A 72,089-nucleotide genomic window follows, 5' to 3' on the forward strand; every position below is an offset into this window, starting at 1 on the left:
ATATACTCTTGATGATCTTAAGGGCATTAGTCCCACTCTATGCCAGCACAAAATAAAATTGGAGAAAGACGCTAAACCAGTTGTTGATCACCAACGATGGTTAAATCCTAAGATGAAAGAAGTGGTAAGGGAAGAAATACTAAAGCTTCTAAAGGCAGGTATAATCTATCCCGTTGCTGATAGTTAGTGGGTAAGTCATGTCCATTGTGTCCCTAAGAAGGGAGGTATCACTGTTGTTCCTAATGATAAAGATGAATTGATCCCACAAAGAATTGTTACAGGTTATAGGATGGTAATTGATTTCCTCAAATTAAATAAAGCTACTAAAAAGGATCATTACCATTTACCTTTTATTGATCAAATGCTAGAAAGACTATCCAAACATACACATTTTTGCTTTCTAGATGGTTATTCTGGTTTCTCTCAAATACCTGTGTCAAAAGAGGATCAAGAAAATACCACTTTTACTTGCCCTTTCAGTACCTTTGCTTATAGATGTATGCCTTTTGGTTTATGTAATGCACCCTCTACCTTCCAAAGATGCATCATGGCTATATTCTCTGATTTTTGTGAAAAGATTGTTGAGGTTTTCATGGATGATTTCTCCTTTGATGGAAGTTCTTTTGATGATTGCTTGAGAAACCTTGATCGAGTTTTGCAGAGATGTGAAGAGACTAACCTTGTCTTGAATTGGGAGAAGTGCCACTTTATGGTTAATGAAGGCATTGTCTTGGGGCATAAAATTTCTGAAAGAGGTATTGAAGTTGATAAAGCTAAAGTTGATGCTATTGAAAAGATGTTGTGTCCCACGGACATTAAAGGTATAAGAAGTTTCCTTGGTCATGCCGGATTTTATAGGAGGTTCATTAAGGACTTCTCTAAAATCTCCAGGCCACTGACTAATCTCTTACAAAATGATATTCCTTTTGTGTTTGATGATGCTTGTGTAGAAGCATTTGAAATACTTAAGACTTTGATTTCTGCACCTATTGTTTAGCCACCTGATTGGAATTTACTCTTTGAAATTATGTGTGATGCTAGTGATTATGCTGTAGGTGTTGTTCTAGGACAAAGAGTTGATAAAAAAATTGAATGTTATTCCATATGCTAGTAAAACTCTAGACAGTGCACAGAGAAATTATGCTACTACTGAAAAGGAATTTTTAGCAGTTGTATTTGCTTGTGATAAGTTCAGACCTTATATTGTTGATTCTAAAGTAACTGTTCACACTGATCATGCTGCTCTTAAATACCTTATGAAAAAGAATGATGCTAAACCTAGACTTATTAGATGGGTTCTCTTGTTACAAGAATTTGATTTGCATATTATTGATAGAAAGGGAGCTGAGAACCCCATTGCAGACAACTTGTCTAGGTTAGAGAATGTTCTTGATGACCCACTACCTATTGATGATAGCTTTCCTAATGAACAACTAGCTGTCATAAATGCTTCTCGTACTGCTCCATGGTATGCTGATTATGCGAATTACATTGTTGCTAAATTTATACAACCTAGTTTCACATACCAGCAAAAGAAAAAGTTTTTCTATGATTTAAGACATTACTTTTGGGATGACCCACACCTTTATAAAGAAGGAGTAGATGGTGTTATTAGACGTTGTGTACTTGAGCATGAACAGGAACAGATCCTACACAAGTGTCACTCCGAGGCTTATGGAGGACACCACGCTGGAGACAGAACTGCACATAAGGTATTGCAATCCGGTTTTTATTGGCCTATTCTTTTTTTAGATACTCGAGTATACATAATACACAAGTGGGAGGAGTACAATCATCCCGCATCCTCGTCATCAGCCTGGCCGGAACCGTCGCGGAGAGCCGAAGATCGTCGTGCTGTCTTGCCTCCACAGCTAGCTCATGGGCCAGGGTGTTGCAATCCCTACTCACATGATTGACGCTGAAGGATGCAAAAAAAACCCCAAGATGTCCAGCATATCCTATAACACTCCATAACATGGTGATAGGCTCTGAGTTTCACCTTTTAAATCATTTACTATCACCAAACAGTCCATTTCAAGCACTATTGCCCCTCTGTAAGCTTCTGCCACCGCCTTCAGGCCAACCAAAGCTGCCCGGGCCTCAGCTTCTTCCACACTTGCTGCAGTGCCAATCTGTTCACAAACTGACATCAAAACCCGTCCTCTGGAGTCCCTTGCGATCGCTCCCGCCCAACACTATCCATTGGCCGACAGGAAGGTGGCGTCAGAGTTGATCTTTATAGTCTCCTGTGGTGGGGTTGATTACTCCTTGTAGTTGATGCTAGTTGGTTTATTTGGTGGAAGATCATATGTTCATATCCTTTATGCATATTAATACCACTCTGATTATGAACATGAATATGATTTGTGAGTAGTTACGTTTGTTCCTGAGGACATGGGAGAAGTCTTGCTATAAGTAGTCATGTGAATTTGGTATTCATTTGATATTTTGATGAGATGTATGTTGTCTTTCCTCTAGTGGTGTTATGTGAACGTCGACTACATGAAACTTCACCATTGTTTGGGCCTAGAGGAAGGCATTGGGAAGTAATAAGTAGATGATGGGTTGCTAGAGTGACAGAAGCTTAAACCCTAGTTTATGAGTTGCTTCGTAAGGGGCTGATTTGGATCCATATGTTTCATGCTATGGTTAGGTTTACCTTAATACTTCTTTTGTAGTTGCGGATGCTTGCAATAAGGGTTAATCATAAGTGGGATGCTTGTCCAAGGAAGGACAACACCCAAACACCGGTCCACCCACATACCAAATTATCAAAGTAACGAACGTGAATCATATGAGCGTGATGAAAACTAGCTTGACGATAATTCCCATGTGTCCTTGGGAGCGCTTTTCTCTATATAAGAGTTTGTTCAGGCTTGTCCTTTGCTACAAAAAGGATTGGGCCATCTTGCTGCACCTTGTTTACTTTCATTACTTGTTATCCGTCACAAATTACCTTATCACAAAACTATCTGTTACCGATAATTTGAGTGCTTGCAGAGAATACCTTACTGAAAACCGCTTATCATTTCCTTCTACTCCTCGTTGGGTTCGACACTCTTACTTATCGAAAGGACTACGATAGATCCCCTATACTTGTGGGTCATCAAGGAAGCCACAGGACGGGGGGCGCGCACACTCCCCAGGGCGCACGGAGGCGACTTGTCGCTTCCTCGTGGACCCCCTTGACGTGAGACCGACGCCAAAAATTCCTATATATTCCGTAACCTCCAAAAAGAACCCTAGACGAGAAGTTCCGCCGCCGCAAGCCTCTGTACACACGAAATTCAATCTAGGCCCTCTCCAGCGCCCTGCCGGAGGGCACCATCATCATCGGAGGCCATGGAGGAGGAAGCCGGAGGGGGCCATCATCACCATGGAGGCCAAGGACTAGAGACAGAACCTCTCCCCATCTAGGGGGGAGGCCATGGAGGAGTAAGCACAAGGGGGAGAACCTCTCCCCATGTAGGGGGAGGCCATGGAGGAGGAAACACAATGGGGAGACTCTCTCCCCCTCTCTCTCGGTGGCGCCGGAGTGCCGTTGGGGGAACCATCGCTGCGGTCATCGTCTTCATCAACATCACTTCCTTCATCACATTCCTCATCTCTTTTAAGCGTTCCACTCTCCTGCACCCCGTTGTAATCCCCTACATGAACATGGTGCTTTATGCCACATATTATGATCCAATGATGTGTTGCCATCCTATGCTGTTTTGAGTAGATTTATTTTGTCTTTTGGGTTGATTGATGATCTAGATTGGTTTGAGTTGCATGTTTTATTTTGGTGATGTCCTACAGTGCCCTCCGTGCCGCGTAGACGTAAGGGATTCATGCTGTAGGGTTTGCAATATGTTATGATTTTCTTATAGTGGGTTGCTAGAGTGACAGAAGCTTAAACGCGAGTAAGGGGTCGTTTGCGTATGGGAGTAAAGAGGATTTGATAGTTTAATGCTATGGTTGGGTTTTACCTTAATGATATTTAGTAGTTATAGATGCTTGCTAGAGTTCCAATCATAAGTGCATATGATCCAAGTAGAGAAAGCATGTTAGCTTATGCCTCTCCCTCATATGAAAATGCAATAATGATTACCGATCTTATTAACAATTGCCTAGATTAATTCCGCACACCAATCCATCATTATTCAACACTCGCTATTTATAATATATTGTAATCTATTCTAACTTTATGTTAACAACACCTATTTTTATATTTTAGCTCTCCGATATCATGCAAAGCTATCCTCTTTATACCTACAACGTAGTTTTATTTCTCGTTTCTAGATGAAAGCAAACGCTCGGTGTACGTAGAGTTTTATCGGTGGCAGATAGGACCTGAGAGAATATTCATCTTACCTTTAGCTCCTTCTGGGTTCGACACTCCATACTTATCACTTCCATCTTTGGAAATTTCTACGATGATTCCTTGCACTTGGGGATTATCAAGCTCTTTTCTGGCACCGTTGCCGGGAGCAATAGCGTGGGGTTGATATTCTCGTGTATGCTTGTTTGCTTTCTTCACTAAGTAGATTTTGTTTTCCCTTTATTTTTGTTTTCTTTAGTTGTGGGTGAAACAAACAATTTTCTTAAAGAATGCAAAATACAAAAAAAATACTTGTCTCTTTTTCCTAAAAACTTATTCAAAAAGAGAAGTGATTGGAAAGTTATAAATTGGAGAAGTGAGGGTCGACCTTGAACACTTGTGTTCATGGTCATGGAAACAATGTAGAATTTTTCACGGAATTTTCTTAAAAATAATTATCCCCTTGTATATATCCATTGTATTATAAAAATAATGTGCCATGATTTGGCCTTAGTATGATTAGATTGCTTGTTTGCTATGTGCGGTGCAAAAACAGAAACTTTGGCTCTAGTGCGTGAATTTACATTTTTTTACTGGAACATCAAAAGTTTCTCAAATTTTTACAAATTACTTATATGCAAATTGTTTATTTTTTCCTATTGTTTCAGAATTTTTGGAGTTATATAACTATGGTAAATTTTTCATATTGCTACCGACTCTCCTGTTTTTCCTAGATTCTGTTTTCTATGTGTTGTTAGCTTATTTTGATGAATCTATGGGATGTATCGGGGGTATGAACCATGGTGAAGTTGGAATACAGTAGATATAAGGCTAATATGAAGTTGGAATGAGTTTACAATAGTACCTAAAGGTAGTGATTTTCCTTATTATACTAACGGATCTCACAAGGGTTTTTGTTAAGTTTTGTGTGGATGAAGTGTTCAAAGATCGAGGAGGAATCGATATAAGAAGAATACAGAGAGACAAGAGTTCAAGATTGGGTATTCCCAAGGCACCCCAAGTAAATATTTCAAGGAGACTCAAGCATCTAAGCTTGGGGATGCCCCGGAAGGCATCCCATCTTTATTCTTCAACAATTATCGGTATACCTCGGTTTTTGTTTTCACATGATATGCGTATTTTGTGTTTTAATTTTCCTTTATGCACTATGCTAGTTTGATTTATTCCTTCATGGATTTATAGAATGCTCTTTGTGCTTCACTTAAATCTTTTGAGTATGGCTTTATAGAATGCTCTTTGTGCTCCACTTAAATCTTTTGAGTATGGCTTTATAGAATGCTCCGTGTGCTTCACTTATATATTTTGAGATTGGATTGGTAAAAGTATATTAATTGTAGAATGCTCTATGAACTTCACTTATATCTTTTAGAGTATGAATAAAATTATCATCGAAATTGCGCTTGGAAGAGTATCATTAAAATATCACTGCTTAGCTAAAAAGCTTTGAAGAAAAGTTCTCGTTTAGAGACAACTCAACATTTATGCTTACTATTTTTGTGTGTTCACATGATTAAGCTACTGTAGTAATCATGTTGTTATAGTTTCTGTTTCAATAAAGTGCCAAGTAAAGCCATTGGGATAGTGTGGGTGATAGTTGACTTGATTCTGTGCAAAAACAGAAAATTTTGCACCCAGTAGCAAAATTGTTAAAAATCACTGGAGCGTCAAAACATTCTAAAATTTTTACAGTTAATGGATATACAAATTTCCTACGTTTTCCTAAATTTGCAGAATTTTGGAGTAACAGAAGTATGGTTGTTGTTCAGATCATTGCAGACTGTTCTGTTCTTGACAAATTCTGATTTCAATGCATAGTTTGCTTGTTTTCTAGTTTCTATGGCTTATATTGCTCACTATAAATCGTGGAAATTATAGAGTACAGTAGGCATTATGTGGAAACAATTATGAATCTTGTCTTTGACAGTACCCAAGTGAAAGATTTTTTTTACTATACTAACCCATCTCACAAAGTTCCGTTAAGTTTTGTGTGATTGATGTTTTCATGTTTTGGGTGAGATATCGATATGAGGAGAATAAGGAGTAACAAGACCCTAAGATTGGGGATGCCCAAGGCACCCCAAGATAAAATTCAAGGAAATACAAGCAACTAATCTTGAGGATGCCTTCCGGGGCATCCTCTCTTTCGTCTTCAACACTATCGGTATACCTTACCTGAAGCTATATTTTTATTCATCACATGATATGTGTTTTGCTTGGAGCGTATTTTCATTTTATTATCTATTTGAATAAAATCATTGGATCTGAAATCTTGAATGAGAGAGAGTCCTCACATGGCTATTTAACTAAATGACTACGCATTGATCTTTAGTTATATCTTGTTGGAGTAGTTTTGTCATTTACCCTCGTGCTTCACTTATATCTTATGACTAAATGGTTGAATGAATTAAATATCATAAATCTGAAATTATATATGTTTTATATGCTTATCCCATGGGGACTAATGACTTCACATATAAGAAGTATAGGTGGTAAAATTTATAGAAAGTTAGCAAACACCGCATTGGTCACTTGAACAATTCATGAAACAATACTGAAGGAAGAGAGATTTCACATATAAAGATACTATCTTGGACATCTTCTATGATTGTGAGCCCCATTAATTATTTTCAAACTTGAGAAAATTAATTGAAGTTGGACAAGGAAGACAACGTAATGAGTTATGTTTGGGTATATTTGTATAGAAGTTATAAAGTATAGAAGTCATATTGTTATGGATCCTCCAACATGTAGTGCTTGCTTAGGATCTTTTGCTGGCCAAAAATTTGAACTAAGTTGAGATACTACTTGTGCATCCAAAAACCCTAAAACCTCGTTACTTGCCATGAGTGTCCACCATATCTACCTATGGATTGAATAAGATCCTTCAAGTAAGTTGTCATAGGTGCAAAAAGCAATAAATATTGCTCCTAAATATGTATGATCTTTTATTGTAAGGGAAAATAAGCGTTGTACGAACTTGTGATTGTAAGGAAATAAAAGCGACAGACTGCATAATAAAGGTTGCTATCACAAAGGGCAATACAACGTGACGTTCCTTTGCATTAAGGGTTTGCACATCCAAAACTAAAAAGCGCATGACAACCTCTGCTTCCCTCTGCGAAGAGCCTATCTTTTACTTTCATGTATTTACTTTTATTCAAGAGTCAATAGTATTCCTTCTTCTTTCAAACTCAATTATTCTTTAGTTGGCAAGCATCATGTGGTGGAAAAGATCTAAGCACATATGGCCATTCAAATATATTTGATCATGAATTATTATTCTTGACAATTATCTATATGTTAAATAAGTTGGGTGGCGAAACATTAAAGCCCCTCTCTTTCTCTATGTTCGATGGATGCTACTTGTCTAAAAATATGCTTTGAATGTTAGCAATCATGGAAGACTATATGATAGTTGAGTATGTGGAATTTGCTAAATCAAAGCTCTTACATAGACCCTTGCCGAAAGTAAGATGAATTGCAATTGTTTTGTGACTGAGAACATAGTTTGTTAGTTTTCAAGGAAACTTTATGGTATATACTTTAACATGTGAATAGCTTGTTACTTGATCATGAGAAGTTTCATGAGATGAGCTACTGTTTATGATATATAATGAGGCTAGAAAAAGTGTTTGGAACTATCATTGATCAAATTTACGCACTATGCTAGCATTCACACTTCATAAATTATTTGTTTTCTCATTTACCTACTCGAGGACGAGTAGGAATTAGGATTAGGGATGCTGATACGTCTCCAACGTATCTATAATTCATGAAGTATTCATGCTATGTTTACAACAATTTTATATAGTTTTGGTATGATTTGATTAGAACTAACCCGGACTGATGTTGTTTTCAGCAGAACTACCGTGGTGTCGTTTTTTGTGCAGAAATAAAAGTTCTCGGAATGGGCTGAAAATTTACGGTGATTTTTTGTGGACCAAAAGAGACCCCTGAAGCATCGAGGAAGGACCAGAAGCTTCACAGGGAAGCCACAAGCCAGGGGGCGCGCCCACCCCCCAGGCGCGCAGAGGCGGCTTGTCGCTTCCTCGTGGACCCCCTTGACGTGAGACCGATGCCAAAAATTCCTATATATTCCGTAACCTCCAGAAAGAACCCTAGATAAGAAGTTCCGCCGCCGCAAGCCTCTGTACCCACGAAAAATCAATCTAGGCCCTCTCCGGCGCCCTTCCGGAGGGGGGGCATCATCACCGGAGGCCATGGAGGAGGAACCGGAGGGGGCCATCATCACCATGGAGGCCAAGGACTCGAGGGAGAAGCTCTCCCCATCTATGGGGGAGGCCATGGAGGAGTAAGCACAAGGGGGAGACTCTCTCTCGGTGGCGCCGGAGTGCCGCCGGGGGATCCATCGCCGCGGTGATCATCTTCATCAACATCACCTTCTTTATCACCTTCCTCATCTCTTTTTAGCGATCGACTATACCGCACCCCGCTGTAATCCCCTACTTGAACATGGTGCTTTATGTCACATATTATGGTCCAATGATGTGTTGCCATCCTATGATGTTTTGAGTAGATTTCTTTTGTCTTTTGGGTTGATTAATGATCTAGATTGGTTTGAGTTGCATGTTTTATTCTGGTGTTGTCCTATGGTGCCCTCCGTGCCGCGCACACGTGAGGGATTCCCGCTGTAGGGTTTGCAATATGTTTATGATTCACTTATAGTGGGTTGCTAGAATGACAGAAGCTTAAACCCGAGTAAGGGGGTTGTTTGCGTATGGGAGTAAAGAGGACTTGATACTTTAATGCTATGGTTGGGTTTTACCTTAATGATCTTTAGTAGTTGCGGATGCTTGCTAGAGTTGCAATCATAGGTGCATATGATCCAAGTAGAGAAAGTGTGTTAGCTTATGCCTCCCCCTCATATGAAATTGCAATAATGATTACCGATCTTGTTAACAATTGCCTAGGATAATTCCGCACACCGATCCATCATTATTCCACACTCGCTATTTATACTATGTTGTAATATATTCTAACTTTATCTTAACAACACCTATTTTTATATTTTAGCTCTCCGATATCATGCAAAGCTATCCTCTTTATACCTACAACGTAGTTTTATTTCTCGTTTCTAGATGAAAGCAAACGCTCTGTGTACGTAGAGTTGTATCGGTGGCAGATAGGACTTGAGAGAATATTGATCTTACCTTTAGCTCCTTGTGGGTTTGACACTCCATACTTATCACTTCCATCTTTGGAAATTGCTACGATGATTCCTTGCACTTGGGGATTATCAACTACTAGCAAGCAGTGGTGATGGAGCTGAATGAGAAGGCGCTTTCCCTAACAAAGAGAAATGAAGATCATCCACCGTCACCCAAGCCAAGCTGGACCGGCTATACAAGGGAGGATATATGCCGCCGCTAGAGCGTGCCTTCGTGCATGCGCCGCTCATCACCAAGGGCGACTCCGCTTGGGCCGAAATGGTGCCCAGGCCCAATGTAGAGGTCAATGAATGGGTATGTTTCGCACCATCCCTCGTGCGTGGTCTCATCTTTCTCACCCACCTCGTTATGGATCTCCGGATATTTAGGAAATGGCGCTCGGCCTCAGAAACAGGAGTGAAAACAGAGAGGAGAACAAACAGAAAAAGAGAGGGGAGATCGAATCTCGGAGGGGCTCCCGCCCTCCGGGAGGTTTGGAGGCCAGGGACTAGAGCGGAGTCCTCTGCCCATCCAGAGGAGAGGCTAAACAAGAAGAAGACTAAGGGGGCTATTCCCACACGAACACGTCGCCGTGTACCTCCAATTCCGAGGGTGATGCACCGCAGCTCAGACTCGTCCGGAAGCGCGGCACGCAAGCAATCCTACAGGTACTTTTGAGGACCCGAAACCTCACACACCCGAGAGGACCCCATCTAGACGCACGGCAGCAATGTGCCGCCCTAGGTCGGTTCGCCCGCCCCTAGAGCCTCGAGATCGCTGCCCTTTAGCACTATGAACGAGAGAGAAAGAACAGGGGGGAGATGTAAAAGTAGGGCAAAAAGTAGATGAGTTTTGCGATTCTGTGTTGTTGTTTAATCGGCCGTCACCTCTGAGGAGGCTGGACTTCCCGTAAAAGTAGATGACTTCAAATCATGTCCAAATCTTTTCAAAATTAACCGAACTCAGATATAGGTAAGTCTGAGACAGCAGTTCCGTTTTTGAGTCTCGCAGGCCACAAATGACCTCAGATGAAGATGACACCAAAAGAAAATTTAATTGTTTTGACAAGGCAAACAACTTTCATGTTGAACAATTTTTGATTCGAGGCCTCTCTAGGGCTGAATCTCCCACGCAATCATCGGATCCATGGAGATGCAGTATTTCGGCTCGGATCTGACTGTCCGCTTGACCGGACCAGACTGTCCGGTCAGAACAGAAGGTTTTCGCAACCCACACTGGACAGTCTGGTCTCAATTTACGGAAAGTCCGTTCGCAACTGGAGACTTTGGGCGTCCGGCCATCTCCATAGTTTCTGCAGCATTGCACTATTTTGACTGGATCTTTCTCATCCGACCTTGGATTAAGAGGATTTTTATACCGAACTTTCATGTTTAAACTTTTTCCATCCGATGTCATCTTAATTGAGTTCATGGGCATGCAAAAATCTGGTGGCAACACATGCCCCTATTTTTTTTTCAAAGCTAGCGTGCCAAAAAATATTTGGTATCGTGTTTGCTCTAAGTCCATGTCAACACTCCATCGGTCATCAATATGTGCTTAGGGCAATAATTTTGTATCGGCCATGTTTATGCTTAGGCCTATAATTATGTATTGGTCATTGCTTTTAAATCTTTGTTTACATCATATCTTGGAACCGATTACCACCAATCGTCTTTAAAGAGATGGGAATAAACCCGTTCCTTGTAGCACTAAGGAAATCAAACTCCGAGAGGTCAAGCCTTGTTATGCAAGTAACATCGGGATGATTCTAATCCACCGATGCATTGTCCAAAGCAACACAAGCCGAATTATCCGCGTGAATGATTTCTACTTCATCATCGACCCACTGTATTAAGAATTGATGCATGATAGATGGCACACATTGATTAGTATGAACCCAATCGCGACCTAATATAACATTATAGTTACCTTGGACCGCGGCGATGGAGAATGTGGTGGCCAAGATTTTGCTCCCCACAGTGAGTTCCATGCGCATTACACCTTGGCCTCAGTCGTGTTTACCCGCAAATCCATTAAGTACTACTCCCTCAGTTCGGAATTACTTGTCGTAGAAATGGATGTATTTAGACATTCTTTAGTTTTAGATACACCCATTTTTACGACAAGTAATTCCGAACGGAGGGAATATATTGGTCTTCTTCAACGCATCATCATGTAATCCCAATTTCTTGAAGAATGCTTCATCGCCGTGCAAAGTGAGTATCGTCATACAGGTAGTTGAACTATAGAAGAATGCTTCGAAAGAAACGTACTGACGCGCATGCGAAGTGAGGCCAGATCTAACCTCCCATGCACATGGTTTTAGCACGTGACAGTGCGCATGCGCAGATGCTTTGACAGACCAGTAGGAGTACATTTTTTCCCGTGCAATGAACACCAAACCAAAGGCAAAGCGGTTGGTTGAATGGACCAGCTAGTTGTTAATTACAAGTCTGTCTCCGTACGGATCATCGCCGGCACTTATCTATGTACGGAGAAAAAAGAAATAATTTACATGAGTGGATGATATGCTGCCGTACAGCTAGCAGTGGACATTTTCTCCTGGTAGCTAGATCCAGTATATTATAGGTTAATCAGTAGTAGCAGATATGAACTGCACCAGATATGTCCTCCGCAACCATAGTCCAAAGTTGCTGCACGAAGATCGAAAGCAGGGAAAAATGGTTGGTCCATACCTAACTTTGAATAGCCTTTCTCAAGAAATTTGCAAGAAATGGTAGGCTTCGTACAATATTCCAGGATCACATGCACCATCTATGGCCCTTGGGCCGTGCATGGTCCGACGTGTCATTTCACGATTCGCTGGGATGACGAGACCTGAGGTAGAGTTGGGTACAAGTACTAAGTAGCATAGTAGTATACTAGTATACCAGTGCTTCTTTCCAAACGAAACTCCGGTGACCAACTCCTCATCTCTCAGCCAGTAAATATCTCCGGTTAGCCGGCCAGCGTGCTTGCTCCCTGCTTGGTTAACCATCTGAATCTCCGGTGGTACGTCATGGTCCGGGGAAAGACGGTGATCGAGAAGATCGAAAACACCACAAGCCGGCAGGTGACCTTCTCCAAGAGGAAGGGTGGGCTGTTCAAGAAAGCCAGGGAGCTGGGCGTGCTCTGTGATGCACAGGTAGGGGTGCTCCTCTTCTCCAACACAGGACGCCTCTACGACTACTCCAACTCCAACACCGGGTATACTACTCTTTATAGATCTATCTGTCTGTCTATCTATCTATCTATCTATCTATACTTTCAGTACTTTATGGGCTAAATCAGCTAGATGTATGGTTGTTTCAGTTCGTATCTTCTATTGATCTATATATTGCCTCTGAGTTAATTTCGAACCTTTGCTACTGACGAGTGTATGACCTATATGGGGCTGCATGTGTCCTCCTAAAATACAAGATCCAAATACCCACTGTATTTCTCTCCTTTTTCTGAGGATGCTTGGTAATTTGAGCCAATAATCTAGAACAGGGGAGGGGAGGCAAATTTTGCGAAAGAGCACGGACATGCCAGATAGACTGATTTTGCAAACTCATCTCAAGCGACAGTTAAATAGTAATCCATATTAATTTAGGTCTCCATCAGCCAATGTTTCGAGCCAAATTTAATCCATTTCTTCATTCCACCCAAGAACTTTGGTTTTTAAGGAGAGAATATGAAATTAAAAGACTTAATTAATGATTTTTTTGTATCTTGAATTCTTGATCAGTATTTTTCTCAGTCTCAACTTTGTTACCTTACTGCTCCTAATTAGTTTTTTTGGCGATATTTTACTTTCTGCTTCGCAGAGCATAGCGAAGTCCACTCGTCTCCTTTCTCTATATTGACGATCGAGAGATGTCACCATAGTAAAAGGATGAGCTGGAATTTCGCTTGCCTCACTTGTATGAGATATAAGCAGGTCTGGTGGTATTTCTTGATATGTGTAACCTCAGTTAATTAAGCTTGTGGTTTCACAGTGTTATTTCGTGGTGCATTCAGAAGTTCTCGTCCGATTAGGAACCAAAACATCACATATTGAAGAAAACATTGTATTTTACGCACTTCAACTTCATAGTGTGCATGCGCCCCTACAGAAATAATTAATGACATCATCTTATCTTCCTTTGAAGTATATTTTAAACCGGACATAAAAAATACAACACAAAATGATATTTTCTATTTCCCGCTCCAACTCTATTAATCTACATACTATTCACACGAGTCACATTATTTTCTCTGTCCAACTTATTTCTACTACTAACTTTGTGAAATACTTCTGTGGTTATTTTATGCTCTCACAAATTCTTAACATCCAACCTTTCCTCCATTTTATCCCCAAATACTATTGACAAGTGCTTTTTTTACAATAGATTAACAAGTACTTATGACTACCTTTTGATGTAGGGATCATTAGACGAATAAACTCAAGACACTAGTCCACACATCTTTTCTTTTCTATTGTCTGTTTCCAACTTTTAACACCCTCTTGTATGTAGTCTGCATTGAAATGTAAGAGAATATATAAATATGTTTAATAATATTTAGGTTGATAATATGAATACAACGTGTGGAAATATATATATCAAAATGTTAGCCTTTGATTTTAGAAAAATGATATATGCACATACCATGCCAACACATTCATTCAAAACTGCGCCCCATATCCATTGTATAACCATGGAAACTATGGCCGTAAAATCATGTCAGCATGCATTGGCACACGTGTACCTCTCTTCAACAAAAACTTCACAAAGTGTGCATAATTATATCTTTCTCATTTGTAAGATAAGAGATTTGGCTTTTGTTTAATATTATAATATGTTATCTCTTGTTTACAGGATGAAATCACTACTTGAAAGATACCAACAGGTTAAGGAGGGTCAACAATTCATGAGTGCAAGCGCAGAAGCTAAGGTATGACTTTTGATCAGTATTTCTCAATAAGATAGCTAGTCATGCGGTTTATGTCTACTTCAATGCTCATTGAGTCTGTCCTTCGTATACTATTGTACTATCCCACCTTCATACCATGCGGATACCATGCGTGGGATAGCTATCCAATTATGCCACCCTAACTTTAGAGATATACCTTCTCATATGGCAACAAAGATTGAGATTAACATCAAGTGTCATGCCAGAATGAGCCCTCAACCACCTTATTCTTGATGTCTTTCCTTAATGTGATTATCCATTGCCGACACGGTGTCCTGGGCGCTGGCAGTAACGTGCTGCTGCCCAAAGTTGCTCGACTAATTTCACTCTATTATGTTATAACTTTGTTTCAAAATAACCAATAAATAAAAAATCTATTGTTTTGATGCACTCATAGAATGCGTAGTATTATTTTTTACTGCAAAGTGCACTATTAGCTAAGGAATTTACAATACCGTTAGAAATCAAACTTCATGGGTTGCAAATCTGAATTAACCGCGAAAATCAAATTTTTATTTTCAAACTAGAACATTGTAGATGTTAGGGCACATCGGAGTTAAGAGAGGCAGTGCTCTTGTTACTAAAAGATCGTCTTCTAAGTGAAGCGCTAGTCGGCGTGGGGGTGGGGTGGGGAAGTATCTATATGGGCCCGATCTTGAGCAAAGCAACGCTACAGGCTTTCAGGTGAAAGTGGGATGTAAAACAAATTATACATAAAACAAATAACATCTCATGCGTTGCTCTACAGACCATCGTCGTTTGTATACACCCTGACTGCTATATATGTTGGCTTAGCTCTATTTAGTGGAGTTTACTTATAAGTGCCTTAGAGTTTCATTGTAGTGACACGGGAAGGTGGGATGACACAAAAAATGGATAAATTTGCCTTATTCCAAAATTTAAGGAGATAACATTTCCAACATCTTACACAAAGGACCTCAATATACTAATGATATTTAATGCACCCACTTGATCAATTAGTAAAAAATATATGCATATTTTAAAGATTGGTTCATGTTGCTTTTGTAGTTCAATTGAATAGCTATTTCATTATTTCACCTATAATTTAACAAAACCCACGACAATATAGTTTGTCTCCGTTCAGTTGTTTTATTTTAAATTCTGTAGTATAAATACATTATTCCAGGACATTGAGTATTTCTACATGTATGTGACTGTCCGTTTATAGTTTTGGCAAGCAGAGGGAGAACGTTTGAGGCAGCAACTACATAACTTGCAGGAAAATAATAGGTATGCTAAGTAAATTTATATGAATGATGTTCTAAAACTGAGATGGGTACTGATTTTGCATGTGCAACAATTTGAAATATCATAAACTCAAATCCTTAATAGATGTAATATTCATACTCAGAAAACAATGATAACACATTTTGCACTAATTTGCTAAACCATTTCAGGCAGTTGTTGGGACAACATTTATCTGGCTTAGGCTTGGAAGACTTAAGTGGTTTAGAGAAGCAACTAGAAACGAGCCTGCATAACATTCGACTAGCAAAGGTAATGCTTAATGTTACCATGATCGTGCATCTTTGTAGTGGCACTAATCATATTGTTCGTTCCAGGACCAACTTATGATTGATGAAATTGAAGAGTTCAATAAGAAGGTCAATTTGAGATTTCACCATTGCAACACTACTACCTCCATATCACAGAGGGTGGCCCGTTTTATTTCCAAGTAGCCTAACCTTTTTTAACTGCAGGGAAACCTCGTACACCAAGAAAATGTTGAGCTGCACAAGAAACTAAATATCATTCATCAAGAGAATATATATTTGCAAACCAAGGTGCGTAGGTATAAGAGAACCACCCACACAAAATTGAAATAAAATAAAGGGAGTATATAAGAGTACTCCATATATAATACAAAAACCTTGCATATCTGTAAGTTGTCATGCATGTTCAATTCAATTTTTCAGCTAAATGGGCAGCCAGAAGCAAACGGGGTGATTACAAGTTCTTCTAGTCATTGCAGCATTGCTGCTCGAGATGGCGCAAATCTAGTTCGTTTGGAACTCAGCCAACCACATCATGCAGAAAGGGGCGAGGAACCAGAATCACCAACACTGGGGTATGGTGAAATTTGTGTTCTTTAATTTGTCTTTGCCTATTAAATTGTTGAGACAAAGTAACCACATAAGCTAACACAGAGGGCAACCTCTCCTATTCAATGCATGAAACAGTCTCTGACTACCAGCGGACTGATGGACAAATAAGAGGCCAGATGTTTCTACTAAAATCTAAAAGGTCTGTCAGATGATCGACTGGAGTATTGATGTGGCAATTCTATTCTCAATCAAATGCTAGTTGTTGTTTCCAGTACGTCTACCCATGAATTCTACATATAAAATTTTATTGTGAGATTTGCAACTTGCTCCAGGTAATTTTCTTTTTCTTGTTCTCAAAATATGATAGTACTTGTGGCTACTGGCTAGCAAAGGAACGAGAACATCATTATTGAATCCCCAGACTCTATAAACATGCATTCATATCCATGAATACCAGTGGGTCGCACTTGTTATTTATAAGGAACCAGCACACCGTGTCGGGTATACAATGTGCAAACCAGGTTGAGTTTGCTTGAGTACATTTTTCCTCAGAAAATTCCAAATTTCACCGCCAACAATTATAATATGACCAAACGTACGAACACAAACCAATAAAAAGTTGTTCATCAACAAAAGTTCAATTGTTAGATTCGATTGGCTTGCAAAAACCTTCCACAATATTGAGATCATCATTATCATTGGAAAGAACTACAGAAAATCACCACAAAGACAGGTCGTCAATTTTTCATGATTGCCATGGACAAAGGTTCATGGACCACAATTAGATATTTAGAGGACTAGACATCCCAAAAAGATGAAAAGGCTCATCGCACACCGAACTAGTATTGTTTGTCACCAAAGGATCGTTCACTCATGTGACTCTCATTGCACATGTTGTTTGATGTGCATGTGGACCTCAATCACACGGTTTGTCCAGCCAACCATTTGTATGGATGGATAGAAGTCATGATTGTTGGCCCAGTCCCAACGTAAAGTACTTCGGACAATGATGACACGACGATGACAACGACGACGAACGAGCGAGGCTGACTCTGATCGATCCACCCATGCATTTCAAAGATAGCTTCCTCTGGCTAGTCTGCTCCTATCGATCTACTTGTGGATGATGAATCCCATTTGGTCATGAATCCCGATCCCCTTTCCACCTGGGCTGCTCCCGCGGGCGGCATGACGGAACCCTAGCCGCCGCCAGTCCACACCTCCCCTGCTCCTCCCCTCTCCCTCGACGCCCCCGGAGGGCGCCGTCGGGCATAGCTGGGTCGGCGTCGGTGGCGGCGGGGCCTGTCTTCCGCCCTGCCCAAGTGCTTGCAGCGCGGGCTACAACGACCTTGTGTGGGCGCGGCGCTCGCGTAGGCGGCGCAACGGCGACCCATGCAGGGGGGCTGGTGGTGCGTCTAGGCGACTAGATGTGGTGGCTACGCGGTGGTGGTGGCATTCCACGATGGCCGGTGCCCTTCTAGAATTCGATCGACCAGTGGCGGCACGTGGGGTTGCCAGCGGCGGCGTCTGGGCTGCTTGGCGTGGCGTGGTGTCTTGCCCCAAGATGCGCGAGGGCTGGGCGTGAGGCTGTGGCGGTGGGGTGTGCTATGGGAGACGGTGGTGGACATGTCTGCCCAATTTGGTGTGTGCGGCTCCTCTGTCCGGCTGTTCGTCAGCGTCGTGGGCTGGACTTCTCTGGTCGCCTCGGTTGCTAGGGGTGGTTCGGCAGCGGTGTGGTGCAGGCCACGCATTTGGCTTGGGCGAGACGGCGTGATTGCGGGTCCCGACTCGATCTACGGCCTTGGGCGCTGCTCCGGCCTGGTTCGCTGTGTGGCGTGTACCAAGAGGTGGTGTCGTTGCCCTGCTCAGGCTCGTCCGGATCTTGGTGGTGGCACCGGTCAACGGCGTGGCCTCGCGGCTCGAGCGGTGGTGGCTCCTATTTGTCAGTGGGGTGCGGGCGGTGGTGGCATCCTCCCCTCTCCTAGATCCGAGCCAACAAAGCGTGAGGTGCTCACGTGACGGAGGATGGTTGGGTCCTAGGGTTCGTGCTCGGGCGGGCTAGATCTAGGCTTGAGGCGGACCAGAGCTTCCGCTCCGGGTAGGTGAGGATGGGCATGGTCCAGGTGGCGGTCAATGGTGGAATTCCCCGTGCTCACCCGGTAGCGATGGGGCGGCGCGGCTGTTGCGGTTGGTGGCGGTGCGATCCGGCCGGTGGGCGTCTTCGGCGTGCGGCGTGGATCTGATTCGTGGTGGTGGACGGCATCTGGCGCGTAGGTACAAGGGGTTGACTAGGTCTGCGTTGGCTTCGTTCGTGTTGTGCACTTTGTGTCTGCTGCTTGCTCATGGAGCCGGTCGGAGTTAGGCCCTTCGGGTGCTGCCATATCATCGGACGGATCGGCTGTTGTGGCCATCGGCTTTGCGTCGTTCGAGGTGCTCGACGGCGGCCGTCAGCAGTCAGTAGGTTGCATCCCCACTGTCCACCAGGACCGAGAAGGGAGGCAGGTGTGGGCGCCTCCTACTGTGGAGGTGCTCACCGAGACCCGGTGACTGATGTCGGGCTAGGAACGAAATGTGGTCCCTTTCACTCCTACGAATGTGGCAGGGGATCATATGTGGATCGCCGGTGGTGTCCGGGGCCATGGATGCCGGGACCGTGGTCTCGGATGCTGAGCCTCGCAGTTCGCTTTCTGGCACACTCTATGGTGGTGGTGGTGACTCTACTTCTTGGTCGTGTGGGCAGTAAGGGGTGGAGTGGTGGGAGGCTCTGGCAGTGCCCAGATCTGGTGTGGATGGGCAGGCCCTCACGGAGATGTTGATCGGGACTCCCCTGGTGGCCGGCGAGTGTCCGAGCGAAAGCTTCTCGCTATCTCGCGCTGGCGTCGACGGCGCCTGTGGGTGTCGCTTGCTTCTTGGAGTCGTTGTTGTGGGTCTCGTTATGCCAGGGGTCCGGGTGAAAACCTCTGTCTGTTTTCTTGGACTCGGCAACGGCGACGCTTCGCGTTGTCGCCTTCTTGGGGGCATTGTCGTGAAGCTCAAGAGTCTTCGGTCGGGTCTTGACGAGGTGTTAGTTTGCTCTAAGTTATTGTTGTATTTTTTTTATCTACTTTGTAAGAGGGTATCCTCATCATTTGTATCATTCGACCGTTGCTTTATCTATAATGCGGGATGAAAGTCTGTTTTGAGATATCTACATGTGGATATTGCAACGCCAAAGGAACACGCACGTACACAGCGGCCGGACGGCATGAACACAACGAACGCACACGAAACTTGGGTGATTGCCACGGGGGTGTGACGCTCCTGTTGAATACTTTATTGCTTCACGGTTGGTTGATTACAAGCGGTAGCATTGCACTTATATAAATAAACATATACAAGGCAAACACCAAACCATGCAATTTATTTTCTACTCTGACATCCGTACCGTGTAATCACCAGCTAATAGGGGATCAAATCGTGTTTAATTCCAACAATTACCCCCTAAACACGATGTCATCATGTCACAGCTTGGACGCAGATCCTTCATTGCATCTCCAAGAAGTTCTCTCGATTCAAAGCTTTGATTAGGACGTCCACTAGTTGATCATCGGTGCAAACCTGGTTGGCCTTTAACTTACCTTCTTCCACGCAGTTATTATATTTTCATAGTGATACATTATATCAATGTGCTTGCTCCTTTCACGCCGCACTGGATCCTCGCGCAGAAAAGTTGTAAACTCGATGTCAATGTTGAGCACCAGTTGTTCCGGATCTCGATTCATGAGATCACCATGTAGCCTCCCTAGCCACACACCTGGAAATGTCGCGGCGGCAGCAGCAATATACTCCGCTTCATCTGAAATCGATGTCATAACTTTCTGTTCTTGTGATAACGAACTTACTATGCTTTCATCGACGAAATGCCACACCCAAGGTATTTTTACTGTTGTCAACTACTAGTGTCGTGTTGCTATCATTGTAGGCGAGAAGCTTCACCATCTCCTTCTTCTCCTCTGCCGCATAGAGACAACCGAAGTTTGTCGTCCCTTTGACATATCTAGTATATGCTTCATAGCTGTCCAATGTTCCGTAGTGAGTGCTTCCATGAAGCGACTCACAATCCCAACATAATAGGCTAAGTCTGGTCTTGTGTTCAAGAGAAACCTCAAACTTCTGACCACACTTCCATGTTATGTTGGATCAACCACGGGTGCTTTCCTCTTCTTGCTCAATGCAAGGTAAGGCTCCACTGGAATATTAATTGGATTGTAATCTTTCATGCCACAGCTTTCGAGTACCTTCCATGTGATGCCTCTTGATGTAGCGTGACTCCCTCCGGCTTTTGTTGTACCTTAATCCCGAGGTAGTAACTCAATAGCCATAGATTATCCGTCTTGAAAAGCTCCTTCATTTGCAGCTTGAACATTGCAAGCACATCTTCATCTGCTCCAGTAATCAATAGGTCATCGACGTAAATGTCAACTAGTAGACGATCCCTTCTTTTACATCTCTTGTACATTGGATGTCATAGTGGGTCTTTCTCAAATCCAAGAGAAATCAATGTCCGGTCAAGTTATGTTCCACGCGGGAGGGCCTTGCCATAGCTCGTACGAGACTCTGTGTAGCTTCAATACCTTGTGTTCTTCTTCCGCTTTGATGAATCCTGGTTGCTGGTTCACATAAATGTCTCCATCTAACTCTCGGTTATGAAATGTTTGGAATGGCAAGGCGGAGGGTGAGATGGTGATGAGAAGTGTCACTAGACGGGCAAGTCAACGAAATGAAATATTTGAAATGGCAAGGTGGATGATGAGAAGCGTCGCTAGGCGGGCAAGTCAGTGAAACAAAATGTTTGGAATGGCAAGGTGAATGGCAAGGTGAAGGGTGAGATGGCGACAAGAAGCGACACTAGAGGTGCAACGAGGCATGATGAAGACGGCCCATCAGGTGGTGTGATCTGTGTACTCTCGGATTTTTGCGACACATGTATAGCGCATACGCTCTCGTGAATTACGCGCCGGTTCCCTCCATTGTTTTTTATGATTATTATTGTTTTTTTTTGTTTGCGATGAGAATCCAGTTGTTTTTACTAGATTTTTCTGTTGCTCAAGCAGCTAGATACGTGCACTAAGCAGCTACTTAGCTTTTATTTTTTTTGTTTACTGTAATCGGGTTGACCGACCTACGTACCTACGACCAGATGGATGGTCAGGATCGGTTGGTGGGTGCATGACGTCTCACTCCGCCGAGAGTTTCGTTCGCATAGCCTCCATGTCCGTGTGCTAATCGTTTTTTTGAGTTCCGGTTGATCTCGAGAACGAAATATACTCGGCTTCCTTTTCATGTCACCTCTCGTACGTACACGCTCCCAATCGGACTCCTACACCGACCCTGCATGCAACATGCTCACGACTGGATATAAGGTGCATCGGGAAGGCTGCTGGGATCCACAACAAGTCGAGGTCGCCGCTGCTCAGTTTCACCGCTCGCCGACGTCGATCCGTGAACAAGAAGAAGAAGCAGAGCTAGCTGCGCCCTGTCAGTAGCATGGCAGCAATGGAGGCAGGCAATGCTGCCGCCCGCCCGCAGGTGGTGCGCTGCTGCAGTGGCGCGGTGGCGTACGGGTACGACGACGAGTACGACCACGGCATGGATTACGCACCCCCGCCGCCGGCGAGCGTGGGGGCAAGGCCCGATCAGTACGTGTACGGTGAGTACGACGAGGACTACAAGGTGTTTCCTGCGCCTGGTCCGGGCACTGTGATCGAGTCCACCGGCCATGGCTACACGATCGTGCCAATGGAGACTACGTGTGACGGCAATGGCGCGGTGTCATATGGGTATGCCGACGAGTACGACCACGGCATGGATCACACACCCCCGCCGCCGGCGAGTGGCGTGGCGGCGAGGCCCGATCAGTACGTGAGGCCCAACCAGTACATGTACGATGAGTACGAGGAGGACTACAAGGTGTTTCCTGCGCCTGGTCCGGGCACTGTGATCGAGTCCACCGGGCATGGCTACATAATCGTGCCGATGAAGGCGACTTGTGACGGCAATAGTGTGGTGCCGCCGGTCTACGATGATCGTGCGGATGGTCAGTACGTGAGGCCCAATCAGTACGTCTACGGTGAGTACGACGAGGACTACAAGGTGTTTCCTGCGCCCGGTCCGGGCGCTGTGATCGAGTCCACCGGCCATGGCTACATGATCGTGCCAATGGAGACTACCTGCGACGGCAATGGTGCGGTGCCGCCGGTCTACGATGATCTGTTCAAGTGTATTGCGAGGCTCGCGGCCGTTATGTCTAGAATCTCCAAAGCTACTTAATTAGAGCCAGATGAAAAGATGTAATGATGAAATTTATTTCGCGTTATGTTAACATTTTTGCACGTACGGGGTAGTACTAGTACTGTACTTCCTATAGATTGTCATGAGATCCATAATTTGTAATCACTTTGTTAGTTTTGGTCAAAAATGTTCCGCTGCTTTTGTCATTATTTTTTCTGGACAAAGCACATCAGACTTTGTCATTATTTTTTCTGGAGAAATTGAAGTTGCTATAGTAGACCTAATTTATCATCTATGATCCTCAATTTATCGTGTTCATCATATATTCTGATAGCCTCTTAATAAATTAGATAATCAATCAATAAATAAGAATTGAAATAATAGAAAAATATCTAAAGAAGGTGAAAAGAATAGAAACTTATTAGTTCATCGTAGCCATGGATGATCATCATGTCGGATAGCGATTTTGGGGTGGAGTAATAATAGTACACTAGTAGAAAATAGGGCTTTGGTTGGGGCCTGGCCAGCCCATTAGTCCAGGTTCTGTCACGAACCGGGACCAATGGGGGCATACGTCCCGGTTCGTGCGTCCACGGGGCCGGCCGGGCCTCGGGAGGCATTTGTCCCGGTTCGTGTGGACCCATTTGTCCCGGTTCTAGGCACGAACCGGGACCAATGGACCTCGCTCCTGGTCCACAGCCATTGGTCCCAATTCGTGCCTAGAACCAGGACGGAAGGGGGGCCTTTAGTCCCGGTTCCAGCCACGAACCGGGACCAATGAGTTGTCTATATATACCCCTGGAGTGCTCTGTTTTTTCTGGCCGGCGAGGGGAGAGTTTTGTGGTGCTCTAGCTCACCTCCTACGCACATTAGATGTTCGATGAAATGCCCGAGCCACACTAGTTAAGCTTTCTTCTCTCGAAGCTCGACCTACAAGCTCCATTTTCCCCGAGATTTGTCTAGGTTTACAAAAAAAATCTTACTTTAAATAGATACTTGTCTAATTTTCTTACTTTTATTATTGCTTGTTATTATATAGTGCGATGGTTTTGGTATCCGCCCCCGTCAGCCCTCGTCCTGGCTATGATTCGGATGTGGTATATATTATCTTTTATAACTATTTGGTTCATTTATTGTTTATGACAATTATGCCCATCAAGTTGACATAGATTTTATTTATCTAGGAGGTAGTTGAACCGGAAATTCCAACCGACCCTATTGTCGAGAGGATAAATTTAGTTGAAGAAGAAAACAATTATTTAAAGGAAAAATAAAAAAATTGAGGAGGAGATCCTGGGCTCGAACCCCGCCTGGAGATGGGGCGCTGCTCTTTGAACGTGGAGATCCTGGGCTCGAACCCTGCCTCAAACACACCATTTTTTGCGTTGATTCAGTTTGAAACAGAAGAAAAAAAAATGACAACGGGCCGGCCCAGCGCAGCAGGGGGTGTGCGCCCGATTGCGCATAGTACTGTAACGGGCGCAGCGAGCGCCGTTTAGGATATGCCGTCGATAGGTCAGGGAGAAAACCCTCGACTCAGCTCGCTCTCTCGCGACCGACAAGCGCCGTCGACCAAGATCCTCCTCCGCATCCAAGCTTTTCCGCCGGCGACCGAAGCGATGTCCCTCGACCTCCTCCGCCCGGTGCTCAGCATCCACGCTCCGCTCCTCCAGTGTCAGCAGCGGCGACGGGCCGCGGCCGTCACCCTCCTCCTTCCCTGGATCACCCTCCGCCTCGAAGCTCCTGACCCATCTGGCAACGGGGGCGGGAGCGGCAGACACCTACTTCGACCAAGGTTACCCCCTCCTCTTCCACCTCATATTTTGTTCTCCAATCCATGCACTCACTGTCCATGAACTGATGCTTGAACTTGTTGGTTCCAGATCGAAGAACATCAGCACCGGCTATCTTGAAGCCCACCATCAACAATCTCGAGTGAGCACAAACCGCCTCCTTTTAATTGGTAGTAGATCTGTATACTACTTCTGCTTCAGAATCAGGCTTTACCTATTTTTTTTCTAGCTGCTATTTATTTAGTTTAAGCCATGCATTGTTTCTGATGGATTACTGAAAAATGTTTTGTCAACATTTTTGCTTGGTGCAATTTTATTCTCTGCCGAGATATATAGCCAGTAGCCCTTAAGGTGTGTATCGGTCTAAAACCTGAGATGCACCTGAAGGATGACACAAGACCGCTGATCCCAGTAGCCCTGAGACTCAGGTTGATTCGCAAAATTGGCCTGAGGATCAACTCCTAGCTCGGTAGAATACTTCTGGACACAAAAAGCGGTGTGCAAAGTCCTCAAGACTCAGGTTGGGTGCGGCCGACCAACCACACACTAGTAGGAAAAGGGGCTTTTACCCCGGTTCATAAGGGCCTTTAGTCCCGATTCTGGAACCGAGACTAAAGGGTCGTTACTAATGCCCTAGCCCTTTAGTCCCAGTTCTTACACGAACCGGGACTAAAGGCCGTCCACGTGGCCGGTGCGGGGAGCCCAGGCAGGAGGGCCTTTGGTCCCGGTTGGTGCCACCAACCGGGACCAATAGGCATCCACGCGTCAGTAGCTGGCAGGAGCTGAGGTTTTTGTTTTTTTGAAAGGGGGTGGTTTAGGGGTTTTGGGGGGTTAATTTAGGTGTTTCATATATTGTGTTAGCTAGCTAATTAATAGAGAGAAGTGTCCTCTCTTATCTCCGTGCTTGGTCGACGCTACGTACTATATACGTATGGAGAGGAGTAGACACGCTAGCTAGTAATCAAATGAAGGAAACAGAAGATCGTCATGAACATATGCATACAGAGAGAAGTGATATCGACCACCTCTCCTTCTCCGAGATATTGGTCGAACAACAAGTTCTCGTATATCTATCCGACACTACCGGCTACATATATACAATAATTATATCTTACAATACAATCTCCTAATTAAATTGTAGGAACACAGGGTTCACATAGTATTCTCCGTTTTCAGCGATCACGTGGTCAAGGAAGAATGCCGCCAATTCCTCTTGAATTCCTCGCATACGATGTGGTGCTAGTTGTTCATCCCGCTTCCGAAACATCTAATTTGAAGAAGGGGGTCAATACATATATATATGAATAAATGAAACTCAACACAAATGATGGTAATAAAATAAAATTGTGAATATTATTGCTTACGCACTTCATATTGTTCTTCAGTGTAGCCCCGCTCACAGGTCGTGTAGTGGATGGACTCGCAAACATAGTATCCACAGTAATTATTCCCGGGTTCCTGCCACAACCACTTTACAAGAAATAGAGGTCAATCAAACTGATAAGCAAGCATGCTAAATGGTATTGATGAAACTAGCGCTTGAATCACTAGGAGATGCGCGGAACATGCTACTATAGTACTTACTTTCGGGTGATTAAATTTCAGCTTCTTCGGCAGTCCCAGAGCTTTTGAGGTGAATTTTCTCCAAACCCTGCCAGACAAAGAAAACAATTACTTGATATCAGAAAATGAACAAAGTTGCTGATATGGTGGATAATGATCGATTTAACTTACTTCTCGAGCATTTGAGTCATGTTCGCATAGTCCTGGGGATCTTTTCGTCTTGAGTCTAAGACGGTTACTACTCCCTGCTCAAGCTTAATCTCTAGGAGAATATAGTGGAAGCTGCGCATGCATGCATAAGTCATCAATTACATTACCATAACCTGGACTAATAAGGGAAACCGAATATGCACAAGACAGTAACACTCACTTGAAGTTGTAAGGAAAGAGTATTATATCTTTGTTTTGATTTAATACCAACGATTGTAGCAAGTTGGCCTCGGCTTCTTTGGGATGTTTTTCAACCGTATATGCATCTATGAGATTTGTGTTAATGAACCCAATATCACCGATTTGTCTTTTCTTCAATTCGGCGATCTTCAATCTGCATAATATAGTGAGGATAAGTATAAATACATGCAATGAAATAGCTAACCTATATAGAGAGACTTAATGACAGAAGTAGTACTACTTACAGACAGTAGCAAGTGATCATTGTTTTATCGAGGGCCTTTTGATTGTAAAACTGGAAGAAATCCTCAAATGGAACATTCAGCAGATCAATTCCAACGAGGTCATGCTCCGGTTTAAGTCTCAGCGTCAAAGTATCCATCCCATCTGACTCTCTGCAGGTTTTCATGTACCAATCATGTAGTCTTTGCATCATCGTGCTTAGAGATCTTTCATCTTTGACGAGAGGCTTCCCGTAATGGTATTTGTGTTCGTCCACCTCCATGATTTCATAATGTACATCGTCGGGCAGGCAATCTCCAAGATTGCTATAACCGGGCACCATACTCGGATCATTAGCGACCATGTCTTTTGACACCTTGAGCGGGGGGCACGATTGGTTCGCTTGTTCGCCGAGCTGGGCAATTTTTTTCCCAGCTCGTCGTTCTTTTAACCTTTTATCACTGACAGTACTTCCCGACCGCTCCGCTTCGGCATATGTCTTTGCAAGAATGCGCTCATAGTTGCCTCTCGGCGGAGACTTTGGTGGTTTTGTCAGGGCAGCCAGAGTGCGCTTTGCTTTCACCGGATCTACCTTCTCCTCCGGAGGTGGATGTTTCTTTGCTTTCACCCCTTCAAAGAAGTTCTTCACTTCGGCTCGCACGATCTTCGCGTTCTCCTCCTCGGTCCTCTCGTATGGTAACTTCTCTGAAGTCTTCAGAGAAGGACCGAATCTGTATTGCCTCCCGCCTCTGGCAGCTATACTGCTAGACGCCGGCAGAGCAGACGGAGCGGTTGCGGCTGTCTTCTTTCCTTGCTTACGAGGCGGAGGAGAAGGACTACGACGCGCCGGAGCAGCCGCAGCGGCGGCGGGTCTCTTCCGCCCTTGCTGACGAGGCGTAGAAGGAGGAGGCTGGCTGCTCTGGCGCGCCGGCGCTGGCGGAGAAGGAGGTGGAGTGCCGCCACGCACCGGAGAAGGAGGCTGAGTGCCCTCAACACTCGCCGGAGGAGGAGGCGGAGCAGGAGGCGGAGTGCCCTTACTCGCCGGAGCCATCCAGTTCGGAAGCTTGATGAGCTCCTTCCGCCATAGGCATGGAGTCTTCATAGCAGAACCCAGCCGAGTCTCCCCTTCACCGGTAGGGTGGTCAAGCTGGAGCTCCTCAAATCCCTCCATTATTTCATCCACCATCACCCTAGCATATCCTTCTGGAATCGGCCGGCAGTGGTAGGTTGCGCCGGGTTCAGGAGGTAAAACAGAGCCAACAGCCGCCTTGACTTTGAAGTTCTGCCATTCCGCCATAAGGTGGCAATGTTGAGACTCCGTGATAGCATCCATGGGGTAGCTAGCAGGAGCCGCATGCTCCAGCTGAAGCAGCTCGGTGGAAGCCACGCTGCTTCTCCGCTGAGATGGCGGTGTAGCTTCGGGGGTAGTTTCGGCATCTCGATTGCCGTCTCGTTCCTCTAGCGCTTGAACCCTTTCGTGCAGCTTATGAATTTGGATCTGCTCCCCTTTTTTCCTCCTCTCCTGGCTTTTGTAACCGCCCGCGTCCGGAAAACCAGCCTTCCACGGAACGGAGCCTGGCGTGCCTCGTGTCCGTCTAGGGTGCTCAGGATTCCCGAGGGCCATTGTGAGCTTGTCGTTCTCTCTGTCTGGAACGAACGTCCCTTCCTGCGCTCTATCGATATATTGCTGAATCTTCTTGACTGGTATTCTCAAAAGCTCGTTCGTCCAAACGCACCTCCCTGATACAGGGTCCAAGGTTCCGCCAGCCCCGAAGAACCAAGTCCGGCAACGGTCTGTCCAGTTCATTGTCTGTGGTTCGATCCCTTTTTCAAGCAGATCATTCTCAGCCTTGGCCCACTTAGGTCGGGCTTTGAGGTAGCCACCTGACCCCGTGCGATGGTGAAGCTTCTTCTTCGCAGCATTCTTCTTGTTTGTCGCTGACATCTTCTTACTCTTTTTCGATGTCTTGTGGGCCACAAATGCGGGCCAGTGATCTCTGATCTTCTCATACCGGCCGATGAATTCTGGTGTCTCTTCTTTGTCGACAAACGTTTTCAGCTCATTCTTCCACCTCCTGAATAGGTCTGCCATCTTCTTAAGAGCATGAGACTTGATTAATTGCTCTATAACTGGCTTCTCCGGATCCTCCTCTGGCGGTAGGGTGAAATTTGCCTTCAGCTCAGTCCAAAGATCATCTTTCTGCATATCATTGACATAAGACACCTCAGGGTCTTCCTTCTTAGGCTTATACCATTGGTGGATGCTGATCGGGATCTTGTCCCTAACTAGAACCCCGCACTGAGCAGCAAATGAATCCTTTGTCTGGAGGGGTTCAATCGGTTGGCCGTCGCGCGCGATTGCTGTGATCTCAAACCTTTCATCCGAGCGCAACTTTCTCTTCGGGCCTCGTCTCTTTACCGAAGTTGTGCTCGATCCGGAGGGCTAGAAAAAAGAAGAAAGACGAGTGTTAATTAATATGTGTACATACCAAAACAATGAATGCATCAATTAGCTAGTCAGCACAGGCTTAACTAATACATTTACCTGGCCGGACTCTGTTCGGTCACCGGAGCCGTCACCACGGGCTCCTTCTTGCACCAGCATTGGGTCACCGGAGCCATCATAATCATGTCTTTCCTCCTCCACTCTTCGATCACCATAGCCTGCTTCTTCACCCTGTTCTTCCAGACCATCATTGTCGTTAAGATACGACAAGATATCACCTCCGGCTAAGATTATGTCCCCCAACACCTCTTCTGCTTGCTCATCTCGTCCGTGCTCCATTGTTTCTGCAAATATTACAACATGGCAATTATTACACAAACATGACAGCAGGTGGATATATTAGTGCAAACGTAGACCTAGCTTATTCCGGGTTTGGGGTGGCCTAGGCAACGCTTCAAGGGTAGGGGCGCGGCGGGAGGGGGTAGGAGACCGACATCGTTTTTTTCTAGGGTTTGGGTGTCCTCGAGAGTTTTGGTCGAGCGAGAGGGCCGGGGGGTGCTCCCGTGGTATAAGTTATCACGGTCGAGAGGGGGTATAAATATCGACCGTCCATCATGTCGAAGTTATCTGGGAGGGAGTTATATATATCGACAACGACGACATACATACATGGGAAAATAATGTTATCGGGGAGGGGGTATATCGACCCCCCCCACGTGTTGAAGTTATCGGGAGGGGGTTATATCAACAACGACGACATACGTACATGGGAAAATAATATTATCGGCGGGGAGGGGGTATATCGACCCCCCCTCGTGTTGAAGTTATCGGGAGAGGGGTATATCGACGACGACAGACCCGATAAAACATAAGAAAACGAAGAAGAAATAAAAAGAGGAGAAGAAGAAAAGGAATAGAGGAGAAGATCGAAGAAAAAAAGAAGAAAAAAAAGAGGAGAAGAAGAAAGGAATAGAGGAGAGAAGAAGAAAAAATAGAATTTTTTCTTCTTCTCTTCTATTCCTTTCTTCTTCTCCTCTTCTTTTTCTTCTTTTTTCCTCTTCTTATTTATTTCTCCTCTTCTTCCTCTCCTCTTCTTCTCCTTTCTTCCTCTTCTTATTTTCTTTTTTCCTATCCTTCTTTTTCTTCTTCTTCCTTTTCTTCCTAGCTAGATATATAAAACTTTTCTAAAAATGTAACTTTTGCATATATATAAAACTTTTTCTTCTTCTTCCTTCTTTTCCTAAATATATAAAACTTTTCTAAAAATGAAACTAACCTAAAATGGACTAAATCAGAGAACATATATAGATAAAACTTTTCTAAAAATCTATGTTTTGCATACATGAACATATATATACACAGAGAACATACATACATATATACATTTTTATAAAAATGCAAAAAACAAAAAATCTGAAAAGAGGATATATAATCAGATATACACATACATATACTCACACATATACATATAATCTGGAAAAAAACATCATATATATGTGAAAAAAATAGGGAGGCAGGGGGCGGCGCCGGCCTGACCAAAGGAGAGGTGCGGCGTGGTCGGGGCAGGGGCAGAAGGCAAGGCGCGCGTCGGGGTAGAGGGCGGCGACGGCGGCGTGGTCGGGGCAGGGGCGACGGCGGCGTGGTCGATCAGGGCAGGGCGAGGCAGAGGCACGGCGAGGGCCCGCGGCGTGGTCGGGCAGCTGGGGTGACGACGGCGTGGTCGGGGCAGGGGCGGCTGCGTCGACGAGGCAGAGGGCGGCGACGGCGTCGACGGGGCGAGCTCGGGCAGCCTGGCGGCGTCGTCGGGGGGCAACTGCAGAGATGAATCTGAAAAACGCCAAGTGTTTTCTTATATACTCAGAGCATTGGTCCCGGTTCGTGGCACCAACCGGGACCAATGCCCCCCTTTAGTCCCGGTTGGTGCCACCAACCGGGACCAAAGGCCTCTTTTCAGCAGCACAAAGGGCGGGAAGCGGCGGCCTTTGGTCCCGGTTGGTGGCACCAACCGGGACTAAAGGGGGGGCATTGGTCCCGGTTGGTGGCTCCAACCGGGACTAAAGGGGGGGCATTGGTCCCGGTTGGTGGCACCAACCGGGACCAAAGGCCTCTTGCTGCCCGCGTCGCGGCCAAAACTTTAGTCCCACCTCGCTAGTTGAGAGGGGCTCGGAGTGGTTTATAAGCCCCGCTGCGGCTGCTGTCTCGAACTCCTCTGTATAGCAGGCTTCTGGGCCTAACTTTGGCGCGCTGCCCGTTGAGCCCTCTAGCCCTTCTAGGCCTGTATTTGCAAACCCGAGGGTTGGAGGGCCCAGCGGGCAGCGCCCCAACAATTTTTTTTGCTGTCCGCATCGCGGCCAAAAGTTTAGTCCCACCTCGCTAGCCGAGGGGCGCCCGCACCAGTTTAAATGCCGCGGCGCGGCTGCTGTTTCGAACTCCTCTCTATAGCAGGCTTCTGGGCCTAACTTTGGCGCGCTGCCCGTTTAGCCTCCTAGCCCTTCTGGGCCTGTATTTGCAAACCTGAGGGTTGGAAGGCTAAGCGGGCAGCGCCCCAACAATTTTTTTGCTGTATTTAGTTTTTTTTTTCTTTTTTGCTTTATTTATTTTGTTTTGTTTCTACTTACAACAAAAAATATTTATTTTATTTTATTTTGTTTCTAATTAATTATTTATTTTACTTTATGATAATTCTTTTTGCTATTAAAGTTTCTATCAAAAAAAGTTCTTTATGAATTTTTTTTGCTGTATTTAGTTTTTTTGTTTTCTTTTTTGCTTTATTTATTTTGTTTTGTTTCTACTTACAACAAAAAACTTATTTATTTTATTTTATTTTGTTTCTAATTACTTATTTATTTTACTTTATGATAATTCTTTTTGCTATTAAAGTTTCTATCAAAAAAAGTTCTTTATGAAAATTCTTTTTGCTTTTAATGATTTTGAACAGAAAATACTTCGATAATTTTAGTTGCATCAATTTTATATGATTTTAGTTTCAATAATAATAGAGGTTTCTTATAATGTTTTGAACAGAAAATACTTTGTTAATTTTAGTTTCATAAATTTTATTAAAGTTTATTTTATTTTGTCGGAACACAAGAAGTCCGGAGTTGTAATAAGTTATTAAAAATAAAAAAGAGGCGCAATGCTCGTTGATTTGCTTCAAGCCTTTCGGAATAGTGTAGACTGCACTGCACATAGCTCCATGCAGTCTACCTTATTCCTCAAGGCTTGAAGCTAAGCAACGTGAGCATTGCGCCTCTTCTTCATCGTCTCTGCACTCAGGGCTTATAAACCGCTCGTAGTGACTCTCAGCTAGCGAGGTGGGACTAAAAAACTGCTTAGTAAGAAACTCTAGTACCGGTTCGTGTCACGAACCGGTACTAAAGGTGCTCGTGGGGCCACAGCCTCATTAGTACCGGTTCGTGGCACCAACAGGAACCAAAGGGTGGAATTGGTCCCGGTTCATGCCACCAACCGGGACCAATGGCCTTGCACAGCGGCGTGGTGGTGAGTTTAGTCCCACCTCGCTAGCTGAGAGAGAGCCGCACCTGTTTATAAGGTGCGGTGCGCCTGAGCTGTCGAGCTCCTCTCTAAAGCAGGCTTACGGGCCTAACCTCTTTGTACATGCCAGTGGGCCTACTGGGCCTTCTGCGGGCCTGAATCCTGGCCCATGGATGGGTTCTAATCGTATTCAGGCCGTGGTGGCCCAGTAGGTGGCATAATTTTTAATTTTTGGCCTGTTATTTTTCATGCATTTACTAATTATTTTGAGCTATGAGACCCTAAAATTGAAAAGCATTTCAAATGAACTCTGAGAAGGTTGAAAGTTGGCATGGTATCATCAATTCATCCACATAGCATGTGCAAGAAAGTTGAGAGGGTTACGGCAAAAATTAGATGCACTTCTTGTACAAAACGGACAATGGTATCATACTCGTCTATTACAAAGTTGGCATGGTATCATCATAATAGTTGCGGGAGAAAGTCTTCACTTTTTCTTCGCTTGTGTCATTTGCTTATTGCGCCGTAACCATGGATAATCTTCATCGTTTATTAGGATGCTTGGGTCAGCCTTGACTTTGAAGGGAGGAATTTCATGAAACTTTTCATAATCTTCAGACATGTCTGTCTTGCCCTCCACTCCCACAATGTCCCTTTTTCCTGAAAGAACTATGTGGTGCCTTGGCTCATCGTATGATGTATTCGCTTCCTTATCTTTTCATTTCCTCGGTCTGGTAGACATGTCCTTCACATAGATAACCTGTGCCATATCATTGGCTAGGACGAATGGTTCGTCAGTGTACCCAAGATTGTTCAGATCCACTGTTGTCATTCCGTACTGCGGGTCTACCTTTACCCCGCCTCCTGACAGATTGACCCATTTGCACTTAAACAAAGGGACCTTAAAATCATGTCCGTAGTCAAGTTCCCATATGTCCATTATGTAACCATAATATGTGTCCTTTCCCCTCTCGGTTGCTGCATCAAAGCGGACACCACTGTTTTGGTTGGTGCTCTTTTGATCTTGGGCGATCGTGTAAAATGTATTCCCATTTATCTCGTATCCTTTGTAAGTCAATACAGTCGAAGATGGTCCCCTGGACAACGAGTACAACTCATCACAAACAGTGGTGTCACCTCTGAGACGTGTTTCCAACCAACTGCTGAAAGTCCTGATGTGTTCACATGTAATCCAGCCGTCACACTGCTCTGGGTGTTTGGAGCGCAGACTGTTCTTGTGTTCATCGACATACGGGGTCACCAAGGTAGAGTTCTGTAGAACTGTGTAGTGTGCTTCAGACCAAGAATATCCGTCCCTGCATATTATTGAGTCCCCCCTCCAAGCGTGCCTTTTCCAGTCAGTCTCCCCTCATACCGCGATTTAGGGAGACCTATCTTCTTAAGGCCAGGAATGAAGTCAACACAAAACCCAATGACATCCTCTGTTTGATGGCCCATGGAGATGCTTCCTTCTGGCCTAGCGCGGTTACGGACATATTTCTTTAGGACTCCCATGAACCTCTCAAAGGGGAACATATTGTGTAGAAATACGGGCCCCAGAATGACAATCTCGTCGACTAGATGAACTAGGACGTGCGTCATGATATTGAAGAAGGATGGTGAGAACACCAGCTCGAAACTGACAAGACATTGCGCCACATCACTCCTTAACCTTGGTATGATTTCTGGATCGATCACCTTCTGAGAGATTGCATTGAGGAATGCATATAGCTTCACAATGGCTAATCGGATGTTTTCCGGTAGAAGCCCCCTCAATGCACCCGGAAGCAGTTGCGTCATAATCACGTGGCAGTCATGAGACTTTAGGTTCTGAAACTTTTTCTCTGGCATATTTATTATTCCCTTTATATTCGACGAGAAGTTAGTCGGGACCTTCATACTGAGCAGGCATTCAAAGAAGATTTCTTCTCTTCTTTCGTAAGAGCGTAGCTGGCAGGACCTTCATACTGCTTCGGAGGCATGCCGTCTTTTTCGTGCAAACGTTGCAGGTCCTCCCGTGCCTTAGGTGTATCTTTTGTCTTCCCATACACGCCCAAGAAGCCTAGCAGGTTCACGCAAAGGTTCTTCGTCACGTGCATCACGTCGATTGAAGAGCGGACCTCTAGCTCTTTCCAGTAGGGTAGGTCCCAAAATATAGATTTCTTCTTCCACATGGGTGCGTGTCCCTCAGCGTCATTCGGAACAGCTAGTCCGCCGGGACCCTTTCCAAAGATTACGTGTAAATCATTGACCATAGCAAGTACGTGATCACCGGTACGCATGGTGGGCTTCTTCCGGTGATCTGCCTCGCCTTTGAAATGCTTGCCTTTCTTTCGACATTGATAGTTGGTCGGAAGAAATCGACGGTGGCCCAGGTACACATTCTTCCTGCTTTTGTCCAGGTATATACTTTCAGTGTCATCTAAACGGTGCGTGCATGCGTGGTATCCCTTGTTTGTCTCCTGAAAGGTTACTGAGAGCGGGCCAATCGTTGATGGTTACAAACAGCAACGCGTGCAGGTTAAATTCCTCCTGTTTGTGCTCATCCCACATACGTACACCGTTTCCATTCCACAGTTGTAAAAGTTCTTCAACTAATGGCCTTAGGTACACATCAATGTCGTTGCCGGGTTGCTTAGGGCCTTGGATGAGAACTGGCATCATAATGAACTTCCGCTTCATGCACATCCAAGGAGGAAGATTATACATACATAGAGTCACGGGCCAGGTGCTGTGATTGTTGCTCTACTCCCCGAAAGGATTAATGCCATTCGCGCTTAAACCAAACCATACGTTCCTTGGGTCAGCTGCAAACTCAGCCCAGTACTTTCTCTCGATTTTTCTCCACTGCGACCCGTCAGCGGGTGCTCTCAACTTCCCGTCTTTCTTACGGTCCTCACTGTGCCATCGCATCAACTTGGCATGCTCTTCGTTTCTGAACAGACGTTTCAACCGTGGTATTATAGGAGCATACCACATCACCTTCGCAGGAACCCTCTTCCTGGGGGGCTCGCCGTCAACATCACCAGGGTCATCTCGTCTGATCTTATACCGCAATGCACCGCATACGGGGCATGCGTTCAGATCCTTGTATGCACCGCGGTAGAGGATGCAGTCATTAGGGCATGCATGTATGTTCTGCACCTCCAATCCTAGAGGGCATACAACCTTCTCTGCTGCATATGTACTGTCGGGCAATTCGTTATCCTTTGGAAGCTTCTTCTTCAATATTTTCAATAGCTTCTCAAATCCTTTGTCAGGCACAGCATTCTCTGCCTTCCACTGCAGCAATTCCAGTACGGTACCGAGCTTCGTGTTGCCATCTTCGCAATTGGGGTACAACCCTTTTTTTTGATCCTCTAACATGCGATCGAACTTCAGCTTCTCCTTTTGACTTTCGCATTGCGTCCTTGCATCGACTATGACCCGGCGGAGATCATCATCATCGGGCACTGGTTCCTCTTGATCTTCAGCAGCTTCCCCCCTTGCAGCATCATTGGACACATCGTCTGGTTCCTCTTGATCTTCAGCAGCTTCCCCCGTTGCAGCATCACCGTATTCAGGGGGCACATAGTTGTCATCGTCCTCTTCTTCTTCGCCGTCTTCCATCATAACCCCTATTTCTCCGTGCCTCATCCAAACATTATAGTGTGGCATGAAACCCTTGTAAAGCAGGTGGGTGTGAAGGATGTTCCGGTTAGAGTAAGACTTCGTATTCCCATATATAGGGCATGGACAACATATAAAACCATTCTGCTTGTTTGCCTCAGCCACTTCGAGAAAATCATGCACGCCCTTAATGTAGTCGGAGGTGTGTCTGTCACCGTACATCCATTGCCGGTTCATCTGCGTGCATTATATATAATTAAGTGTGTCAAAAACCATTACAGAACATCATGAATAGATAATTAAGTGACCAAATTAATAGAAGTTCATCATCACATTAGAACCAAAGTACATACATAGTTCTCATCTAACAACATATATATAGCTCTCCAGAGCATCTAATTAATTAAACCATACATTGAAACTATGTAAAACATTTCAATGCGAAAACAAATGCGATCATAATCGCAACCAAGGTAACAATTGATCGAACGGCATAATGATACCAAGCCTCGGTATGAATGGCATATTTTCTAATCTTTCTAATCTTCAAGCGCATTGCATCCATCTTGATCTTGTGATCATCGACGACATCCGCAGCATGCAACTCCAATATCATCTTCTCCTCCTCAATTTTTTTTTATTTTTTCCTTCAAGTAATTGTTTTCTTCTTCAACTAAATTTAACCTCTCGACAATAGGGTCGGTTAGAATTTCCGTTTCAACCACCTCCTAGATAAATAAAATCTATGTCACGTTGGTCGGTATATTTGTCATAAACAATAAATGAACCAAATAGTTATAAAAAGATAATATATACCACATCCGAATCATAGAAAGGACGAGGGCCGACGGGGGCGGATACGAAAACCATCGCACTATGTAATAAGAAGGAATAATAAAATTAAAAAAATTAGACAAGTAACTATCTAAAGTAAGAATTTTTTCCTTTCAGAAAGAAGATAAGAACAAGAGGGTCACCACGGTGGTGCCGGCGACGAGATCGGCGCGGGCGATCGACGGTGGTGAAGACGGGGACGGGACGTGACGGACCGCTAAACCTAGACAAATCTCGGGGAAAATGGAGCTCGGAGGTCGAGTTTCGAGAGGACAAAGATTAACTAGTGTGGCTCAGACATTTCATCGAACACCTCGTGTGCATAGGAGGTGAGCTAGAGCACCCAAATGCCCTCCCCTCGCCGGCCAGAAAAAACAGAGCACTCTGGAGTGCTCTGCTGTGGCGATGGGGTATATATAGGGAACTCATTGGTCCCGGTTGGTGGCACCAACCGGGACTAAAGGCCTTTGGTCCCGGTTGGTGGCACCAACCGGGACTAAAGGCCTTTGGTCCCGGTTGGTGCCACCAACCGGGACCAATTACCCCTTTAGTCCCGGTTGGTGGCACCAACCGGGACCAAAGGCCTTGTGCTGGAACTGGCGCGGTGCGGTGGGATGTTTAGTCCCACCTCGCTAGCCGAGAGGCTTCGACAGTGGTTTATAAGCGCAGCTGCGCTGACCACTTCGAGCTCCTCTCAAATGCAGGCTTACGGGCCTATTCTGTCACTATTTGCCTGTGGGCCTACTGGGCCTTCTGCGGGCCTGAATCCTGGCCCATGGATGGGTTTCTAGTCGTATTCAGGCCGTGGTGGCCCAGTAGGTGGCATAATTTTTTCCTCTGTTTTTTTCTCTTTTGCTTTATTTGTTTTGTTTTGTTTCTACTTACAACAAAAAACTTATTTATTTTATTTCTAATTACTTATATATTTTACTTTAATTATTTTATTTTTATTTATTTTACTGCTGCTATTTTATTTATTTTACTGCTGCTATTTTTACTTAATTTATTAAGGTTTATTTATTGTAGTTACTATAGTTTATTTTATTTTATTTTATTAAGGTTTACGAGCTGTGGGAGGGACGAGGGGTGGCGACGTGCTGTGGGACACGATGCAGGGGCCGAGGAGGGAATTTAGGGTTAAGTTTTTATACGGGAACGGTTAGATGGGCTTTAGCGGGCTTTCACCGGGCTTGTGGGGTTTTACCAGGTCATCGATGAGAGTTTCCAAAAATGTCATTAGAAATCCGTCATGGATTAACAGGTTTCTTGTAGTGATATGTCGAGCACAATGAGTGGTGATCCTCCGGCCTCCCACTCGCACACAGCCGCCGCCACCCTCCCGCTCGCTCGCCGCCGCCGTCGTCACCAGTCCCGGCCATGGCGCCGCCGCTGCCGTCGTGCCCCTGAAGACCTATTCATCTTTCCTAAAGGTGATCCTATGTCAGATCCTGCACGATACCTCATCACTACAACACGGCGGCGGCGGTGTATGAGGCGTCCATGGCCCTGGTGGCGCCTTCAAGGGAGGACGCATGATCTTCAAGGGAGGACAGGCCATCAGATTCATCCACTTGGTAGTGTCTTTGTTCATCCAGGTTTGACGATTCATCTTTTCCTTATCTAGTCTCTCAGGGATGTCAAACGTACCCTCAACAACTAACGTCAGCATTTATTTTGTTCTGTAGTGAACCCCCTCGATGAATGCATGTCTGTTGCCGTGGCTAGAAAAAATTCTACATATCCACATCCTGATAACCAACAAGATAAGTAGCAGCTTTGATATGGAGGTATTTTCCTTCACTGCGTGCTTTTTCTTTGTGCCCTTTACTGTACTGTAGTAGCATTTGCTAAATTGCATTGAAAGAATAGGACGGCACAACAAGCTAGGGCTTCAAGAAAACCAACCAAATTCCTTTTTTTTTGGGATCAACCAACCAAATTGTTGTAATAGCACGATCCGCAAGACCTAGAAGGGATCTACAAATGACATCGGTGGCTTCTCCTCCGCCTGCTATTTGCCGCTTTGACACTGTTGACAGATCCGAGTTCCACCTGCTAGGCTCGAATGGTAGATGTTACGGGCAACTGTATGTGAATCCCACTCCAAGGGATCGCCCTTCTCTATCCTAGATATGGTGGTTATGGAGTTGATGGCTCGTGTTTTTTTCTCTTTTGCTTTATTTGTTTTGTTTTGTTTCTACTTACAACAAAAAACTTATTTATTTTATTTCTAATTACTTATGTATTTTACTTTAATTATTTTATTTTTATTTATTTTACTAAGGTTTATTTATTTTATAAATATAAAAAAATGAACATAGATGCGCTTATAGAGAAAATTAAACCTAAATTCACAGTAAATTTACTGTGAATTTAGGTGAAATTCCCTGTATAACGGCATCTATTTTCACTTTAAGAGAAGCTCAACAAGGCATAGAGGGACGGGCTTATAAACTGGGGTGAGCGCCCTTCGGTTGGCGAGGTGGGACTAAACTCTGGCCGCAACTAGAAGCAGCCCTTTAGTCCCGGTTTGTGGTATGAACCGGGACTAAAGGGTGGTGGGCCAGGAGCGTGGCTCATTGGTCCCGGTTTGTCCGGGACCAAAGGGTCCGGACGAACCGGGACCAATGCCCCCACGAGGCCCGGCAGCCCCTGGCCGCACGAACCGGGACCAATGCTCACATTAGTCCCAGTTCGTGACTGAACCGGGACTAATGTGAATATTGCTCTGTGACCAAAGCCCAGTTTTCTACTAGTGTGAGGATCATAATGTCCTCGAAAACTATATTGCACTTTAAATTTTCTGCATTGGATTGTCAATGCAGTAGCCCCCGAGCCACTGGTCAGGTGGCAACACCAGATCAGGGGATCGATGTGCCCCTTTAATATTTATAAATAATGAGCGGGAAGCCCAGTAGCCCCCGAGCCTTAATGTGGGCACGTGTGGCCGAATTAAGGATTGATATCCAGAGTAAAATCACAAAGTATGTGTAATGATTCTATGTATCCAAGTACTCTACATCATTAATGCTCGGATCCGCATTGTACAAAACTTTGTTGACCGACCATCGGCTTCAACCTCCTCGGCCAGTAGCCGAGGAGTGTTTGTCCTACTTTATAAAGCCTTTATGAGGGCAAAGTTTTACGGCAAACAAGGCAATCCAGCCATACGGTTTTATAAACAAAGATATTAACATAAGAAACATCTTCCAAAGAAAATAGTCCCGCTATCGGTTCCTTTCTTTGAGTTGTCATGCTAAGCATGATCATGAAACCTCAGCTCCGATCAATGTGGTAGCAAAATATTGCGGATTTAGTTTGGGGAAAGTTCCCGAACTATGTGGTCTTTAGCGAACCTAAATTTTCACTTCCGTCGTTGCCGACCAATTATATCCTGTAAGATCACTAGCTTTCGGCTTCACCCAGTCTGAGGTACTAACTCGGATGACCCGGTAGTAACAATCACAGAGGTGCTCCCTTTACTTCCTAGCCGAACAATCGGGAACGTAGGGGTGAGCACAGGAGCCAGGCAACCCAGCTTGACCAAAATCTTAAGTCAAATTGATGTATATTTATGGCTTTATAATGATGATTACGGAAGACGGCCCTTGTATATTAAATACAAATGCTGATAATATGTTTATTTTGACTCCATTGCGACCGTTTATCAGTTGAAAGTGGCCCATCGTCGGCTTCCACCCCCTTGTAGATGCTACGCAGGGTGTTTCCGCAATAACAAACAACCCTTAGCCGACGTCTCAGTGCCCGAAGTCAGTTGTGTTAGCGGAAACGAGGCAATCAGATATGCGGGCTTTATAACTTTCACTTAGTCATAGGAGTTTAAAGTTGGGAGGCCAGTTACTAGCCCCCGGTTAGTATTCGGCGACAGCCGAGGTCAAGCCGTAAACACTTCGGCCAATGTTATGAATGGTCCGTCATTTAACACAGTCATCGGATCGCTTACCAGTTTGCGCTTATTGTGACAGTCAGTTTTTGGCTTTCTCCACTGAGGTGCTTAACCATGCGAGCCGGGAGCACAATCGCCGTGGTTCTCCCTTTGCACACTTAGCCGAACAAAGCGGAACGTAGGAGGCAAGCACAGGAGCCGGGCAACCCAACTATTGACCGAAGACACAATTTGAAACCGATGCATATATAGCAATATCCAAGAATGTTGTTACCGAATCTCTAAAGTTGTCCGGCGTTGCACTGCAAGACTTATGCTGGAAACAAACAAATAGTTTAAAAAGTGCCATAGGCTTTGGAAAACCAAAAGTCTTCAGTAAAAACTTGACGTCCGAACTAGATCAAGTGTTCGATGCCTACCGAAATTGGTCCTAAAAAATTTGTGTTTCTGTCGTGCATTAACACATCCGATCTCAAGACCTCAAACGGGTCAGCCCATGGCTGTAGGCTCTTATCCCGAAGGCGGATTACTGCTCGTTAGGCCAGTTTAGCGAACAAAACTCGAGCGGCTTTGAGAGAGAAACTGGGCTCCCCATCTATTGACCACACACTCGCGTCGAAAAAAAGGAGTGATAGAAAAAGATTTTGCAATGACCAAGAAGAAAACACTTATTATAAAACGGCTCATACTAATTTAAGAGCCCCGAGTGACTTGGACAAAAGAATGTTATATATAATGGTTGTATGTACCGAAGTATTTATATCATATCTATGTTCACCCGAACTTTAAACGCGTCTTAACCGACCGTCGGCTTCTCCCTCTTCGGTCAAGGGCCGTAAAGTGTTATGTACTCCACCTGTCGAGAATATCGACGGTGTTTCCGATAACCAGGGAATCAGGCCATAAGGCTGTAACAGACAAAGCACGCTCAGGGAACTTATGGTATATTACTGACAAAGTGTAAGAAGCATCTTCGAAGAAAATAGTACCCCCACCGATACCTTTCTTCGGTTGCTCATTGTTACTATGAGACTTGTGCAATAGATTTTTTGTACTCATGAGTTCCGTTGTGTGCCGACCATGATTAAAAATAATAAGAGCGCTAGCTTTCGGCTTCACCCAGTCTGAGGTCCGAGCTCGGATGACCCGATCATGACAATCACAGAGGTGCTCCCTTCACTCCCTAGCCGAACAATTGGGAATGTAGGGGTAAACACAGGAGCAAGGCAACCCAGCTTGCGGAACACTTGAGTCAACATGGTGCATATTGTGGCGTAATACACGAACAAGGAACGAAGCCATACAAGTATAATCATATGCAAAAGGAAAGGCTTCATAAAGGAAGCCCCCAAATAAACGGGGTATTTGAATTTGTGTGTCACAAACAAAGTTTTGACAAGGAACTTTTTCACAAATAAATTTTTGCCAAAAAGTATAATGCTTGGTCGAACCGAACAAAATTTAAAACTGAAAGTTTTTTAGCATGAAAGCGACTTAGCTGGTTAATGTGCTCGGTGTTGATGATGCGATTCGAGCTTACGGCGGGGCGAGGTCCCAGCCCCCAAGCCGGTCTTGATGTACCCGAGCGAATAGCTCGGCTCGATGAAGTGATAGCACGAAAGTGCCGAAGTGCCGAGGCGAAGCCCTCGGTCCAGCCGAGGAGACAGAGTAGTTCGGCAGCGTGACAATGAAACCCCCCACGTCAGTCGATGTGTCGAAACAGGTTGGCATGGTGGATGTCAGTTTGATGAAGCGACGGCGCGATAATGATGACACAGGGTATCACACCATGGTGACGGTGGAATTTGGTTGGTGGAGGCCAGAGGATGACTCTGTACGCCGAGATGACAACGCAATTCGGTCGACACAGATGGGACGACAACGTCTCGCCGAAGAGGCGGCGTGGCCCAATCGAAGTTGATTATCTGCACACATCAAATAGTGCAAGAAAAAGCCAATAACAAATAATAATAATAATGATGATGATGATAAAAAATCTCCTCTACTTAATTAATTTAAGGAGGTATATAGTTAAAGAAATATAGCCTGGGCGCCGAGATTGGCTCGGTGGAGTGGCGGTGTGGAGACGTCTGTGTAGGTCAGAAATCCACTAGACGATGGTGACGATGACAATACGACACGATGACCATATGAGGTACTTTGAATTTGCATGGTAGACCGAGTCATAGATACAATGGTCATCAGACTTCAGATGAAGCCAACTGGGAAAAAAGCTGTCCGGATTAAAACCGACCAGGTCATTGCATCAATCTAGTGACGACGCGCCGGATTGTAACCAGTCGCAGAAAAATCTACACAGGAGAATCATGCAAACCGGCAAAAATATATTCGGTATGAAAATATATACAATACAGGTAATTAGGAAAAATACAACCTGATGTTCAATAAGGTAGCGCAAGGGAGATGTCGACATGAACGGGTCCACGTCGGTGTGGCCCGACGACCACGCGCTGGTGCCAGACGTCGTGAACGCAGTTTTCCTCCATACCAATTTGTACATGCAGAACTGGCCACGTTGTTCGTCAATCAAACCTTTAAAACAGTGTTGCAAATTAGTAGTACCAATATGTACGCGCACAACTGGCGCACGTTTAATGAGAAGTGGTAGTCCACCCGCGGCAGCACAGACGCTGGATTTAAAGAAAAGAGAAGAGGAGAAAAAGGAGTCTCCCTGGTGTCTCAGGCATGGGGCAGCACTGATCATCCAGCCAACACGGGAAATACTAGTCCTGGCGCGAGGCCGATGTCGACACAGGGCGTTGGCACGACGAGGTGACAAATTCGAATTCGCAGGGCCGCCTGAGCTACGGACACGATGCACACGGGATAGTGACGACATATCGGATCACCCTAAAGCCATGGCCTCAATGTAGACTAGACTGCAAAAATCTGCAGTACCAAAAATCGCTGACGAGCAAAAAATATTGTTTGAAATATTATTAATATGCATAACGCGAATAACTAAAACAATTGCACCTGTCGACTTATCCGATGACGTCGAAACTGATAGCAGACGAGATGATTATGGACGAGGGACATCCTGGCCGGATAGCATCAAGACTGCGTTGGGCCGGCCCATATACGGAACTGCCGATCTGAACACGGAGGTCGGTTTGATGAAGGTTCTGACGCGTACATCGTCTTGCAATACAAGCGTTGGCAAAATATCTCTGCAAAAAATAACGCAGCACAAACCAACACAAAATAATCTAGGTGCAATAATCCACATAACATAGTAAAAGAAAAGGTAATCATGCTTCCCTTTGATCGCCTCTCAGTGCACATATCAATTTGAGGGGAAAAAACTAGGCCATGTACTCCACGTGAAGTAGTAGTGCCACGTAATTAGCTAGACCAGTACTAGTGCCTGATCCAAGTAGTAGTGGTTGGTCTGGTAGTCATCAATAAGTGGAGACCAGATGCAAAACTGTACATAATTGCGTCGGTACTCCCTCTGTTTCTTTTTACTCTGCATATAAGGTTTGGTCAAAGTCAAGCTTTGTAAAGTTTGAGTAACTTTATATTAAAAAAATATAAACATTGACAATATGAAATCAACATTATTAGATGCACCACGAAATGTATTTTCATACTATACAGTTTTAATATTATAGATGTTTATATTTTTTTATATAAATTTAGTCAAACTTTGTGTAGTTTGACTTTGATCAAATCTTATATGCGGAATAAAAAGAAACGAAGGGAGTACTAAGCAAACTTTAGCAAAAGTAAAAAACCACAAGTGAACAACCGACGGCCACCCAGGTGCTGAATTAAATAAGGAAAAGGAAAGAGAATAAGGGAAGGGATCTCCCTAGACGATCGCTGCCCGTGGTGGATTTGTCCTCCGCTCCGCGGTTAAACACCGCGTGCATCGTCAGGGACCAGTTTGACAATCAATTACGCCACCGTCGGCTCATCAAGGGACCGGGATAGAGCGCTAGACCCCGTGAGGGAACGCGTCATTGGTCGCAGATTTTTTTTAGACCTCGATCTTGACCTAATCTGCGGACGAAGCTTGAAACCAGCAATAATTCTCACAAAAATTAACTTGTACAAAATATACTTGATTAGTAAAATATCACCTGATCATCTCATCGATCCGCGGCGATCACCCAACAGACTCTCAATGAAAGTACCAATGTCGGTTTTATATCCGGCGTATCTCGTAGTAGGGGTCCTAAGCTAGGTGTCTTGGAGCGATGGTAACATAGACACGGAATTTTACCCAGCTTCGGGCTCTCCCGAAGAGATAATATCCTACATATTGCCTTTGATTGTATTCATATGAGTGTGGTATAGAGTACATGTATCTACCACGAGATTGTAGTAATGAATATGAGATTGCCTATTGACTAGCCTGGCCTCGGTTTATATAAGCACCGTAGGCCTAGGGTTTTGAGGAGTCCTTGTCTTGTGCGCCAAGTCTTGTGAAAACCTTCTTGTATGCGGCATGGGCTGTCCGAATTGGCCCAATAATGAACCGCCATGGGGTCCTCGGCCCGATCCAGCTGGTCGGGAGACGACGTGGTGAGTACCCCCTAGCCCAGGACACCGTCAGTGGGCGCCGTATTTGCAACGTCAAGGAAGTGTTCCATCTGTGCTCCCTTGATTTGGGGTAGCACGATTGCCTTCCAGAGTAGAAAATTCATCCTCGTGAGCTCCTTTGATGGAGGTGAACCGAGAGACATTGGGCTGCTGGAGGCGGTGCCTGCCATGGGTTCTCTCTTGAAGGTTCTTTCTCTCGATGGTTTTTCTGTTCTCTCTTCGAACAAGTAGACTGATCTCTACGGGAAAGCTAGATGAACGATAGGAAGGACTCTGATGACCATATTGAATTCATGCCTCAACCAACTTATGCAAAAGTTCAAACTGATGGATGAAGGTGAGCAATATATTTTAACGAAGCTTGCTCGCACGTGAAGCTAATCGTGGATTTTGTGAGATTAAGAATGTCTGTAGTGTTGGTACTCCGTCCACATTATTTGTCGATTAGTACTACCAGTAGCCAGCTACTCAAGGCAGAGCCGAATCGATCTCAATCCACTTGTGCTAGCTGCCATCGGTGCCGGTCAGTAGCATGGCAGCAACGAAGGCAGGCAATGCTGCTGCTCGTCCGCAGGTGGTGCGCTGCTACGGTGGCGCAGTGGCGTACGGGTACGACGACGAGTACGACCACGGCATGGATTACCCACCCCCTCCGCCGGCGAGTGTCGTGGCGGCGAGGCCCAATCAGTACGTCTACAATGAGTACGGCGAGGACTACAAGGTGTTTCCTGCGCCCGGTCCGGGCACTGTCATCGAGTCGTGCCGATGAAGACGACGTGTGACGCGAATGGTGCGGTGCCGCCGGTCTACGATGGTCTGTTCGTCTGTATTGCTGGCCTTGCGGCCGCTATGCCTACTAGAAGTTCCAAAACTAATTAGAGACGGATGAGAAGAGGTAGTGATGAAATCTATTGCTTATGTTAGCATTTTTGTGCGGGCGATTACTTTGAGTGGTCGATGGATCAACAAAAGTAGTACTAGTACTTTCTATGACTTCTCATGAGATCCAGATTTGTAATCACTTCGTTTGTTTTTGTCAAAAATGTTCGGCTGTTTCGTCATTTTTTTTTTCTGGAGAAAGCACATCACTTTTTCTTGCAAATATGAGAAAATAAAATTGCTATATGGTAGACATAATTTATCATCTATTGCTTATGTTAGCATTTTTGCGCGGGCGATTACTATTCCAGCGCCGAGGAACTCAGCAAATGTTGCTCCGCTTGCCACATCCATTAACATGTCGTGTTTCCCAAGTGCTTGCTTCGAGGGCGCGCTACAAATGTTTTTCCACATGGCATGTCCTTATTCATCGTGGTGTTGCCCTGTTCTAGCGCCAAGGAACTCAGCAGATGTTGCTCAGCTTGCCACCGCCATTAACGTGTTGTGTTTACCGAGTTCACTCTACACGGCACTCGACAAAGCTTTTCATATATGTTTGCTGAGTGCCTGTGGAAAAGAACCTCGGCAAATTAATTTTGCCAGGAGGCATCTAGCCAAGTCGGTGTCTTACGAGTGTGCTTTCTCGAATGTCTTTGACGCTTGGCAAAATTGGATATTTCCGTAGTGAGTAGGATCCTGGGACACGGCATTCCTTCATTCAGGCTCAGCTGCACCCGCGCTGACGAAAAAAATCAAAACAAATACTAGAAAAATTCAAAAAATTTAAATTTTTTGCGTGCTAGATAATTTTATGCATAAGGTCCTCTCCAAATTTCAACTCATTTGGACAATTGAGCAGCTCTCGGTAAAAAAGACAAAATCGGGGTCTGTAAAAAAGTTTACTGTTCACGCACTGTTCTGACCCGATTTGTCTTTTTTGCCTAGAGCTGCTCATATGTTCAAATGAGTTGAAATTTGAAGCGGACCTCACGTATCAAATTATCTACCACGCAAAAGTTTCTAGGATTTTTTAAATTTTTTATTATTTGTTTTGATTTGTTTTCTGGCCGCCGGGAGCAGATGAGCCTGGGCACCGAGTTGGATTTCCGATAGGAAATCATATCTTGTAGACATAGGACTTTTATACGTCACGTGTAGCACATGTGTACCATGAATCCATGATCCTAGCTAGGCTTATCGTAACCCTCAAAAAAGCTTGGCTGATCCTGGTACTAAATACACTGTATAGAACAAAATAGTGAATCCGTAAATCCATGATCCGTTCTATGATCGGATACTACTAGGATTCGGCCACAGATTACGGTTCGGAGGCGTACATCTCAAGTTAGCCATGGTAGCGTTGGAAGTGAAATATATAGCTTTATAAAATCACAAATTTGACACCCCTCCCGTATTCTCCGTCTGTCCAGCCGCCGGACATGAAGAAGAATTCTGCTACTTCGGCGGCGGTGCCTGCGACCAATAAGAACGAAGCCGAGGCAGTTCCCACGGCCAAGAACATGAGGGCAGCCAAGAGGCGTAGGTCTGATGGGACCGCCGGACGCAGGGCACCGAAAAGGGCACGCGATCTCCCTAGGCCCAGCCACGGCGATCTCATCAGCAGCCTTCCCGATGACATCTTTGAGGCCATCATCTCCCTCCTCCCCATCAAGGACGGCGTTCGCACGCAGGCCGTCGCCCGGGGATGGCGTCCGCTGTGGCGCTCAGCGCCTCTCGATCTCGACGCCACGGACATGTGCTCCAACAAATATAAGTGCATATCCGTCGTCTCCGGCATCCTCTGTGACCACCTTGGGCCGGCCCGCCGCTTCACGTTCGAAAACATCTGCCTCCACAAATCAAAAAAAGGGTATATCATGGATGATGCTTGGATCGAGCGCTGGTTTCGCTCCCGGTGCCTCGACAACCTCGAGGAGCTTGATATCAGCTTCCGGCTGTTGGGTAACGCAGACGTGTCCAGGAACCGGTACCCGCTGCCATCGTCCGTGCTCCGCTTGGCACCGACTCTAGTTGTGGCCACATTCGGCGTGTGCAGGTTCCCAAGTGAGATTGCACCTTGTCTGGATTTTCCCCTCCTCCGGCATCTCACTCTATGGAGTATTAGCGTCTCGGAGGAAGCCCTGCATGTGCTGCTCTCTGCCTGCCATGTTTTGGAAACCCTATTTCTGCAGGATATTCGTGACATCGACTGCCTTCGTGTTAGCTCGCCAACTCTGAGGATCATCTGGTTCATCGCTACTCCCTTGGGAAGACAAGAATTGTTTATTGAGGACGTCCCTCACCTTGAAAGGCTACTTTTTCCACGCTTAGATGGTGAGACCATTCGAGTACATAATGCGCCTAAACTGAAGATATTGGGGCCTTTGTCACCCCTACTTTCCAAAATCGAGATTGCAAACCTAAACTTGCAGGTAGCAGCACCACCCTTATTGTCTCTTGCATTAAGAAAATCCTGCATAATTGATTCTAATGTCAATTTTTTTAGGGAACGATCACACCAAGCTTGAGCCATTCGATATGCACCGTGAATAATTTGGCTCTCAAGTTTGCTGGCCCTGATTTATATGCGGTTCTCAATGTCCTACGGTGCTTCCCCTGCTTGGAAAAGCTCTATGTCATTGTAAGTGATAATTTTGTTCGCTTTAAATGATAAACGAATACTTAATTCTCATGTATTCTAGTTAACTAGTTAGCAGCTACTTTAACATATATCTGTTGTGCCCTTTCGCAGTGGGACGAATCCTTACAGGCAGAGATGATCAACATGCATCAATATGAACCCCTGAATCCAATCAAATGCCTTGAGAGCCATCTCAAAAGTACTGGTGTTGAATAATTATGTAGGCAACGAGGAAGATATTGGCTTTGCCAAGTTCTTTCTTTTGAATGCGAAAGTGGTAAAAGAAATCAAATTTGGAGTGTCTAATGTGATTGGCAACGATAGGAAATGGATGAGCTATCAAGTCACGCTGCTAGAAGTCGAAAATAGAGCTTCTCAAGACGTTCAGCTGAAATTCAGCACTGGTTATTCTCACTTGGGGACGACCTATGTGGATACAAGTGACTTACCAATTGCTGATCCTTTCGACTGTCGTTTTAACTTTGCCAATGGGGTAGATCAGACGTGGCGTTTCGTTTTCTGGATCCTTGTGAACAGTAAAATTGAAAAAATAAATATGGATGTTCTCAAAAGAAGAGTATGGATGCAACCACGTTTATTGTAGTGTTCGTCAGCAGTGTACTTGTGTAAAAAAAAGGGCTAGTTCCAATCAACGTGCCATACTTTTGTTGAAGACTGAATTATCCATCCTTGTTCGCCAAAAAAAGGAAGACTGAATTATCCTTTCTTTTTCACACAGAAGTATATATGAGTTTCTAATACTGGTGAGTTAAATATTATGCTGTAACATCTGGAAAACAATGAACTCCCTCGTCTTCAACTCCAAGAACGAGAAACTCGATGTTGTTCTCAATGCTGCGCCGAGGACGCACGAAGAACATGTGGAAAAAATTGATGTTGTTCTCAAACGACTAATGGTGCTTTCGTTGCTCGTCTGCTATAATTAAGGCTACCTTGGTAGCAGCCTGGTGTGATACCTTTGATTAAACCTGAACTCTTTTTCACCTCTTTTTCTCTCATCTTATCACTTATATTTTTTTGCACCTTGTAACCGTTTGTCAATAATGTTCAGCACTTCAGCCTGGTCTCAGGCCCACCCTACTTACAGTAAGAAAAATGCTCGCGAAAGCTCAACCTGGTACTATTAATTCTATATTTCCCTTACACCCTTGGTCCCTATTGAACAATTGATCGAGTTGTTCTAGTGGTTAAAGTATATGTGTATTCACTAACAATCATGTATTATTATTAGATATTGCATGATTAGATCATTATGGAAAGCACACGGGGAGACCATATTTCTTAGCGAGGTTCAGTGACTACATTCACATGGCATGAGAGTATGGGTCTTTCTCTCTGTGTACTTAAATCGACAAATCAATGACAAGTTTGTCAAGGCTATTAGACGCATCTTGACCACTACGCCAGCCTATGCCGATTATGCGGTCACTTTATGATCGTCTATTTAGCCTATACAAGCCTGTTGTGAATACACCGCCGACCCATATCCACATGTGAGTTTGGTGGAAGAGATACCAAGTGATCGTCCTCCAGCCGCATTTTTGTACATGCAACTGGTCCGACTCGATTGCACTAAGATGTCGTGCACGCATGTGTTCGAATCTCTGAAAAATTATCTGGGTTCGCCAGAGCCCTATCCAGGCTTGCTTTTACATTACTGTCACTTTGTTGACGATTGTCTCACGTGAAGGGGACTCCCGACCAGCTTAAGTCCTGGAAAGAGCATTCTTCCACAACCTCTCTGAAAGCCCACATCTGCCATTCCAGCCATGCACAACGGCTGGAGTGTTCAGACCCGTATAATGTCTTGTTGAAATCTACCACACAAAGCCAAGCAGCGTGTTCGATTGCATGAATAGTCCTCATGAATCTCCAACTATGATGTCTATTTTCTGCCCTTGGAGCACCATAGAACCCCGTAAATCTCCACTCAGGAGAACTATCTTCCACTTTCCACACCATTACAACAATATGGCCGGTACTATAATTTTTTAGTTCAACTTTCACCTCTCTTGACCAGAATAGACCGATGCCACCACTCAATCCATCACTATCAACCGCAAAAATCATGCAAATCCCAACTGTCCTTGCAACACTTCCACCCTCTTAGCCCTAATTTTGCTTTCCATAACAAAGAGTAGGGCGGAAACTTCATGTTGCACAATTTTGCGCAGCTCACGCACTGCCTCAGGGTTCCCAAGCCCTCGGCAATTCCAGCTTAGACAACTCATTGCTCCCGGCAGGACCGCTCCGCGGACTCTGCCGAATCCTTAGGCGTGGGCTTCTTCTTGGGATCCCTTTCTAAGACACTACCTTCTTCCTTGTTCACATCTTTGCTTGTCTTAGGATCACTGTGACTCCCCTTATCCTCTCCAGCAGTAAGAAGTTGCTTCTACACATATAGAGCTCACCCACAGGGGTGCGTAATCTATGTCGTGGTCGTACTCGTTGTCGTATCCGTATGCCACCGCACCACCGTAGCAACGCACCACCTGCGGCCGAGCGGCAGCATTGCTTGCCTCCACTGCTGCCATGCTACTGACAGGTGGCAGCTAGCTCTAGTTCTTCTTGACGGCCGTCCGCGAGCGGTGAACGACTCGTACGTACAATAGCGGTGACTTGAAAAAGGAAGCCAGGTATACTTCGTTCTCCAAATTAACCGTACAATAGTGGTGTGCTATTTGAAAACCTGTATGTAGAGAGAAATTGAAGCCACGACTAGTTCGGCGCGCGTGTGTGTTGAGATGAGTTTGTTACCCTCATAAACCAGTAAAGTCGAGACTAGGAGACTGCTGATAAGGCAGTATACTGTACTGCTGAAAGGCTCAACTGGATTATAGATCTGGTGATAAGATGTACAAGTGAGCAAGCAGAAATAACAATAAAATCTTAGTGATGTACTACAATTGAACAGCAAAATAGTAACATCCATGCCACTAAGAAATTCCTATCTTGGCCCTCCGAACAAATTTTCTTCACAAGTTGGCTCAGAGCTTGAGGGGTGGGGGAGGGGGGCAATGCCGCCCCCCCCCACCCCCACCCCACCCCCTTGAACTATATATTGTGCTATGGTTATACGTAAAGATTATCGGAATTTGTAATTTTCGTCCGGATGAAAATTATTCGCTTTCATCCGTTTTTTGAGCCGTGCGTTCTGTGCGTCGTGATTCATTTAATTTTCATTGTAATTTCAGTAGTGTACAACTTGCAGTGTTTTTCTCTGAAATTTTCCAGTTTTTTAGTGTTCCTTTTAGTGATTTTTGCAGTGTAACTTGCAATGATTTGTACTGCTATTTTCCAGTATTTTTTAGTGTTACTTAAAGCAAAGTAGTTAAGTAAATGTGTATGCTCATCCGTGCAATTTCATTCAGTTAGTCTCATGCCAAGTCATTTTGGTATATATTTTCAGGAAAATCCCTTCAGTCCGTGCATTTACATTCATGAAATCTAATTCAGAATTTTCAGGAATTACATTTTCTTAGTGAATTTTACACTGTAATTCTATTTGGATTTATAGTGTAATTCTCTAGTGTACTTTAGTGGTTGATTACAATGTAATCCTTGGTGGAATTTCATTGTTATTCTTAGTGGATCCTTGGTGTATTTGTACTGTAATTCTACCTGGATTTACAGTGTTATTTTCACTTTACTTCTCAGTGGATTTGCAATGTTTTTAGTGGTATTTACATCGTAATTTTAAGTCAATCTTCACTGTAATTCTTAGTGCTCTTGTAATGTAATTCTTTAGTTAATTTACAGTGTATTTCATCAGTGTATTTACACTGTAATCTTAGTGCTTTTTGCAATGTATCTTAGTGGATTTTACAATGTATTTCTCAGTGTATTCACACTGTAATTCTTAATTGTTTTTACTATGTAATTCTTAGTATCATTGTACAGTTTCTTGCTTATCTTATTAGTGATTTTTGCATTGTATATCGTATAGGCCTTGTCTTGCAACTATTGATTGCGTTTAGATCATTTTATTTGTTTTCATAGATTTTATTTTTTGTTGTCATGCTTGATGCTAATCCTAGTTTATTTTTTTGCAGGGTGTTGTATAGATAGTGCCTGATAAAGTTTAATTTTTCAGTTTATTTGTGTAATTTATTTCGTCTGGATCATTTTTTTTGTGTGCATTCCAGTGATGATATTTGATTTTATTTGATTTTAATTGTATGCCCTTGTGTTGTTTTAAAAGCCGGGGAAGAAAGAAAAACAGAGGACAAGGGACACGGGACAGGGACACTTGTCATCCTTTAGTTGGTTGAAAAATATGGATGAAAGCGAATTGGATTTCATCCAGATGTAGAATAGACATTCCCATATATTGTACATACATGATATATGTGCAGAGACTGGATGTTGGTGGTGGCAACAAAGAGAACATGAGGGGATCGCGGAATTGTACCGGGCCGAGACTTCAAGAAGTGGGTCAAGGCACACCACTCGTTATACGCGGGGCTCACAGGGATGTGGGAGTGCCCCCATTTCTACCCCGTGCGTTGGCCGGAGGCAGCTGTCACCCCCGGAGAGGCGTGGACACCGCGGAGTTGCATGACCGTGTTGTGGCTGAGGAGGTCAAGTACGTGCTCAAGGTGCCTGACACGACATGATTACTACACTGTCCGCACCTACGACAACGACAAGGATAGGTACACCTCTAACCCCGAATTCCTAGACAATGATTACGGCCTCTGCTACAACTATGGTGACGTCTACGCCTCCAAGTCCATCCAGCCAAGAAACGTCGCGTGCTCTAGGGCTTGGCCAATGAGTCCCACACCGTTCCCGATGACCGCCACAAGGGCTGCGCCGACATCCAGGTGACTAGCTACACGCCCACATGAACAAAATGCTAATTGCTAGTGTGTTTTCTACCATGAGTGCTAAGATCCAAAAATATTGTTGCTGCTGAATTTTTCAGGCAATATCAAGGAAGATCTTCCTGTCACGGAGGGGGAGGCAGCTAATCCGGTGGCCAACCTGCATGCGTGAGAGATGAAAAATCCCACGATGAACAAGCTGCTGGAGCAGTAGTGCCGATCCAGACGATCGAGGAGTAGGAGTAGACAAGCCTAGCAGTAGCTAGCTAGCTTATTAATTTCACTGAGATGGATTAGTTAGGATAGGCTGTAGGTTTAGTGATGCACTGTTAGAGGCGAGAGTGGTTTTTCAGGGGTACGTCGTCGAAATGTGGGGGCGGGGGGGGGGGGGGGGGGGGGGGGGGGGGGGGGCTCGGTTGGCGTAGGAGCGTTCCTGCCCACGATCCCCACGTACGGGGCTGGCTACGGCCGATATATGTACTCCCTCTGTATCTCTCTGATGAATGAGAAAGACTGCATTCTTTTACAGAATATCTGAAATAGCAGGGAGGAAGCTCAAGCTGCAGCTTTCTTGGAGGGTCTAAAATGCAGCCTCTCCCAGTGTTGTAGAAATAGGATGATGAAGAGTATGTGTCACTAGTAGAAAAATGGTCATTTGTCCTGGTTCGTAAGGGCCATTTGTCCCAGTTATTGAACCGGGACTAAAGTGTTGTTACTAATGCTCTAGGCCTTTAGTCCCGGTTCTTACGTGAACCAGGACAGATGGGCCTCCACGTGGCCCGTGCGGCGAGCCCAGGCAGGAGGTCCTTTGGGCCCGATTAGTGGCACCAACTGGGACCAATAGGCGTCCACGCGTCAGCAGCTGGCAGGAGCTGAGTGTTAGAAGCGAGAGAGAGGTTTTGGTGGAATAGTACGTTGTATTGCTTGAGCCTCGTGGGCATATATATAGGAGTACAATCATCTACTTGGAGTACAAGACAAGCCAGAACAAATCCTTGTCTATCTCGTCTTTCCTAATAAACATTATACTCAACATCCTCCCGCAGTCACAACGGTAGCGACGCAGACGGTGAGACTGGAGAAGAATCCGAAGGCACGCCGACGGACACCCCCCCACAGTCGGAACGGTCGACGCATCGCGGAGTCGTGGCTGGAGTGGCAACCGACGAGGTTGCTCAAGCAAGGCGGTAGCCCTTTGTGCCGTTTGTCGATGTAGCCGAGAACGTATGTGGTGGAGCCGTGGTCGAGGTAGCCGTGCGAAGAATGCCGTGGTCGATGTCGAGTCGGGGTAGCCGGTGTCGAGGAAGTCGCCGTGGAGCCGCGGGCGCAAGGGGGCGCCGAGTTAGCATGGGCGCAGTGGTGTCGAACTAGTGGTGCACCGGGAAGAAGATGTTGTATTGACGACGCGTCGCGATGGGTTTGCCAAGCCCGGGGACACATCGTAGATGAAGGCACGCGTCGGTGTTGCTAGCACCGGGCATGCATAGACGTACGAAGACGAAGTTGACGAAGCGCCGACCAGGCTTGCCAGGCCCGGGGACACGTCGTGGATGAAGGCACGCATCGGTGTTGCCAGCACCGGGCATGCGTAGACGAGGGACCTGCACGAGCTGTACGCCATGTCAGAGAAGTCAGAGGGGCCAGCAGAGAAGAACTCGATGACGATTGCGGCGTCCATCGAAGGGGGGCCGATGTCGCCCGCGGTTGTCGGAGTAGATGAAGCGGTCGGGGTAGATGACGGCGGCGCTGGCGACCAGCTGGTGCTGGACGAAGACGAAGGGGGTGGACGGGCGGCGGCGACGGCCAAAGAAGAGCGGCGGCAGCGGTGCTCGAAGTAGGCGAAGAACCCTGACAGCGTGACGAAGACAGGTGCGGACGGTGGCGTACCCGCGCCAAGGGAGACGGCGCGGCGCATACCACAGGAGGTCGACGGACGGTGACGGTGGAGTGGACCGCGGGCCGCGGCGCTACAGCCCGGAGGGGCGATAAAGCGGCGGCAGGCGGGTCGGGGTGACGGCGGGAAGACCTCGGGGCGGCGGCGGGGACCGTGGGCCACGACGCTGCGGCCCCTGAAGGGGCGACGCAACGGCGGTTCGCGAGTTGGTGCAGCCGCCGGGTCGACCTCGGGACGGCGGCGGGGACCGCGTGCCGCGCTCGCTACGGCCCGACGGGGCGACGCAGCGGCGGCGCGAAGGTCGGAGCTGCCACGGGGACGACCTAGAGCGGACGGCCTTGGGGCGGCGGTGGACCGCGGGCCACGACACTACGGCCCGAAGGGGCGACGCAGCGGTGACGCGGGTCGGTGCAGCCGGGAGAAGAACCACGGGGCGGCGGCGCTGCGGCCCGACGGGGCGACACAGTGGCAGCCCGATGCTCGATCGGTGGAGAGGCGCGCTGAACTCGGGGACGATCTTCACGGGGTCTGCGAAGGCGCGCGCCACCGACGGGCCAGGTCACTCGCACTGCGTAGCTGAGGCGGATCGCGGCGGTGGGCGGATGATCAATCCGATCGCGCGCGAGGTCGGGGACGCCGCTCGGTGGAGGCGGGGTGGCGGCGGAATCCGAGATGAAGCTGGCGACAGCGGGCGGCAGGGCGGTTATGATTGGCCGCCGCATGGCGCGAGGCCGCCTGGTCGGGGAGATGCAGGAATCCCGGTCGGAGCAGGGCGGTGACGACCGGCGTAGATCGATGGGCGGGCCGGTGCGCGAACGGCGGCGGTGAAGGGCCGCCGCATGACGCGAGGCCGCCGGGTTGGGGCGACCGGCGGGCAGACGCGCGGACGACGCGCGAGGCCGCCGGGTCGGGGCAACCGGCGGGCAGACGCGCGGACGGCGCACAAGGTCGCCGGGTCAATGAAGAACTGGCCGATCGCGGCGGTGTTGGAGTAGAGGCGCTCGGGGTCGACGATGGCGGTGGGCGACGCAAACCGATCAAGTATAGATCGAAAAACCAAAAAGAACGCCGATCAAAACGACCGGCGAGAGAGCGAAAAACCCAGAGCGAGGGCTCGGGAAAAAGACTCTCTAGGGCAGCCGGCCAACACGGCCGGCGGACGAACCCTAGATACGGGCGGCGGGGCCCCCGGCGGCGGTCATGGAGGCCGACCGCCCCGGGGGCGGCGCACAAGTGCGGAAGCGGCGGCGGCTAGGGTTTAGGATCGACTTGCGATAGATACCATGTTAGTAGCGAGAGAGAGGTTTTGGTGGAATAGTTCGTTGTATTGCTTGAGCCTCGTGGGCATATATATAGGAGTACAATCATCTACTTGGAGTACAAGACAAGCCAGAACAAATCCTAGTCTATCTCGTCTTTCCTAATAAACATTGTACTCAACACTGAGGTTTTTTTTGAAAGGGGGTGGTTTAGGGGTTTTGGGGGGGTTAATTTAGGTGTTTCATATATTGGGTTATCTAGCTAATTAATAGAGAAAAGTGTCCTCTCTTATCTCCGTGCTTGGTCGACGTATGCTACGTATTATACGTATAGAGAGGACTCGACACGTTAGCTAGTAAGCAAATGAAGGAAACAGAAGATCGTCATGAACATATGCATACAGAGAGGAGTGATATCGACCACCTCTCCTTCTCCGAGTGATTGGTCGAACAACAAGTTCTCGTATATCTATCTGACACTAGTGGCTACATATATACAATATAATGATATCTTACAAGATAATCTCCTAATTATATATGATCTCAAGGTCCACATGGTATTCTCCGTCTTTATCGATTACGTGGTCAAGAAATAATGCCGCCAATTCCTCTTGAATTGCTCGCATACGATCTGCTGGTAGGAGTTCATCCCGCATCCGAAAGATTTAATTTGAAGAAGGGGGTCAATACATATATATATATATATATATATATATATATATATATATATATATATATATATATATATATATATATATGAATAAATGAAACTCAACACAAATGATGGTAATAAAATAAAATTGTGAATATTATTGCTTACGCACTTCATATTGTTTGTCAGAGTAGCCCTGCTCGCAGGTCGTGTGGCGGATGGACTCGCAAACGTAGTACCCACAGTAATCATTCCCTTGTTCCTGCCACAACCACTTTACAAGAAATAGAGGTCAATCAAACTGATAAGAAAGCATGCTAAATAGTATTGATGAAACTAGTGCTTGAATCACTAGGAGATGCGCGGAACATGCTACTATAGTACTTACTTTCGGGTGTTTAAATTGCAGCTTCTTCGGCAGTCCCGGAGTTTTTGAGGTGAATTTTTTCCAAACCCTGCCAGACAAAGAAAACAATTACTTGATATCAGGAAATAAACAAAGTTGCCGATATGGTACGATAATGATCGATTTAACTTACTTCTCTAGAATTTCAGTCCTGTCCGCATACTCCTTGGGATCTTTTCGTCTCGAGTCTAAGACGGTTACTAGTCCCTGGTCAAGCTTAATCTCTAGGAGAATATAGTGAAAGCTGCGCCCGCATGCATAACTCATCAATTACATTACTATAACCTTGACTAATAAGGGAAACCGAATATGCACAAGACAGTAACACTCTCTTTAAGTTGTAAGGAAAGAGTATTATAGCTTTGTTTTGATTTAATACAAACGATTGTAGCAACTTGGCCTCGGTATCTCTTGCCTGAAATTCAACCATATATGCATCTATGAGATTTGTGTTAATGAACCCAATATCACCGTTTTGTCTTTTCTTCATTTCGGCGATCTTCAATCTGCATAATATAGTGAGGATTATTAAAAATACATGCAATGAAAGAGCTGACCTATATATAGAGACTTAATGACAGAAGTAGTATTACTTACAGACAGTAGCAAGTGACCGTTAGTTTATCGAGGGCCTTTTGATTGAAAAACTGGAAGAACTCCTCAAATGGAACATGCAACAGATCAATTCCAACGAGGTCATGCTCCTCTTTAACTCTCAGCGTCAAACTATTCGTCCCCCCAGACTCTCTGCAGGTTTTCATATACCAATCATGGAATCTTCGCATCATCGTTGTTAGAGATCTTTCATCTTTGACGAGAGGCTTCCCGTACTCGTATCTGTGTTCGTCCACCTCCAAGAAATCATAATGTACATCGTCGGGCAGGTAATCTCCAAGATTGTTATAACCGGGCACCATCCCCGGATCATTAGCGACGATATCGCTAGACACCTGGAGCGGGGGGCACGATTGGTTCGCTTGTTCGCCGAGCTGGGCAATTTTTTTTCCCAGCTCGTCGTTCTGCTAACCTTTTATCACTGACAGTACTTTCCGACCGCTCCGCTTCGATAAATGACTTTTCAAGAATGCGCACATAGTTACCTTTCAGCGGAGACTTTGGTTGTTTCTTCAGGGCATCCAAAGTGCGCTTCGCTTTCTCCGGATCTATCTTATCCTCCGGAGGTGGATGTTTCTTTGCTTTCACCCCTTCAAAGAAGTTCGTCACTTCGGCTCGCACGATCTTCCTGGTTTCCTCCTCGGTACTCTCGTATGGTAACTTCTCTGGAGTCTTCAGTGAAGGACCGAATCTGTATTGCCTCTCGCCTCTGGCTGTACTGCTAGACACCGGAGCAGACGGAGCGGCTGCGGCTGTCTTCTTTCGTGCTTGCTTACGAGGCGGAGGAGAAGGACTACGACGTAGCGGAGCAGCCGGAGCGGCGGCGGGTCTCTTTCGCCCTTGCCGACGAGGCGGAGAAGGAGGAGGCTGATGGCTGCTCGGGCGCGCCGGCACAGGCGGAGAAGGAGGCGGAGTGCTGCCACCCGCCGGAGAAGGAGGCTGAGTGCCCTGATCACTCGCCGGAGGAGGCGGAGTGCCCTGACTAGCCGGAGGAGGAGGATGAGGCGGAGGCGTCCAGTTCGGAAGGTTGATGAGCTCCTTCCGTCATAGGCATGGAGTCTTCAGAGAAGAACCCAGCCGAGTCTCCCCTTCACCGGTAGGGTGGTCAAGCTCGAGGTCCTCAAATCCGTCCGTTATTTCATCCACCATCTGAAGGAAATATGCCCTAGAGGCAATAATAACGTTATTATTTATTTCCTTATTTCATGATAAATGTTTATTATTCATGCTCGAATTGTATTAACCGAAAACATACTACATGTGTGAGTACATAGACAAACAGAGAGTCACTAGTATGCCTCTACTTGACTAGCTCATTGATCAAAGATGGTTATGTTTCCTAGCCATAGACATGAGTTGTCATTTGATTAACGGGGTCACATCATTAGGAGAATGATGTGATTGACTTGACCCATTCCGTTAGCTTAGCACTTGATCGTTTAGTATGTTGCTGTTGCTTTCTTCATGACTTATACATGTTCCTATGACTATGAGATTATGCAACTCCCGTTTACCGGAGGAACACTTTGTGTGCTACCAAACGTCACAATGTAACTGGGTGATTATAAAGGTGCTCTACAGGTGTCTCCGAAGGTACTTGTTGGGTTGGCGTATTTCGTGATTAGGATTTGTCACTACGATTGTCGGAGAGGTATCTCTGGGCCCTCTCGGTAATGCACATCACTTAAGCCTTGCAAGCATTGCAACTAATGAGTTAGTTGCGGGATGATGTATTACGGAACGAGTAAAGAGATTTGCCGGTAACGATATTGAAGTAGGTATTGAGATACCGACGATCGAATCTCGGGTAAGTAACATACCGATGACAAAGGGAACAACGTATGTTGTTATGCGGTCTGACCGATAAAGATCTTCGTAGAATACGTGGGAGCCAATATGAGCATCCAGGTTCCGCTGTTGGTTATTGACCAGAGACGTGTCTCGGTCATGTCTGCATAGTTCTCGAACCCGTAGGGTCCGCACGCTTAACGTTTCGATGACAGTTATATTATGAGTTTATATGTTTTGATGTACCGAAGGTTGTTCGGAGTCCCGTATGTGAACGAGGAGTCTCGAAATGGTCAAGACATGAAGATTGATATATTGGAAGCCTATATTTGGATATCGGAAGTGTTCCGGGTGAAATCGGGATTTTACCGGAGTACCGGAGGGGTTACCGGAACCCCCCGCGGGTTAATGGGCCATATTGGGCCTTAGTGGAGAAGAGGAGAGGCGGCCAGGGCAAGGGCCGCGCGCCCCTCCCCCCTAGTCCGAATAGGACAAGGAGAGGGGGCGGCGCCCCCCCTTCCTTCTTCTCCTCCACCTCTTTCCCCCTCCACTCCTAATCCAACAAGGAAAAGGGAGTCCTACTCCCGGTGGGAGTAGGACTCCTCCTGGCGCGCCCCCTCCTGGCCGGCCGCCCCTCCCCCTTGCTCCTTTATATACGGGGGCAGGGGGCACCCTAAAGAGTCAACAATTGATCAGTTGATCTTTTAGCCGTGTGCGGTGCCCCCCTCCACCATAGTCCACCTCGATAATACTGTAGCGGTGCTTAGGCGAAGCCCTGCGTCGGTAGAACATCATCATCGTCACCACGCCGTCGTGCTGACGAAACTCTCCCTCACACTCGGCTGGATCGGAGTTCGAGGGACGTCATCGGGCTCAACGTGTGCTGAACTCGGAGGTGCCGTGCGTTCGGTACTTGATCGGTCGGATCATGAAGACGTACGACTACATCAACCGCGTTGTGCTAACGCTTCCGCTTTCGGTCTACGAGGGTACGTGGACAACACTCTCCCCTCTCGTTGCTATGCATCACCATGATCTTGCGTGTGTGTAGGAATTTTTTTGAAATTACTAAGTTCCCCAACAGTGGCATCCGAGCCTGGTTTTATGCGTAGATGTCATATGCACGAGTAGAACACAAGTGAGTTGTGGGCGATATAAGTCATACTGCTTACCAGCATGTCATACTTTGGTTCAGCGGTATTGTTGTTTGAAGCGGCCCGGACTGACATTACGCGTACGCTGATGCGAGACTGGTTCTACCGACGTGCTTTGCAAACAGGTGGCTGACGGGTGTCAGTTTCTCCAACTTTAGTTGAACCGAGTGTGGCTACGCCCGGTCCTTGAGAAGGTTAAAACAGCACTAACTTGACAAACTATCGTTGTGGTTTTGATGCGTAGGTAAGAACGGTTCTTGCTCAGCCCGTAGCAGCCACGTAAAACTTGCAACAACAAAGTAGAGGACGTCTAACTTGTTTTTGCAGGGCATGTTGTGATGTGATATGGTCAAAGCATGATGCTAAATTTTATTGTATGAGATGATCATGTTTTGTAACCGAGTTATCGGCAACTGGCAGGAGCCATATGGTTGTCGCTTTATTGTATGCAACGCAATCGCCCTCTAATGCTTTACTTTATCACTAAGCGGTAGCGATAGTCGTAGAAGCAATAGATTGGCGAGACGACAACGATGCTACGATGGAGATCAAGGTGTCGCGCCGGTGACGATGGTGATCATGACGGTGCTTCGGAGATGGAGATCACAAGCACAAGATGATGATGGCCATATCATATCACTTATATTGATTGCATGTGATGTTTATCTTTTATGCATCTTATCTTGCTTTGATTGACGGTAGCATTATAAGATGATCTCTCACTAAATTTCAAGATAAAAGTGTTCTCCCTGAGTATGCATCGTTGCCAAAGTTCGTCGTGCCCAGACACCACGTGATGGTCGGGTGTGATAAGCTCTACGTCCATCTACAATGGGTGCAAGCCAGTTTTGCACACGCAGAATACTCAGGTTAAACTTGACGAGCCTAGCATATGCAGATATGGCCTCGGAACACTGAGACCGAAAGGTCGAGCGTCAATCATATAGTAGATATGATCAACATAATGATGTTCACCATTGAAAGCTACTCCATTTCACGTGATGATCGGTTATGGTTTAGTTGATATGGAGCACGTGATCACTTATAGGATTAGAGGGATGTCTATCTAAGTGGGAGTTCTTAAGTAATATGATTAAATTGAACTTAAATTTATCATGAACTTAGTCCTGATAGTATTTTGCAAATTATGTTTTAGATCATTAGCTCGCGTTGTTGCTTCCCTATGTTTATTTTGATATGTTCCTAGAGAAAAACTATGTTGAAAGATGTTAGTAGCAATGATGCGGATTGGATCCGTGATCTGCGGATTATCCTCATTGCTGCACAGAAGAATTATGTCCTTGATGCACCGCTAGGTGACAGACCTATTGCAGGAGCAAATGCAGACGTTATGAACGTTTGGCTAGCTCAATATGATGACTACTTGATAGTTTAGTGCACCATGCTTAACGGCTTAGAATCGGGACTTCAAAGACGTTTTGAACATCATGGACCATATGAGATGTTCCAGGAGTTGAAGTTAATATTTCAAGCAAATACCCGAGTTGAGAGTTATGAAGTCTCCAACAAGTTCTATAGCTAAAAGATGGAGGAGAATAGCTCAAGCAGTGAGCATGTGCTCAGATTGTCTGGATACTACAATCGCTTGAATCAAGTGGGAGTTTATCTTCCAGATAAAATAGTGATTGACAGAATTCTCTAGTCACCATCACCAAGTTAGTAGAACTTCGTGATGAACTATAGTATGCAAGGGATGACGAAAACAATTCCCAAGCTCTTCGCAATGCTAAAATCGGCGAAGATAGAAATCAAGAAAAACATGAAGTGTTGATTGTAGACAAGACCACTAGTTTCAGGAAAAGGGGCAAAGGGAAGAAGGGGAACTTCAAGAAGAACGGCAAGCAAGTTCCTGCTCAAGTGAAGAAGCCCAAGTCTGGACCTAAGCCTGAGACTAAGTGCTTCTGCTGCAAAGGAACTGGTCACTGGAAGCGGAACTACGCCAAGTATTTGGCGGATAAGAAGGATGGCAAAGTGAACAAAGGTATATTTGATATACAGATTATTGATGTGTATTTTACTAGTGTTCGTAGCAACCCCTTGGTATTTGATACTGGTTCAGTTGCTAAGAGTAGTAACTCGAAACGGGAGTTGTAGAATGAACAGAAACTAGTTAAGGGTGAAGTGACGATGTTTGTTGGAAGTAGTTCCAAGATTGATATGATCATCATCGCACACTCCCTATACTTTCGGGATTAGTGATGAACCTAAATAAGTGTTATTTGGTGTTTGCGTTGAGCATGAATATGATTTGATCATGTTTATTGCAATACGGTTATTCATTTAAGTTAGAGAATAATTGTTGTTCTATTTACATGAATAAAACCTTATATGGTTACACACCCAATGAAAATGGTTCGTTGGATCTCGATCAAAGTGATACACATATTCATAATATTGAAGCCAAAAGATGCAAAGTTAATAATGATAGTGCAACTTATTTGTGGCACTGCCGTTTAGGTCAGATTGGTGTAAAGCTCATGAAGAAACTCCATGCTGATGGGCTTTTGGAATCACTTGATTACGAATCACTTGATGCTTGCGAACCATGCCTCTTGGGCAAGATGACTAAAACGCCGTTCTCCGGAACAATGGAGAGAGCAACAGATTTGTTGGAAATCATACATACTGATGTATATGGTCTGATGAATGTTGAAGCTCGTGGCGGATATCGTTATTTTTTAGACCTTCACAGATGATTTGAGCAGATATGGGTATATCTACTTGATGAAACATAAAGTCTGAAACATTTGAAAAGTTCATATAATTTCAGAGTGAAGTAGAAAATCATCGTAACAAGAAAATAAAGTTTCTATGATCTGATCGTGGAGGAGAATATTTGAGTTTGGTCTTCATTTGAAACAATGCGGAATAGTTTCGCAACTCACGCCACCTAGAACAACACAGCATAATGGTGTGTCCGGACGTCATAACCGTACTTTATTAGATATGGTGCGATCTATGATGTTTCTTACCAATCTACCACTATCGTTTTGGGGTTATGCATTAGAGACAGCTGCATTCACGTTAAAAAGGGCACCATCTAAATCCGTTGAGATGACACCTGATGAACTGTGGTTTGGCAAGAAACCAAAGTTGTCGTTTCCTAAAGTTTGGGGTTGCGATGCTTATGTGAAAAAGTTTCAACATGATAAGCTTGAACCCAAATCGGAGAAATTCGTCTTCATAGGATACCCAAAAGTTACTGTTGGGTACACCTTCTATCACAGATCCGAAGGCAAGATATTCGTTGCTAAGAATGGATGCTTTCTAGAGAAGGAGTTTCTCTCGAAAGAAGTGGGTGGGAGGAAAGTAGAACTTGATGAGTTAAGTGTACCTGCTCCCTTATTGGAAAGTAGTTCATCATAGAAATCTGTTCCTGTGACTCCCACACCAATTAGTGAGGAAGCTAATGATGATGATCATTTAACTTACGATTAAGTTACTACCGAGCCTCGTAGGTCAACCAGAGTGAGATCCGCACCAGAGTGGTACGGTAATCCTATTCTAGAGGTCATGTTACTTGACCATGACGAACCTACGAACTATGAGGAAGCGATGATGAGCCCAGATTCCGCGAAATGGTTTGAGGCCATGAAATCTGAGATGGGATCCATGTATGAGAACGAAGTATGGACTTTGATTGACTTGCCCAAATGATCGGCGAGCCATTGAGATTAAATGCATCTTCAAGAGGAAGACGGACGCTGATAGTAGTGTTACTATCTACAAAGCTAGAATTGTGCCAAAAGGTTTTCGACAAGTTCAAGGTGTTGACTACGATGAGAGTTTCTCACTCGTATCTATGCTTAAGTCTGTCCGAATCATGTTAGCAATTGCCACATTTTTATGAAATCTGGCAAATGGATAAACAAAACTGCATTCCTTAATGAATTTATTAAAGAAGAGTTGTATATGATGCAACCAGAAGGTTTTGTCGATCCCAAAGGTGTTAACAAAATGTGCAAGCTCCAGCAATCCATCTATGGACTGGTGCAAGCATCACGGAGTTGGAATATACGCTTTGATGAGTTGATCAAAGCATATAGTTTTATACAAACTTGCGGTGAAGCCTGTATTTACAACAAAGTGAGTGGGAGCACTACAACATTTCTGATAACTATATGTGAATGACATATTGTTGATCGGAAATAATGTAGAATTATTCTGCAAAGCATATAGGAGTGTTTGAAAGGAGTTTTTTCAAAGAAAGACCTCGGTGAAGCTGCTTACATATTGAGCATCAAGATCTATAGAGATAGATCAAGACGCTTGATAAGTTTTTTCAATGAGTGCATACCTTGACAAGATTTTGAAGTAGTTCAAAATGGAACAGTCAAAGAAAGAGTTCTTGCCTGTGTTACAAGGTGTGAAATTGAGTAAGACTCATTCCCTATGCCTCAGCCATAGGTTCTACAAAGTATGCCATGTTGTGTACCAGATCTATTGTATACCCTACCACTGAGTTTGGCAAGGGAGTACAATAGTGATCTAGGAGTAGATCACTGGACAGCAGTCAGAATTATCCTTAGTGGAATAAGGATATGTTTCTCGATTATGGAGGTGACAAAAGGTTCATCGTAAAGGGTTACGTCGATGCACATTTTTGACACTGATCCAGATGACTCTAAGTCTCAATCTGGATACATATTGAAAGTGGGAGCTATTAGCTAGAGTAGCTCCGTGCAGAGCATTGTAGACATAGAATTTGCAAAATACTTACGGATCTGAATGTGACAGACCCGTTGACTAAAATTGTCTCACAAGCAAAACATGATCACACCTTAGTACTCTTTGGGTGTTAATCACATAGCGATGTGAACTAGATTATTGACTCTAGTAAACCCTTTGGGTGTTGGTCACATGACGATGTGAACTATGGGTGTTAATCACATGGTGATGTGAATTATTGGTGTTAAATCACATGGCGATGTGAACAAGATTATTGACTCTAGTGTAAGTGGGAGACTGAAGGAAATATGCCCTAGAGGCAGTAATAAAGTTATTATTTATTTCCTTATTTCATGATAAATGTTTATTATTCATGCTAGAATTGTATTAACCGGAAACATAATACATGTGTGAGAACATAGACAAACAGAGTGTCACTATTACGCCTCTACTTGACTAGTTCGTTGATCAAAGATGGTTATGTTTCCTAGCCATAGACATGAGTTGTCATTTGATTAATGGGGCACATCATTAGGAGAATGATGTGATTGACTTGACCCATTCCGTTAGCTTAGCACTTGATCGTTTAGTATGTTGTTGTTGCTTTCTTCATGACTTATACATGTTCCTATGACTATGAGATTATGCAACTCCCATTTACCGGAGGAACACTTTGTGTGCTACCAAATGTCACAACATAACTGGGTGATTATAAAGGTGCTCTACAGGTGTCTCCGAAGGTACTTGTTGGGTTGGTGTAGTTCGAGATTAGGATTTGACACTCCGATTGTCGGAGAGGTATCTCTGGGCCCTCTCGGTAATGCACATCACTTAAGCCTTGCAAGCATTGCCACTAATGAGTTAGTTGCGGGATGATGTATTACGGAACGAGTAAATAGACTTGCCGGTAACGAGATTGAACTAGGTATTGAGATACCGACGATCGAATCTCGGGTAAGTAACATACCGATGACAAAGGGAACAACGTATGTTGTTATGCGGTCTGACCAATAAAGATCTTCGTAGAATATGTGGGAGCCAATATAAGCATCCAGGTTCTGCTATTGGTTATTGACCGGAGACGTGTCTCGGTCATGTCTGCATAGCTCTTGAACCCGTAGGGTCCGCACGCTTAACGTTTCGATGAAAGTTATATTATGAGTTTATATGTTTTGATGTACCGAAGGTTGTTCGGAGTCCCGGATGTGATCACGGACATAACCAGGAGTCTCGAAATGGTCGAGACTTGAAGATTGATATATTGGAAGCCTATATTTGGATATGGAAGTGTTCCGGGTGAAATCGAGATTTTACCGGAGTACCGCAGGGGTTACTGGAACCCCCCGGGGGTTAATGGGCCATAGTGGGCCTTAGTGGAGAAGAAGAGAGGCGGCCAGGGCAAGGGCCGCGCGCCCCTCCCCCCTAGTCCGAATAGGACAAGGAGAGGGGGCGGCGCCCCCCCTTCCTTTTTCTCCTCCACCTCTTTCCCCCTCCACTCCTAATCCAACAAGGAAAAGGGAGGGAGTCCTACTCCCGGTGGGAGTACCGGGAGTAGGACTCCTCCTGGCGCGCCCCCTCCTGGCCGGCCGCACCTCCCCCCTTGCTCCTTTATATACGGGGGCAGGGGGCACCCTAAAGAGTCAACAATTGATCAGTTGATCAGTTAGCCATGTGCGGTGCCCCCCTCCACCATAGTCCACCTTGATAATACTGTAGCGGTGCTTAGGCGAAGCCCTGCGTCGGTAGAACATCATCATCGTCACCACGCCGTCGTGCTGACGAAACTCTCCCTCAACAGTCGGCTGGATCAGAGTTCGAGGGACGTCATCGGGCTCAACGTGTGCTGAACTCGGAGGTGCCGTGCGTTCGGTACTTGATCGGTCAGATCGTGAAGACGTACGACTACATCAACCGCGTTGTCCTAACGCTTCCGCTTTCGGTCTACGAGGGTACGTGGACAACACTCTCCCCTCTCGTTGCTATGCATCACCATGATCTTGCGTGTGCGTAGGAATTTTTTTGAAATTACTACGTTCCCCAACAGTGGCATCCGAGCCTGGTTTTATGCGTAGATGTCATATGCACGAGTAGAACACAAGTGAGTTGTGGGCGATATAAGTCATACTGCTTACCAGCATGTCATACTTTGGTTCGGCGGTATTGTTGGATGAAGCGGCCCGGACCGACATTACGCGTACGCTTACGCGAGACTGGTTCTACCGACGTGCTTTGCACATAGGTGGCTGGTGGGTGTCAGTTTCTCCAACTTTAGTTGAACCGAGTGTGGCTACGCCCGGTCCTTGACAAGGTTAAAACAACACTAACTTGACAAACTATCGTTGTGGTTTTGATGCGTAGGTAAGAACGGTTCTTTCTCAGCCCGTAGCAGTCATGTAAAACTTGCAACAACAAAGTAGAGGACGTCTAACTTGTTTTTGCAGGGCATGTTGTGATGTGATATGGTCAAAGCATGATGCTAAATTTTATTGTATGAGATGATCATGTTTTGTAACCGAGTTATCGGCAACTGGCAGGAGCCATGTGGTTGTCGGTTTATTGTATGCAATGCAATCGCCCTCTAATGCTTTACTTTATCACTAAGCGGTAGCTATAGTCGTAGAAGCAATAGTTGGCGAGACGACAACGATGCTACGATGGAGATCAAGGTGTCGCGCCGGTGACGATGGTGATCATGACGGTCCTTCGTAGGAAATTTTTTGAAATTACTACGTTCCCCAACACCACCACCCTAGCATATCCATCTGGAATCGGCCGACAGTGGTTGGTTGCGCCAGGTTCAGTACATAAAACAGAGCCAACAACCGCCTTGACTTTGAATTTCATCCATTGCGTCATAAGGTGGCAATGTTGAGACTCCGTGATAGCATCCACGGGGTAGCTAGCAGGAGCCGTGAAGACAGGCTCCAGCTGAAGCTGCTCGGTGGAAGCCACACTGCTTCTCCGCTAAGATGGCGGGGTAGCTTCAGGGGAAGCTTCGGCAGGTCATTTGCTGCGATTTGCTTCTCATTCCTCTGTCGCTTGTACCCTTGCGTGCAGTGCCTGCAGTTGGGTATGCTCCACTTTCTTCCTCCTCTCCTGGCATTTGTCACCGTCTGCGTCCGGAAACCCAACCTTCCACGGAACAGAGCCTGGCGTGCCTCGTGTCCGTCCAGGGTGCTCAAGATTCCCGAGGGCCATTGTGAGCTCGTCGTTCTCTCTGTCTGGAACGAACGTCCCTTGCTGGGCTGCATCGATATACTCCTGAAGCCTCGCGACTAGTATTCTCATTTGCTCGTCCGTCCAAACGCACTTCCCTGATACAGGGTCCAAGGTTCCGCCAACCCCGAAGAACCAAGTCCGGCAATGGTCTGGCCACCTCAATGTCTCTGGTTCGACCCCTTTATCAAGCAGGTCATTCTCAGCCTTGGCCCACAATGGCCGGGCTTTGAGGTAGCCACCTGACCCCGTGCGATGGTGAAACTTCTTCTTCGCAGCATTCTTCTTGTTTGTCACTGACATCTTCTTACTCTTGTCCGGTGTCTTGTGGGCCACAAATGCGGGCCGGTGATCTCTGATCTTCTCATACCGGCCGATGAATTCTGGTGTCTCTTCATTGTCGACAAGTTTTTTCAGCTCATTCTTCCACCTCCTGAATAGTTCTGCCATCTTCTTAAGAGCATGAGACTCGATTAATTGCTCTTTATCTGGCTTCTCCGGATCCTCCTTTGGCGGTAGGGTGAAATTTGCCTTCAGCGCGGTCCAAAGATCATCTTTCTGCATATCGGAGACATAAGACACCTCAGGGTCTTCTTTAGCCGGCTTTAACCATTGGTGGATGCTGATCGGGATCTTGTCCTGTGACGCCCCCGATTCAATTGTACACTAATCATACACGCAAATGTGTACGATCAAGATCAGGGACCCACGGGAAGATATCACAACACAACTCTAAAAATAAAATAAGTCATACAAGCATCATATTACAAGCCAGGGGCCTCGAGGGCTCGAATACAAGTGCTCGATCATAGATGAGTCAGCGGAAGCAACAATATCTAAGTACAGACATAAGTTAAACAAGTTTGCGTTAAGAAGGCTAGCACAAACTGGGATACAGATCGAAAGAGGCGCATGCCTCCTGCCTGGGATCCTCCTAAACTACTACTGGTCGTCGTCAGCGGCTTGCATGTAGTAGTAGGCACCTCCGTTGTAGTAGGAGTCGTCGTCGACGGTGGCGTCTGGCTCCTGGGCTCCAGCATCTGGTTGCGACAACCAAGTAGAATGGAAAGGGGGGAAAGAGGGAGAAAAGCAACCATGAGTACTCATCCAAAGTACTCGCAATCAAGGATCTACACTACATATGCATGGGTATCTGTGTAAAGGGGCAATATCGGTGGACTGAACTGCAGAATGCCAGAATAAGAGGGGGACAGCTAGTCCTGTGGAAGACTACGCTTCTGGCAGCCTCCATCTTGCAGCATGTAGAAGAGAGTAGATGGTAAATTCACCAAGTAGCATCGCATAGCATAAATCCTACCCGGCGATCCCCTCCTCGTCGCCCTGTTAGAGAGCGATCACCGGGTTGTATCTGGCACTTGGAAGGGTGTGTTTTATTAAGTATCTGCTTCTAGTTGTCATAAGGTCAAGGTACAACTCCAAGTCGTCCTGTTACCGATGATCGCGGCTATTCGAATAGATAAACTTCCCTACAGGGGTGCACCACATTTCCCAACACGCTCGATCCCATTTGGCCGGACACACTTTCCTGGGTCATGCCCGACCTCGGAAGATCAACACGTCGCAGCCCCACCTAGGCTCAACAGAGAGGTCAGCACGCCGGTCTAAATCCTATGCACGCAGGGGTCTGGGCCCATCGCCCATTGCACACCTGCACGTTGCGTACGCGGCCGAAAGCAGACCTAGCCCCCTTAATACAAGTGCGAGCTTACGGTCCAATGCGGCGCGCGCCGCTCAGTCGTTGACGTCAAAAAGAGCTTCGGCTGATACCACGACGGCGAGTGCCCATAACTGTTCCCGCGTAGTTGGTTAGTGCGTATAGGCCAGTGGCCAGACTCAGATCAAATACCAAGATCTTGTTAAGCGTGTTAAGTATTCGCGAACGCCGACCAGGGCCAGGCCCACCTCTCTCCTAGGTGGTCTCAACCTGCCCTGTCGCTCCGCCACAAAGTAACAGTCGGGGCCGTCAGGAACCCAGGCCCACCTCTACCGGGATGGAGCCACCTGCCCCTTCAGCCCCCATCTCCGAACAGTATCATAAGTAATGTAACAGTATAAAGTATATAGCATATGCCCGTGATCACCTTCCGAAGTGATCACGGCCCAGTAGTATAGCATGGCAGACGGACAAGAGTGTAGGGCCACTGATGGAACACTAGCATCCTATACTAAGCATTTAGGATTGCAGGTAAGGGTAACCACTGTAGCAACAATGACAGGCTATGCAGCAGAATAGGAGTAACCGAAAGCAGTAACATGCTACGCTACTCTAATGCAAGCAGTATAGAGAAGGAATAGGCGATTTCTGGTGCTCAAGGGGGGGCTTGACTGGAAGCTCTGGCAAGAGAAGGGTTCGTCGTCGATGTAGTCGATCACAGGGGTACCAACAGCGGTCTCGGGGTCTACCGGAAAGAAGTAACGGAGGGGGAACACAATAAATAAC

At 45.6% G+C, this 72,089-nt stretch overlaps 2 protein-coding genes across 3 annotated transcripts; both read left to right on the plus strand.

The window, feature by feature from the left end:
• The first annotated feature begins 12,418 nt into the window (after positions 1-12,418).
• On the plus strand, positions 12,419-16,900 carry LOC123164005 (MADS-box transcription factor 23). Of its 2 annotated transcripts, XM_044581420.1 has the most exons (8): positions 12,419-12,696; positions 14,331-14,406; positions 15,614-15,675; positions 15,843-15,942; positions 16,008-16,049; positions 16,146-16,229; positions 16,362-16,513; positions 16,626-16,900. In XM_044581420.1, the coding sequence occupies exons 1-8, from the start codon at positions 12,509-12,511 to the stop codon at positions 16,630-16,632; spliced, it is 711 nt and encodes a 236-aa protein (XP_044437355.1). In that variant the 5' UTR covers positions 12,419-12,508; the 3' UTR covers positions 16,633-16,900. The 2 variants fall into 2 exon arrangements, with proteins under 2 accessions (XP_044437355.1, XP_044437364.1); XM_044581429.1 differs by lacking the exon at positions 16,626-16,900 and having other exon boundaries at positions 12,473-12,696; positions 16,362-16,538.
• A 30,991-nt stretch (positions 16,901-47,891) lies between these two features.
• On the plus strand, positions 47,892-49,716 carry LOC123164016 (putative F-box/FBD/LRR-repeat protein At5g22610). The gene is made up of 3 exons (XM_044581443.1): positions 47,892-48,899; positions 48,974-49,108; positions 49,220-49,716. Exons 1-3 carry the CDS (start codon positions 47,907-47,909, stop codon positions 49,322-49,324), a joined length of 1,233 nt encoding a protein of 410 aa, XP_044437378.1. The 5' UTR covers positions 47,892-47,906; the 3' UTR covers positions 49,325-49,716.
• Positions 49,717-72,089: the final 22,373 nt, after the last annotated feature.

The sequence above is a fragment of the Triticum aestivum genome, chromosome 1D, assembly GCF_018294505.1.
Source record: "Triticum aestivum cultivar Chinese Spring chromosome 1D, IWGSC CS RefSeq v2.1, whole genome shotgun sequence".
Taxonomy (NCBI): domain Eukaryota; kingdom Viridiplantae; phylum Streptophyta; class Magnoliopsida; order Poales; family Poaceae; genus Triticum; species Triticum aestivum.

Excerpts from the sequence above, each read along its gene's own strand:
- LOC123164016 (XM_044581443.1), top strand. The coding sequence starts at position 47,907 with ATGAAGAAGAATTCTGCTACTTCGGCGGCGGTGCCTGCGACCAATAAG. Across the intron at positions 48,900-48,973 it reads TTGCAAACCTAAACTTGCAG|GGAACGATCACACCAAGCTT; the intron begins GTAGCAGCACCA and ends CAATTTTTTTAG. Across the intron at positions 49,109-49,219 it reads TGGAAAAGCTCTATGTCATT|TGGGACGAATCCTTACAGGC; the intron begins GTAAGTGATAAT and ends GCCCTTTCGCAG.
- LOC123164005 (XM_044581429.1), top strand. The coding sequence starts at position 12,509 with ATGGTCCGGGGAAAGACGGTGATCGAGAAGATCGAAAACACCACAAGC. Across the intron at positions 12,697-14,330 it reads TACTCCAACTCCAACACCGG|GATGAAATCACTACTTGAAA; the intron begins GTATACTACTCT and ends TCTTGTTTACAG. Across the intron at positions 15,943-16,007 it reads ATAACATTCGACTAGCAAAG|GACCAACTTATGATTGATGA; the intron begins GTAATGCTTAAT and ends TGTTCGTTCCAG.